Source organism: Bos indicus x Bos taurus, chromosome 10, assembly GCF_003369695.1.
Source record: "Bos indicus x Bos taurus breed Angus x Brahman F1 hybrid chromosome 10, Bos_hybrid_MaternalHap_v2.0, whole genome shotgun sequence".
Taxonomy (NCBI): domain Eukaryota; kingdom Metazoa; phylum Chordata; class Mammalia; order Artiodactyla; family Bovidae; genus Bos; species Bos indicus x Bos taurus.
Window position 1 is genome coordinate 75,949,206 of NC_040085.1, and position 58,597 is coordinate 76,007,802.

At 40.8% G+C, this 58,597-nt stretch overlaps 2 protein-coding genes and 1 pseudogene across 2 annotated transcripts; 1 reads left to right on the plus strand and 2 right to left on the minus strand.

Annotated features, from left to right (window-relative positions):
- The first annotated feature begins 10,835 nt into the window (after nucleotides 1-10,835).
- On the plus strand, nucleotides 10,836-14,928 carry ADAM21 (ADAM metallopeptidase domain 21). Its single transcript, XM_027552296.1, has one exon. It carries the CDS (start codon nucleotides 11,689-11,691, stop codon nucleotides 13,852-13,854), a length of 2,166 nt encoding a protein of 721 aa, XP_027408097.1. The 5' UTR covers nucleotides 10,836-11,688; the 3' UTR covers nucleotides 13,855-14,928.
- A 10,535-nt stretch (nucleotides 14,929-25,463) lies between these two features.
- Nucleotides 25,464-26,687, minus strand: LOC113899659 (annotated as a pseudogene).
- Nucleotides 26,688-33,746: 7,059 nt separating this feature from the next.
- Nucleotides 33,747-40,637, minus strand: ADAM20 (ADAM metallopeptidase domain 20). Its single transcript, XM_027552297.1, has one exon. It carries the CDS (start codon nucleotides 36,935-36,937, stop codon nucleotides 34,667-34,669), a length of 2,271 nt encoding a protein of 756 aa, XP_027408098.1. The 5' UTR covers nucleotides 36,938-40,637; the 3' UTR covers nucleotides 33,747-34,666.
- Between the last annotated feature and the right edge of the window lie 17,960 nt (nucleotides 40,638-58,597).

The following is a 58,597-nucleotide window of genomic DNA, read 5'->3' on the forward strand; positions in this document are numbered from 1 at the left end:
ACAAAAGTCACGCAGGATCAGCAGCCCTGACTTTTATTAAAGTCAGGTGCTTCATACAAATGTATACAAAGGTCTTAGGGGTGTTACATCATCTTCTGGCCAGGGGGCCTGCTAACAATTTATGACCCTCTCCTTGTGACAGCAGTCAGTCAACCAGAACACTTATTTCTCCAGGGGTAATTATTCTTAAAACAGACACCACCTTCCGAAGGTACCAGATAAAGTTACATTCCTATAGGGTGAGGATGTAGTGGGTTTTAATTAAGCAAAGAATTTGCTTAGCCTAAGGTCTAACGTGATTAATATCAAAGGTTAATACTTTTTTCTTCTACATATTCATCAATGTGTATAAGGGCAGGGGATGTGGAGACTTAGCAGCAAACATTGGCTCAACAAATGAAAAAACCCTTCACCAGTACAATTTCTAATCAGCCCACTGTACTACACTAATAATTTCCTAACTTCTCAAAAGAATCTGTTTTTAGAAGGTTTAAAGCATCTCGTGCCTCTCATGGTTGGGAGGCTGTGAACAATCACATGTGGCCGGACAAGCCTGTCAGGCAGGCTAGAGAACCTTCAGAGGAGTTTGTAGGTTGAAACACTCCTTGTCACGCCCAGGAATTATTATTAACTGGAGCTCTAAGTTAACTCTTTTTCAGAGAGAGGTGGTGGAGGACAGCCCCCATAAAGTCAGAGGTGTAGGTGAGAGCACAAAGCAGTAAAGTAGGCAGACTCCGGTTTTGGGGGTAGATGCTCGAGAATTTCCAGGGGGACTCCTGAGGCTCGATCCCGCCTTTGCGTATGTCGAGGCTCCTTTCTCATGACCTTTGCCATGGGCGGAGTTCCTCACGCTGGCTCCCAGCACATGTCAAGAACCATTTAATTGACTTCATGACTCTAATGAATCAGTGACAGACTGTATTCAAGCATAACAGAGTAAGAGAAGTGATGGGTAGGTAAAGGTTTTCAGAAATTTGGAATAGCTGTGGGGAAAAATTAAAAGTTGATAAAAATATATGGAGGAGGGCTATTGTCTACTCCAAGTTTCCAATAATTATAGAGAATATGGATTTTTAATGGCACCACTTCACAGTATTAAACATTTAGAATGATGTTCTTTTAGGAGTTTGGCTCTCTGGGGTCCTAGAAATAATGAGGACAAGGATTATGACAAAGATACTTTGAAGCGTTTTCCTATTCCCTGCTCTCAAGATGAGCAGAATATGACATAGGTTGTTTGTTTGGCCTCAGGGCAGCTCAATATAAAAAAAAAATTATAATAAAAAATGAGTGGAAGATCTAAACAGATACTTCTCTAAAGAAGACATACAAATGGCCAAAAAGTATATGAAAAGATGGTAAAAGTGAAAGTCACTCAGTCATGTCTGACTCTTTGTGACCCCATGTAGGGAATTCTCCAGGCCAGAATACTGGAGTGGGTGGCCTTTCCCTTCTCTGGCAAATCTTCCCAACCCACGGATCGAACCCGGTCTGATCATGCACATGCACTTCAATGTTCATTGCAGCACTATTTACAATAGCCAAGACATGGAAGTAGCCTAAATGTTCATCAAGAGAGAAGTGGCTGGATCATACCGTAGCTCTATTTTTAGGTTTTTAATGAACTTTTGTACTGTTCTCCATAGTGTCTGTACCAATTTACATTTCTACCAACAGTGTAGGAGGATTCCCTTTTCTCTGTCTCACTGTTTCCAGCATTTACGGTTTGTAGAGAGGGAGGCGGGGGATGATTTGGGAGAATGGCATTGAAACATGTATAATATCATATAAGAAATGAATCGCCAGTGTAGGTTTGATGCAGGATACAGGAACCTTGGGGCTGGTACACTGGGATGACCCAGAGGGATGGTATGGGGAGGGAGGTGGGAGGGGGGTTCAGGATGGGGAATATGTGTACACCTGTGGCGGATGCATGTTGATGTATGGCAAAACCAATACAATATTGTAAAGTAAAAAAAATAATAATTAAAAAAATTTTTAAAAAGAAGATGTAGTGTATACACACACACACACACACACACACACACAATGGGCTATTACTTGGCCATAAAAAAGAATGAAACAATGCCATTTGCAGCAACAAAGATGGACCTAGAGATCATCATACTAAGTGAAGTAAGTCAGATAGAGAAAGACAAAAATCACATAATATCACTTATATGTGGAATCTAAAAAGTGGTTAAAATGAACTTATTTACAAAACAGAAATAGACTCATAGATTTTGAAAACAAACTTATAGTTATCAAAGAGAAAACATGGCATGGCTGTAAATTAGGAGTTTGGGATTAATATATATACACTATTATATATAAGGGCTTCCCTCATAGCTCAGTTGGTAAAGAATCCGTCTGCAATGAAGGAGACCCCAATTTGATTCCTGGGTCAGGAAGATCCACTGGAGATTTCTTGTGGATTCTTGGGCTTCCCTTGTGGCTCAGCTGGTAAAGAATCCACCTGCAATGTGGGAGACCTGGGTTTAATCCCTGGGTTGGGAAGATCCCCTGGAAAAGAGAAAGGATACCCACTCCAGTATTCTGGCCTGGGAGAATTCGTCCCAAAGAGTCAGACACAACTGAGTAACCTTCACTTTCACATACTTTATATAAAATAGACAACTAAAAGGACCTATTGTATAGTATAGGAAACTGTACTCAATCTTCTGTAATAACCTATATGGGAAAAGAATCTGAAAAAGAATGGATACATGTGTGTGTGTATGTGTATGTATATATATATATATATATATATATAAATGAATCACTTTGCTGTACATCTGTAACTAACACAGCCTTGTATATCAACTATACTCTATTATACAATTAAAATTAAATTAAGCAAAACCAAAAAGACAACCTACTGAATAGGTGACAATATTTGCAAATTATATGACCAATAAGGGATTAATACCCAAAGTATATAAACAACTCATACAACTCAACATCAAAGAAATAAACAACTTTATTTAAAAATGGGCAGAGAACTAAACAGACGTATTTCCAAAGAGGAAAGGCAGATGGCCACAGGCACATGAAAAGATGCTCAACATTGCTAATGATTAAGAAATGAAAATCAAAACCACAGTGACATCACACTAGTTTGACCAGCTATCATCAACAAAAGACAAATAACTAATGTTGGTGAGCATGTGGATAAAAGGGAATCCTCATACACTGTTTGTAGGAATGTAAATTGGTGCAACTATTATGAAAACAGTATGAAGGTTTCTCAAAAACTAAAAAATAGAACTTTCATATGACCCAGGAATGTACTCCTGGGTGTATACCTTAAAAAACCACAACCATTAATTGGAAAAGATACATGCACTCTATTGTTAATAGCAGCACATGGAAACAACAGAAGTGTCCACTGACGGATGAATGGATAAAGAAGATGTGCTATATACATATAATGTAATATCACTCAAGTATAACAAAGAATGAAATTTTGCCATTTGCAGCAACATGCATAGACTTTGAGTGCTTTATGCTATGTGAAGTCAATCAGAAAGAGAAAGATATATACTGCATGATATCACTTGTAAGTGGAATCTAAGAAAACACCAAACTAGTTACTATAAAACAAACAGACTCACAGATATCGAGAACAAATGGGTGGTTATGAGTGTTGGATGGAAAGGATGGATTTATAGGAACAAGGATGTGTGAAGTACCAACTATTCAGTGTAAGACAGGTTCAAAGATGCTTTGTACAACCCGGGGAATATAGCCAATATTTTGCAATAATGTTAAATGAAAAGTAACCTTTTAAAATTATATAAAAATAAAAAATATTAATCCAATAACCCTTGATTCAAACTGATATTTGCTCAAACTCTTAAAATTTAACAAAACAGATAATTCAATGTCTAAAATAAATAAATAGCAGATTAAGTGATAAAAAAGAACACACAAGTGATCTGGAAGGTAGAATAATGGCAATCACCCAATCAGAACAGCAGACAGAAAGAAAACAAAACAAAAGCAATCTATGACATCGTTGTCTGAAGCATCACTACCAACAAAGCTAGTGGAAATGATGGAATTCCAGCTGATTTATTTCAAATCCTGAAAGATGATGCTGTGAAAGTGCTGCACTCAATATGCCAGCAAATTTGGAAAACTCAGCAGTGGCCACAGGACTGGAAAAGTCAGTTTTCATTCCAATCCCAAAGAAGGGCAATGCCAAAGAATGCTCAAAGTACCGCACAATTGCACTCATCCCACACGCTAGTAAAGTAATGCTCAAAATTCTCCAAGCCAGGCTTCAGTAATATGTGAACCGTGAACTTCCTGATGTTCAAGCTGGATTTAGAAAAGGCAGAGGAACCAGAGATCAAATTGCCAACATCCACTGGATCATCGAAAAAGCAAGAGAATTCCAGAAAAACATCTATTTCTGGTACACTGACTATGCTAAAGCCTTTGACTGTGTGGATCACAATAAACTGTGGAAAATTTTTAAAGAGATGGGAATACCAGACCACCTGACCTTCCTCCTGAAAAACCTGTATGCAGGTCAAGAAGCAACAGTTAGAACTGCACATGGAGCAACAGACTTGTTCCAAACTGGGAAAAGAATATGTCAAAGCTGTATATTTCCACCTTGCTTATTTTACTTACATGCAGAGTACATCATGCAAAATGCCGGGCTGGATGAAGCACAAGCTGGAATCAAGATTGCTGGGAGAAATATCAATAACCTCAGATATGCAGATGACACCACCCTTAGAACTTAAAGAGCCTCTTGATGCAAGTGAAAGAGAAGAGTGAAAAAGCTGGCTTCAAACTCAACATTCAAAAAACTAAGATCATGGCATCTGGTCTCATCACTTGATGGTAAACAGATGGGAAACAATGGAAACAGTGACAGACTTTATTTTGAGGGGCTCCAAGATGAGTGGGGATGGTGACTACAGTCATGAAATTAAAAGACGCTTGCTCCTTGGAAGAAAAGCTAAGACCAACCTAATCAGCTCGGCTCAGTCACTCAGTCATGTCCAACTCTTTGAGACCCCATGGACTGCAGCATGCCAGGTCTCCCTGTCCATTAGCAACTCTCAGAGTTTACTCAAACTCATGTCCATTGAGTCGGTGATGCCATCCAACCATCTCATCCTCTGTCATCCCCTTCTCTTCCCACCATCAATCTTTCCCAGCATCAGGGTCTTCTCCAGTGAGTCAGTTTTTCACATCAGGTGGCCAAGTATTGGAGTTTCAGCTTCATCATCAGTCCTTCCAATGAATATTCAGGACTGATTTCTTTTAGGATGGACTGGTTGGATCTTGTAGTCTAAGGGACTCTGAAGAGTCTCCTCCAACACCACAGTTCAAAAGCAGCAATTCTTCAGCGCTCAGTTTTCTTTATAGTCCAACTCTCACATCCGTACATGACCACTGGAAAAACCATAGCTTTGACTAGATGGACCTCATCATCAGGTTCTTTAGTTCCTCTTTGCTTTCTGCCATTAGAGTGGTATCATCTGCATATCTGAGGTTGTTGATATTTCTCCTGGCAATGTTGATTCCAGCTTGTGATTTATCCAGCCTGGCATTTTGCATGATGTACTCTGCATCTAAGTTAAATAGGCAGTGTGACAATATACAGCCTTGCAAAGTATAGAGAAATACAAATGAAAACCACAATAAAGTATCACTTCACACCAGTCAGAATGGTTATTATCAAAAAGTCTACAGATAAAAAAATTCTGGAGAGGCTGTGAAGAAAAGGGAACACTCCTATACTGTTGATGGGAATGTAAAGTGGTTCAGCCACTATGGAAAACAGTATGGCGTTTCTTAAAAAACTAAAAATAGAACTACCATGTTATCCTGCAATCCCACTCCTAAGTATATATCCTGAAACACCAATTCAAAAAGATACATGCACCCCAATGTTCATAGCAGCAGTATTTACCATAGATAAGACATGGAAACAACCTGAGGACCCATCAACAGATGGCTGGCTTAAGAGGGTGTGTTTATATATATATATATATATATATATATATATATATATATATGCGTGCTTGTGTGTGTGCATGTACACCCACACACAATGGAACACCACTCCAGCATAAAAAGAATGAAATATTGCCATTTGTAGCAACACGGATAAACCTAGAGAATATTTAGTGAAGTAAAGCAGACAGACAAATACTGTATATTACTTGTAAGTGGAATCTAAAAAACAGTATAAACGAATCTATGTACAAAATGGAAACAGACTCACAGAAATGGTAAACAAACTTATGGTTACCAAAGGGGAATGAAAGTGGAGAAGGATAAATCAGGAATGTGGGATTAATAGATACAAACTACTATACATAAAATAGATAAGCAACAATGATCTAGTGTATAGTACAGGGAACAATATTCAATATCCACTAGTAAACTACAATGGAAAATAAGAAAATAATCTTAAATATCTATCTATCTAAATCACTTTGCTGTACACCCGAAACTAACACAATGTTGTAAATCAACTCTACTTCAATTTGAAAAGCTTGACTTAAATAACAAATACAAAAACAAAAAACCACATTGAAAAACCCTCCTGGTTTTCAGATGGGTTGTCTATATGCTTGCTAGCGTTAGTTATGATGAAGGTAGGGTTTTTGATGGAGAATAATTCTATCAGTCAGGTGTCAAAGTCTTTGGAGTTTGTGCAAGAATGATAGGGACTGGTTGATGGAAGAGTGAGAAAGAAAGGTTTAAACTTACTGTAGTCGGAGGCAGTTGGATAAATGGTTTGGATTTGACTTGGTGAGCTGTGGGCAACAGGAACTCAGCCTATGAAGCATAAAGACATATGACTTCTATGATACGGGTTTCTCTAGAGTGAGTTTTAGGGCAAGCAGTAAACTGTGAGGAAGCTTAAGTTTAAGCAGGTAAGTGTATGTAAGGAGCTTTGTGAAGAGGTGAGGGTTGATTTGGGTTGTCTCTGTCTGTCTGCCTGCCTGCCTGTCTCTTTCAACAAATGAAAACTCAGAAGTAATAGGGGAAGTTGTATGTAGGGATGATATAGAGGAATTTGAATTAAAGTAAAAGAAGTATTGACTAGGAATGGATTTAGAATCCAGGAGATGATTGGTACTGGGTCAGGCATCTTCATTTTCATACCAGCTATGAAAGACTTCTTGGAATATGGAATGAAGCAGGGCAAAGACTAATAGAGTTTTGCCAAGAAAATGCACTGGTCATAACAAACACCCTCTTCCAACAACACAAGAGAAGACTCTATACATGGACATCACCAGATAGTCAACACCAAAATCAGATTGATTATATTCTTTGCTGCCAAAGATGGAGAAGCTCTATACAGTCAGCAAAAACAAGACCAGAAGCTGACTGTGGCTCAGACCATGAACTCCTTATTGCCAAATTCAGACTGAAATTGAAGAAAGTAGTGAAAACCACTAGACCATTCAGGTATGACCTAAATCAAATCCCTTATGATTATACAGTGGAAGTGAGAAATAGATTTAAGGGCCTAGATCTGATAGAGTGCCTGATGAACTATGGAATGAGATTCGTGACATTGTACAGGAGACAGGGATCAGGACAATCCGCATGGCAAAGAAATGCAAAAAAGCAAAACGGCTGTCTGGGGAGGCCTTACAAATAGCTGTGAAAAGAAGAGAAGCGAAAAGCAAAGGAGAAAAGGAAAGATATAAACATCTGAATGCAGAGTTCCAAAGAATAGCAAGAAGAGATAAGAAAGCCTTCTTCAGCGATCAATGCAAAGAAATAGAGGAAAACAACAGAAAGGGAAAGACTAGGGATCTCTTCAAGAAAATCAGAGATACCAAAGGAACATTTCATGCAAAGATGAGCTCGATAAAGGACAGAAATGGTATGGACCTAACAGAAGCAGAAGATATTAAGAAGAGATGGCAAGAATACACAGAAGAACTGTACAAAAAAGATCTTCATGACCCAGATAATCACGATGGTGTGATCACTGACCTAGAGCCAGACAGACATCCTGGAATGTGAAGTCAAGTGGGCCTTAGAAAGCATCACTACAAACAAAGGTAGTGGAGGTGATGGAATTCCAGTGGAGCTATTCCAAATCCTGAAAGATGATGCTGTGAAAGTGCTGCACTCAATATGCCAGCAATTTGGAAAACTCAGCAGTGGCCACAGGACTGGAAAAGGTCAGTTTTCATTCCAATCCCAAAGAAAGGCAATGCCAAAGAATGCTCAAACTACCGCACAACTGCACTCATCTCACACGCTAGTAAAGTAATGCTCAAAATTCTCCAAGCCAGGCTTCAGTAATATGTGAACTGTGAACTTCCAGATGTTCAAGCTGGTTTTAGAAAAGGCAGAGAAACCAGAGATCAAATTGCCAACATCCGCTGGATCATCGAAAAAGCAAGAGAGTTCCAGGAAAACATCTATTTCTGCTTTATTGACTATGCCAAAGCCTTTGACTGTGTGGATCACAATAAACTGTGGAAAATTCTGAAAGAGATGGGAATACCAGACCACCTGATCTGCCTCTTGAGAAATCTGTATGCAGGTCAGGAAGCAACAGTTAGAACTGGACACGGAACAACAGATTGGTTCCAAATAGGAAAAGGAGTTCGTCAAGGTTGTATATTGTCACCCTGTTTATTTAACTTATATGCAGAGTACGTCATGAGAAACGCGGGACTGGAAGAAACACAAACTGGAATCAAGATTGCCGGGAGAAATATCAATAACCTCAGATATGCAGATGACACCACCCTTATGGCAGAAAGTGAAGAGGAACTCAAAAGCCTGTTGATGAAAGTGAAAGTGGAGAGTGAAAAAGTTGGCTTAAAGCTCAACATTCAGAAAACGAAGATCATGGCATCCGGTCCCACCACTTCATGGGAAATAGATGGGGAAACAGTGGAAACAGTGTCAGACTTTATTTTTCTGGGCTCCAAAATCACTGCAGATGGTGACTGCAGCCATGAAATTAAAAGATGCTTACTCCTTGGAAGGAAAGTTATGAGCAACCTAGATAGCATATTCAAAAACAGAGACATTACTTTGCCAACAAAGGTTCGTCTAGTCAAGGCTATGGTTTTTCCTGTGGTCATGTATGGATGTGAGAGTTGGACTGTGAAGAAGGCTGAGCGCCAAAGAATGGATGCTTTTGAACTGTGGTGTTGGAGAAGACTCTGGAGAGTCCCTTGGACTGCAAGGAGATCCAACCAGTCCATTCTGAAGGAGATCAGCCCTAGGATTTCTTTGGAAGGAATGATGCTGAAGCTGAAACTCCAGTACTTTGGGCACCTCATGTGAAGAGTGGACTCATTGGAAAAGACTCTGATGCTGGGAGGGATTGGGGGCAGGAGGAGAAGGGGACGACAGAGGATGAGATGGCTGGATGGCATCACTGACTTGATGGCCGTGAGTTTGAGTGAATTCCGGGAGTTGGTGATGGACAGGGAGGCCTGGCGTGCTGCAATTCATGGGGTTGCAAAGAGTCGAACACGACTGAGCGACTGATCTGATCTGATCTGATGAAAGACTTCTTAGATTAGCTTGGCTTAGTTGCTCTTCATAAGAAATTGAACTTACCTTGGCAGTACATTTATCACAGTCATGGATGAAATCAGATTTTTGAGCCTGAAGCATCTACAAGAGGAGAGGCCACTTTAAGAAAAAGAATAGAAAATTACAATAAGGATAAAAATGAACATTTATTTAGCATCGGAAGAAATCACAACAAACAATAACTTTCAAAAGTTTGAAAATACCATAAACATCACAAAAAATTTCAAAAACCCAATACTTGCATTAACTTCCTAACACACTTCTATGTTTCCCTACAGTTTTATAATCACTTCCTCTTGAGCTGCCTCCCTCATGAGAATTATTTTGTTATATTTTCTCTGGAGAGGACAGAAAGTAATTGCCTGTCCCTAGTGTATTCAACCAAAATTTATTTTTTATTATTGATATTTAGAAAATTCAGCTTTACAACTTGTTACTGGTAAAACAATAAAAATTACCTAAGTTATTAAATTTCAGGAAACATTTATCAAGTCTTTAATATATGAACCATTTTATTTCAGGGCACTTCAAATTTTCTTGTATAGTAACTAATTTTGAACACTTACGACTCTCATAAACTGCATTACTAAGCACCTCCTAGGGGTTTATGGAGGTCTATACAATGAGGGTCCCTGAATTATTAACTTTATTACTCAGATTAATGTGATGCAGATCCTATTATAATAATTTGATTATTTGTCTTTTTTCCACAGGCTCAGTGCTTCTTAGCCTCTTTTTTGTCACTTAACTGAGACTATGATGATGTCTATGGACACTCTCCTCAGCCATAGAAAAGGGCACATAATATATAAAATATTGAATACAGTGTTATAGAGCCTTCTAAAGTTATTCTTGCTCCTGTCACATGTTTCTGCACTAAATTGATAATCTGCTTAGTGCACTGTATTTTAATTTTATTTCCCTAGTATCTAGCACAAGGTCCTACACATTTTGTATGCTCCAGACATAAATTAAAGAAATTAATGAGTGTTGCCAGGCAGATTGTATGCCAGGTAATACAGAAATTCTTCACTTTCAAAAACTGTTGGTAAATACATTTTAGCAGACATTGGGAATTTTCCCCTGCAGTCCTAAAATACCAGGCACTCTGATGCCTTTGCCCCTAGAAGAGAGAATTCCTTTTCTCAGACTTTTAAATTTCATGAATTCTTATTATCCCTTCTGAAGTTATTTCCTTTCGTATTTCATATTCTCCTACAGGTAACCAGGGAGAACGACCTTGTTTTCCTCATTCCTTTAGAAGATGTCAGTATTTATGATTTTTTTCTCTTATAAAAATTATATTCAAATATGAATACATTTTAAGTGGCATTCACCTATAACCCAAGTACTTCACCACCCCTCCCCATCACCACCCACTGTTTACATTTTTCACTGTATGGAGGACTATACTAGGTATTATAGACCTTATAATATAGGGGATATTAAAATGAGTTAAAATCATAAACCTTGCACTAAATGACTCAATGAGTGAAGGAAAATATCACAAGGAGACAAGCAAATAACTTGAGATAAATAGTCTAAAGTAAATCATAAGACTGATGCAAATTGACATAAGGATTGTGATGGTCTCTGACCTCTCCAGTTTTGATAGGAGAAAGTAATAAGAGTTATTCAAGGGCAACAGGCACAAACCAACAGTTTTGGACAAATTGAGATACAGTGTCACTGTACTCTGAAGTTTCTTTAGTTCTGCTTTAACATTATATTGAGGAGATTTTTATACCACCTATAGGTATTTGAGATAATTGTCTAATGAAAACCCAAGTGCGTAGCATCCAGTTCCCACAACTATCCACTGTCGATAGGGCCAATATTGTTTTATCTTTGTCCCCTCTAACTTTACATCCCCAGTTACTGAAAGCAAATCCAAAGCTTTTTGCTGCATTAATCACTCTTGACACATTCAAATTCTTTCTCCTATTTTCCTTACCCAATCCCACCACCATCCCCCACCCTTCTTTTTATTTTCACTTTGCAGCACTGCCCGCTCTGATGGTCCCACTCTGACAGGACACAGATCCTTAAAGTTCAGCTCAGAGGGAGGAGCCAGGTCAGCAGTGCCTGATAAGTTCTTCTCTGGACAGATGGCTCCATAGTGGCTGCTCCATCATGGTGACTGGTGAGGCGAGAGTGTCCATGCAGGTTGTTGGACTGCTCTGGCTTGAGGTGTCTCTGTTGTCTTCTGGCCTGTCCCAGGAAAGGCGCTCTCAAAGCCTCAACTCCCCAGATGTGGTGATCCCCTTGAAGGTTACCAACGGGAGCAGAGGTCCAAATGCTCCAGGCTGGCTCTCCTACAGCCTGCAGTTTGGGGGTCAGAGACGTGTTGTCTACATAAGACCTAAGAAGATCTTGGTTTCCAAAGCCCTCCCAGTGTTCACCTACACGGACCAGCACGCCCTTCAGCAGGATCAGCCTTTTGTCCCTAATGACTGCTATTATCACGGTTATGTGGAGGGGGTCCCCGAGTCCCTTGTTGCCCTCAGTACTTGTGCTGGGGGCTTTCAAGGAATGCTGCGGATAAATGACTTCACCTATGAAATCAAGCCCATCAGGCACTCTACTACATTTGAACACCTGGTATCTAAGATAAACACTAAAGAGACACGGTTCTCACCAATGAGATGTGGCTTAACAAATAAAGCAGCACACCAGCAGCTGGAATTCAAAGAGGCTGAGAAATTAACTCTGAAACAAAATTCTGCTTATAACCGGTGGGCCCATTTGTGGTTTCTGGAGCTGGTTGTGGTGGTAGATCACAATTTCTTCATTTATTCTCAAAGTAATTTCTCGAAGGTGCAGGAGAATGTATTTGTTGTTGTCAACATAGTGGATTCCATTTATCAGCAGTTGGGTACCTATGTGATTTTGATGGGGATTGAGATTTGGAATTATGGAAATGTTTTTCCACTGATAAGCATAGAACAGGTTCTGGAGGACTTCTCTCAGTGGAAACAAATCAGTCTTTCCCAGCTACAGTATGATGCTGCCCATATTTTCATTGAAAATTCACTTATAAGTGTCCTTGGTATAGCCTATGTGGCAGGAATATGTCACCCTCCTCTCGACTGTGGAGTTAATAATTTCAAAGGAGACCCCTGGTCTGTTTTTGCTCTCACTGTAGCTCATGAGTTAGGTCATACTCTGGGTATGAAGCATGATGAAGAATTCTGTGTGTGTGGACAAAGTGCTTGCATCATGAATGCTATCAGGTTGCCAGCAGAGAGATTCACGAATTGTAGCTATGCAGAATTTACAAAGACCACTTTAAACCAGGGATCATGTCTGCACAATCTGCCAATTCCAGAGGCAGTCTTCATGCTGAATCACTGTGGAAATGGTGTGATTGAAGGAGAAGAGAAATGTGACTGTGGATCTATAAAGCAGTGTGAACAAGATCCCTGTTGTCTGTTGAACTGCACTCTAAGACCTGGGGCTGCTTGTGCTTTCGGGCTTTGTTGCAAAGACTGCAAGTTCATGCCATCAGGGGAGCTCTGTAGACCTCAGATCAATGAATGTGACCTTCCAGAGTGGTGCAATGGGACATCTCATCAGTGCCCAGAAGATGTCCATGTGCAGGACGGGATTCCCTGTAGTGACAGTGCCTTTTGCTATCAAAAGAGCTGCAATAGCCATGATGAACAGTGCAGGGAGATTTTTGGTGAAGGTGCAAAGAGTGCATCTCAGAGATGCTATAAAGAAATCAACTCCCAGGGAAGCCGTTTTGGCCACTGTGGTGTAAATGGCACAACATACCTAAAATGCCCTATTTCAGATAGCTTTTGTGGGAGAGTTCATTGTGAGAATGTGGGGAACATCCCCCACCTGAGAGATCACTCAAATTTGCAATACACTCACATCAATGGTGTCACCTGCTGGAGTACAGACTATCACTTAGAGATGAGTATACCTGATATACCTGACGTTGGTGAAGTGAAAGATGGCACCATGTGTGGTCCAGGAAAGATCTGCATACACAAGAAGTGTGTCAGCCTATCTCTTCTGTCACGGGCCTGCTTGCCTGAGACCTGTAACATGAAGGGGATATGCAATAACAAACATCACTGCCACTGCGGCTACGGGTGGTCCCCGCCCTACTGCCTACACAGAGGCACTGGGGGTAGTGTTGACAGCGGTCCAGCATCTGCCAGAAGAGCTTTCTTGCCAATAGTTGTGCCTCTTGGTTTGTTTGTTTTGCTTTTACCTTTAATTGCTGTGTTTATGTATCTTCAAAAACGTTTTAGACCCAAGAAGACTAAGACTCACTCTCCCAATTAAGAATATGACTGCAACCTAATAGCCTATACATTAAGTTTTAGTCTAGGGCAGTAGAAATATTCCAACATGCCTGTTCAGGAACACATTTCTGACACTTTGCAGAAAAATGCAGACACCTTGCCTTCTGTCAGTATTAAAGATATTGCCATCAAGCAAAGGTAATTCCTAACGTTTTCCTGTCTACTGTTCATGGTTGTAAAAGGCAAATAAAATTCATTTCCCTGCAAGTGAGTCCTCTTTGTGTTTTTTTGAGCACAGATATGACTCAGGAAAGGCAGGAGATATACATCTGGGGACCCAGGGATGAGTCTCGCCTCTTCATTTCTTCCCAAAGTAACTTCTCAAAGTTACACAGGATGTATTTGCTGTTGTCAGCCTAGTGGATTCCATTTATCAACAGTTGGGTACTGATGTGATTTTGATTGGGACTGAGATTTAGAATCATGGAAATGTTTTCCCATTGAAATGCACAGAACAAGCAAAGACTGCAACGCAATTCATGCCATCAGTGGGACTTTGTAGGTATAAGGTCAATAAGAGTGATCTTCCAGAGTGCTGCAATGGGACATCTCATCAGTGCCAGAAGATGTACATGTGCAGGACAGGTTTTCCCTGTAGTGACAGTGCCTGCTGTTACCAAAAGTGAAATAATAAAGTTGAAAAATTACTTAATTTTCTAACACTGTGATCCAAAATCTGAAAAGAAGGATAACAATAATGCTTTCCCATCCAACCTCTAGGGGTTATTAGGTAAACAAAAGAGAGAAAGGAATGGTTTCTTATTAAAGTATAAACAAATTGTTTTTAACAAAAATTCCTGACACTGTTCCTTCTGCTTCCTAGCCAAGCTTATCTGCTCTAACACTTTGTCTTAATTTGGCAGTTTGCATATCCTCTTTGAGGATTTCCTTTGAATACCAGAATATAATCTTCATGAGGGCAGAGTTATTTTAACTGTTTTCTGCTCACTGTTGTGTCCCAGTACCTAGAACAGTGCCAGATACACAACAAATATTTAAATGGACTATTAATTGCATAAAATTAATTAGGAAATAAAAAAATACTTTGGTCCTCTTTTAAAAACTACTATAGCTCTTCTTCAAAATTGAACTTTGAATATTTAAAATGTGTATTTATAATGCTCTTTTTGTACTTGTCCTTCACTATCTTTTAGTCCCCAGGTTATGATCTCCTCAGTCTATTCTCAGTATAGCTGGAAGTCTTGTCTCTTGAAAACACATTTCTATATCAGATACCCTCTGTATATGGTCCAGACAACTTGTAAATGCCTCTCTTTGTCAACTGAATTAAACTTTTTGATACCATTTTCCACTATCCTTTGCACATTTTGCATCCTCCAGCTATTTCCTGTTTTAAATATACTTAGCTGTGTCAGACCTCTGCACATCTGTACATCAATTCCCGTTCCCCAAATTCTGTTTACCACCCTCTCCAACCCCCTTGCCTTGGAAAACTCCCATTTTCCTCTCAACAGAGGTTATACAAAACATCTTTGGAAAAGCATTTCCTTGTGAAATGCTTGTTCTACTTGAGTGCTTGTCGCTTTGTGCTCATCGCTTGGAGGCATTCTAGGAACAGATGAGGAACAGATGGTAACAATGGATCACCCAGAAACAGAAAGAAGAAACGGATGTTTAGTGGAGTCACAGAAACAGGGAAGCAAGAACCAAGGAGACAAGCTGATTAAATTTCGTTTTAGAACATAAATCAGAGATTTACCCACACGTTTTCAGTATACACAATCATATGGAGACAAAAGGCAGCTGCTCCAATTTATTGTTTCTCTTTTGAAATTATTTTGTGTATGGTGTCATTGTTCAGTTGCTAGGTCATATCCAACTCTTGCAACCCCAAGGAGCCCATTAGGCTCCTCTGTCCATGGGATTCTCCAGGCAAAAATACTGGAGTGGGTTGCCATTTCCTTCTCCAGGGGATCTTCCCAACCAGTGATGGAACATACGTCTCCTACATTGGCAAGTGGATTCTTTACCACTGAACCACAAGGTAAGCTCCTGTTTTTGTATAAAAATATTAAATTTGGTTACAGTCAAATTTATCAATCTAATATTATTTTACATTCACTGGGTTTTACATTTTTCACTTGTGGTAACTTTGAGATAATCCTTTTTATTTTCTGGGATTATGCTGACTTTGGTTTTCATGCTCAAATTTGGACTTTATTTTGCTATAAGAAATGAAATCTTCAATTATTTACTAAGAAAAAAACCCCTCAAATTGTCAGAGAGCAAAGAGAATCATCAAGAAGTAAAATTCCTTAAATATATTAAAAAATTGAACACATATCCATTGTAGCAGTGGACATGCAAAATATAATTTGCATAATTGAGAGTTTCTTTCTGAGATCGGAACTGAAAAGTAGAAACAATGAGAAAAAATAGAGTGCTCAATTATTTCTCCTTTAAACTCCTTTATGACTTAGCATGGCTGGATTAGGGAATTAGAAAACAAAACATAACCTCACCTAGGAGTGCTGCCAGGGTTAGCAGAATCACAGTGTGTCTCATTCCTTTTCTTTTATGGAAATACAGGAGAATGCAGAAAACTAATATTTCTAAAACCTAACAGGGGAAAAGACAGAAAGAGTAAAGTGTAAATTATTCTACACAAAGTCTTCAGAAGGCCACACTTCTCTTTTTTGATTTTGCAGCGATTATCATATGAGGGTTGAGGGTGACTAGAGTTCCCAAGAACAATTCTAAATATATGAGAACAACATAAGGAGCCTCAGCCATCCAGACTCAGAGTTCTAACGTCACCTGCAGGGTAGTGACACCTAGCTCTAGATCTCCAGTTCTCCCTGCAACTCCACTCTCATTTAACCAGTTGTCTACCAGACATTCCCACATGCATGTTCAAAAACCATATCATATGAATACGGGCAACACTTAACTCTTTTTGAGGGGGAGGGGCTGTACCATGCGGCATGTGGGATCTCGGTTCCCTGACCAGGGATGGAACCTGTGTACCCTTCTCTTGAAGTGTGGAGTCTTAACCACTGGACTACCAGAGAAGTCCCCACACTTAACTCCTTCTCCCCCCTCTCCATCAGCAAGGGTTAATTGTTATGGCTCCTTCCAGTGATAAAAAGAATCAACGGTACAACAACAATGACCAAAAAAGAAATGAAATAGAAACCCAACCACATGTGTTTTTTTCAAATGGCTATCCAGTTGTTCCAATGTTTTACCAACAAATTAAGATTCTGTATTATATTTTAATTTGTTAGAGTCATATTATCTTCCTTGCAAAGTTTTTTCAAGAAGTTGTAATGTTTACAATATTTCTAATTTTAGGAAAAGCTGCATTGTTATTTTATGTTGGCTGAGTTAATTAGGCTGAATCTGTCAATTATATCAAGATTAGTGGTTAAAATTAACCTCCTCATAATGAACATAAGAGTCATAATTGGAGTTCCCTAAAAAGTATGCACTGAGATCAGGGTTTAGGTGGAGTTAATTTACATGGGAGGCACAAAACTGAGTATATTATGAGCAAATTTCCACTGTGGGCTACTGGAGCCATTCCCTGTAAACTCTCTAAGTCATGTGAAACACACCTTAGAATATCCCTCCATGTCGTAGGAGAAAGCTGTCAGAAAAAGAAGTGAGATACAGCATTTGAAGTAGGAAGCTGCCACAGGATGGAAATTGTCACAGCAGGAAACTGCCTCCTGCACAGTGAACTTAAGTGGATCAGGGAGGCGCAGGGTGGGCCACCAGCTACTGCACCCAGGTTCCCTAGAAAATAGATGCTGAGCCAAGGATTACATGCATTTGACCTTTTGTAGTATGATGACAATTCCTATACAGACTAGTGGCTTCTGACTTTACAGCAGTGTATTTGGCCCATCCACAGAGCAGGCTAGAAGCAAAAAGGAGTTAATACATCTGGAAGCAACTCTTAATCAATGAGAAAGATTTTGCGAATAAATCTCACAGTTCCCCGAGTCCTCATGGAACAATTCTGAGGTGTCTGACAGTGTCTCTCAGAGAATCCACAGGAGAACTGTGTCCTAGTTGCTCACGTGGTCACTCACTAATGTATGCTTGATTTACTTTTATCCCTTCCCTGTCTTAGTTGTAAAGTTGGGCATGGTATTAAAGTCCCAAGACCTCTAAATGTTCACAGAGAATCAGCCTACAGACTGTGCTGAAAATAATACCCAAGATTTGTCACACATCTGCAAAATTATAAAGATTTAGGTCTCTGGTATGTTTCCTACATAAAAATTAAAGGTCCTCTTAGAAAGTGTTCTAGTTTCATTCTTTTACAAGTGGTTGACGAGATTTCCCAGCACCACTTGTTAAAGAGATTGTCTTTAATCCATTGTATATTCTTGCCTCCTTTGTCAAAGATAAGGTGTCCATATGTGCATGGATTTATCTCTGGGCTTTCTATTTTGTTCCATTGATCTATATTTCTGTCTTTGTGCCAGTACCATACTGTCTTGATAACTGTGGCTTTGTAGTAGAGCCTGAAGTCAGGTAGGTTGATTCCTCCAGTTCCATTCTTCTTTCTCAAGATCGCTTTGGCTATTCGAGGTTTTTTGTATCCAGCAATCCCACTGCTGGGCATACACACTGAGGAAACCAGAAGGGAAAGAGACACGTGTACCCCAATGTTCATCGCAGCACTGGTTATAATAGCCAGGACATGGAAGCAACCTAGATGTCCATCAGCAGATGAATGGATAAGAAAGCTGTGGTACATATACACAATGGAGTATTACTCAGCCATTAAAAAGAATACATTTGAATCAATTCTAATGAGGTGGATGAAACTGGAGCCTATTATACAGAGTGAAGTAAGCCAGAAGGAAAAACACCAATATAGTATACTAACGCATATATATGGAACTTAGAAAGATGGTAACAATAACCCTGTGTACGAGACAGCAAAAGAGACACTGATGTATAGAATAGTCTTATGGACTCTATGGGAGAGGGAGAGGGTGGGAAGATTTGGGAGAATGGCATGGAAACATGTAAAATATCATGTATGAAATGAGATGCCAGTCCAGGTTCGATGCACGATACTGGATGCTTGGGGCTGGTGCACTGGGACGACCCAGAGGGATGGTATGGGGAGGGAGGAGAGAGGAGGGTTCAGGATGGGGAACACATGTATACCTGTGGCGGATTCATTTCGATATTTGGCAAAACTAATACAATTATGTAAAGTTTAAAAATAAAATAAAATTAAAAAAAAAAGGTCCTCTTAGGAGAGAAGTGTTACCTTAAGACTTGGGATGAGAACATTTGAGGGGATACATTTGAAAACTTGAATCGGGAGATTTTCTTGAACACTGTGGGCCAGCATAACTCATTCCTTAACGCTTGCTATAAGAGAGCAGCCTCTCATTACCTGGAGACCAGGCTTCACCAAAGATTATGCTTACACTCCTGAAGATGTGTCCTTAATTTTCCCTCATAGCATCTAGACCAATAACTAGCGTCAGTCCTCAAAATGGTCCAAGTGGGGCTGTACAGTTCTTTGTATAAGATGAATTGGATCATTGCTCCAAAGAACTATGCAAAGTGGCTAATATATGACCTTAGGAGTCAGGTAGAGTGCCTGAAGAACTATGGATGGAGGTTCGTAACATTGTACAAGAGGAATTGATCAAAACTATTCCCAAGAAAAAGAAATGCAAAAGGGCAAAATGGTTATCTAAGAAGGCTTTGATGGAGCAAGGTGGCGCTCCATCAAATCGATGGAGCAAGATGGCAGAGTAGAAGGACATGTGCTCATCTTCTCCTGCAAGAACTTCAAAATTGCAACTTGCTGATGAACCACCATTGACAGGAGAATGTTGGATCCCACCAAAAAAAGATGCCCCACATCCAAGGGCAAAGGAGAAGCCCCAGCAAGATGGTAGGAGGGGCAAAATCATGTCTAGAATCAAACCCCATACTCAGCAGAGATGCTTGGAGGGCTGAAACAAAATCTTGTGCACACTACACCCAGAGACCCCACAGAGACTGAGCCAGACCAACCTTGGGGTGTTTGAGTATCTCCTGTGGAGGCACAGGTCAGCGGTGGCCTGCCGCAGGGGCAGTGGCTCTTGCTGCAGCAGACCTAGGTCACACAGTGTGTGGCATAAGCCCTCTTGGAGGAAGTCACCATTAACCCCACCATAGAGCCACCAAGCAGACAACCCACAAACTGCAGAACAATTATACCAAATAAATTCTCACACTGTTAAGAAAGTTCTAGGAACCACGACAGATTTCCCAACCTGGGGGTCTGGCAAAGGGACTGAGAACCCCCAGGGAATTTGACTTTGGAGGCCAGTAGGATTTGATTACAGAACTTACACAGGACTGGGGAAACAGACTCTTGGAGGACACAAACAAAACCTTGTGTGCACCAGGACCCAGGAGAAAAGAGCAGTCCAAAAGAGGCTGACCCAGACTTGCCTGTGAGTCTTGAGGAGACTCTAGCAGAGGCATGGGTCAACAGTGCCTGCTGCAGGGTCAGGGACACTGAATACGACAGTGCATGCAGAAGACCTTTTGAAGGAGGTTTCCATTATCTTCATTCAGTTCAGTTCAGTCACCCAGTTGTGTCCAACTCTTTGCAACCCCATGGACTGCAGCACACCAGGCTTCCTTGTCCATCATCAACTCCCTGAGCTCACTCAAATTCATGTCCATCGAGTTGGTGATGCCATCCAACCATCTAATCCTCTGTCATTCCCTTCTCTTGCCTTCAATCTCTCCCATCACTGGGGTCTTTCCCAATGAGTCAGTTCTTTACATGAGGTGGCCAAAGTATTGGAGTTTCAGCTTCAGCATCAGTCCTTCCAATGAATATTCAGGACTGATTTCCTTTAGGATTGACTGGTTGAATCTTCTTGCTGTCCAAGGGACTCTCAAGAGTCTTCTCCAACACCACAGTTCAAAAGCATCAATTCTTTGGCCCTCAGCTTTCTTTATAGTCCAACCCTCACATCCATACATGACTACTGGAAAAACCATAGCTTTGACTAGATGTACCTTTGTCAGCAAAGTAATGTCTTTGTTTTTAATATGCTGTCTACGTTGGTCATAGCTTTTCTTCCAAGGAGTAGGCATCTTTTAATTTCATGGCTGCAGTCACCATCTGCAGTGATTTTGGAGCCCCCAAAAATAAAGTCTGACACTGTTTCCACTGTTTACCCATCTATATGCCATCAAGTGATGATCAGATGCCATGATCTTAGTTTTTTGAGTGGTGGGTTTTAAGCCAGGTTTTTCACTCTCCTCTTTCACTTGCATTAAGAGGCTCTTTAGTTCTTAGATATCTGCCGTAAGGGTGGTGTCATCTGCATATCTGAGGTTATTGATATTTCTCCCTGCAATCTTGATTCCCGTTTGTACTTCATCCAGCCTGGAATTTTGCATGATGTACTCTGCATCTAAGTTCAATAAACAGGGTGAACATATACAGTCTTGATGTACTCCTTTCCCAATTTGGAACCAGTCTGTTGTTCCATGTCCATTCTAACTGTTGCTTCTTGACCTGCATACACGGTTTGCATCAGGAAGGTAAGGTGGTTTGGTATTCCCATCTCTGGAAGAATTTTCCACAGTTTGTTGTGATCCATACAGTCTAAGGCTTTAGCATAGAGCAGAAATAGGTATTTTTCCAGAATTCTCTTGCTTTCTCATGCTTTTTTCCATGATCCAATGGATGTTGGCAATTTGACCTTTGGTTCCTCCACCTTTTCTAAATCCAGCTTGAACATCTGGAAGTTCTAGTTCATGTACTGCTGAAGCTTAACTTGAAGGATTTTGAGCATTACCTTGTTAGCATCTGAAATGAGTGCAATTGTATAGTAGTTGGAACATTCTTTGGCATTGCCCCACTTTGCAATTGGAATGAAAACTGACCTTTTCCAGTCCTGTGAGTTTCCCAAATTTGCTGGCATATTGAGTGCTGCACTTTAACTGCATTGTCTTTCAGGATTTGAAATAGCTCAGCTGGAATTCCATCACCTCCACTAGCTTTGTTCGTAGTGATGCTTCCTAAGGCCCACTTGACTTCACATTTCAGGATGTCCGGCTCTAGGTGAGTGCACACCATTTTGGTTATTTGGGTAGTTAAAATCTTTTTGTACAGTTCTTCTGTGTATTACTGCCAGCTCTTCTTAATTTCTTCTGCTTCTGTTAGGTCCATACCATTTCTGTCCTTTATTGTGCCCGACTTTGCATGAAATGTTCCCTTGGTATCTCTAATTTTCTTGAAGAGATCTCTAGTCTCTGCACTGATCACTTAAAAAGGCTTTCATTTATCCCTGCTATTCTTTGGAACTCTGCATTAAGATGGGTTTATCTTTCCTTTTCTCTTTTGCCTTTTCACTTCTCTTCTTTTCTCAGCTATTTGTAAGGCCTCCTCAGACGACCATTTTGCCTTTTTGCATTTCTTTTCCTTGGGGATGGTTTGATCACTGCCTCCTGTACAATGTTACAAACCTCAGTCCATAGTTCATTGGCACTCTGTCTATCTAATCCTTTGAATCTATTTCTCACTTCCACTGAATCATAAAGGGATTTGATTTAGGTCATACCTGAATGTTCTAGTATCATTTAAGTCTGAATGTTGCAATAAGTAGTTCATCACAGTCAGTTCCCTGTTTTGTTTTTGCTGACTATATAGAGCTTCTCCATCTTTGGATGCAAAGAATATAATCAATCAGATTTCAGTATTGACCATATGGTGATGTCCATGTGTAGGGTCTTCTCTTGTGTTGTTGCAAGAAGGTGTTTGCTGTGACCAGTGCGTTCTCTTGGCAAAACTATTAGCCTTTGCCCTTCATTTTTAGTCCAAGGCCAAACTTGCCTGTTACTCCAGGTATCTCTTGACTTCCTACTTTTGCATTCCAGTCCCCTATGATGAAAAGGACCTCCTTTTTCGGTGTTAGTTCTAGAAGGTCTTGAAGGTCTTCATAGAACCGTTCAACTTCAGCTTCTTCAGCTTTAGTGGTTGGGGCACAGACTTGGATTACTGTGATATTTAATGGTTTGCCTTGGAAACGAACTGAGATCATTCTGTCATTTTTGAGACTGCATCCAAGTACTACATTTCAGAGCCTTGTGTTGACTATGAGGGCTACTCCATTTCTTCTAAGGGATTCTTGCCCACAATAGTAGATATAATGGTCATCTGAATTAAATTTGCCCATTCCTTTCCATTTTAGTTCACTGATTCCTAAAATGTTGATGTTCAATCTTGCCATCTCCTGTTTTGACAATATTTCAACATAAATCAACATGCCTTAAAATAACTTTTGGGTAACAGGACAAATCATGAGAGATATTAGAAAATATTTCAACTGCATGAAAATAAACTTACTACATGTCAAATTTATATATTTATTCAAATAAAATATGTAATATGCAATTACTATAGAATATTGCCTATTCTAGGATCTCACATAAATTTCAATAGTATGCATTCTTTTGAGAATTGCTTCTTTCACTTCGTGTATTTTCAGAGATTCATCCATGCTACCTATTCATGAAGTCTCGATAGTATTGGCATAAGAAAAGATATATAGATCAATGGGACAGAATAGGGAGTCCAGAAAGAGTTTTTCTTGCTTTGTTTTCATGATAGTTCATTATTAATGTGTAGAAAAGCAATAGATTTCTGTGTATTACTCTTGTATCCTACAACTTTATTGAACTTTTTAATTAGTTTCAATCATTTTTTGCTGGAAACCTCAGGATTTTCTCCATATATTACCACATCATCTGCAAATAGTGACAGGTTACTCTTTCTTGGATAACTTTTATTTCTTTTTCTCATCTGACTGCTATGGCAAGGACTTGCAATGATGTGTTAAATATAAATGGTTAGAGTGGGTATCCCTGTCTTGTTCCTGATTTTAGAGAAAAAGTTTCAACATTGAGTATGACGTTAGTGTGGGTCTGTCATAATGGCCTTTATTATGTTGAGATACGTTCCTTTTGTACCCACTTGTATGAAAGTTTTTATCCTGAATGAGGTTGAATTTTGTCAAATGCTTTTTCTGTGTCTATGGAGATGATTATGTGCTTTTATCCTTCCTTTTGTTAATGTGGTATATGACATTGATTTTTTTCAAATGTTGACTCATCCTCACATCTCTGGACTAAATCCCACTTGATCATGGTATTTAATCCTTTCTACATATTGTTGAATTTTCTTTTTTTTAACTTTATTAACACATTTTCAATTAGAATAGGCATAAACCAAGAGAGGGAAAAAAAATCAGGATGATGTACCGCTGTCACTCTGTGAGCAGGGAGGAGGCAGGAAATGGAACAGATGAGCAGAACAATGTCCTGAGACTAGGCTACATAACATGTAAATGCCTCGGTCAAGTCTTAGCCAACTTAATCTACACTTGAAAACAGGAGCCAAGGTTCATCTTATTTAGTTCAAGAATTTTTACACTGAATATATAGTGCTTCATTTCTCAGAAAGTGATACTAGTTATTATTATAAGGAAGAAGTTCCCATTACACAAGGACTGCTGCTGCTGCTAGAAAACCTCAAATGCAAGTAGGTGGCTGTGCTAGCTCAGGATGCACCGTCGGACTGAGCAGCTTGTGTACATCTCCTTTGAATGCAGATCTGCACCTGGGTTTAGAAAGGCAGCAATCATTACATCTTGGCTTTTATTCTAGATGCTTAACTTAGTTAAGGTGAAAATTCAAGCGCAATAAGTAGTTAAAATGTAATGATAGTCGATACAGTCTCTTACAGCTACACACATTCTCTAATAATGCTTACATGGAATAAAACCAGTGTTACTTAATTGGTGTGTGACACACACAGAACTGAAGAAAAGTAATTCTAAATGTACACAGCGACACGGTAAAAATGCAAATACACCATAGAACTAAAGTGATCTGACAGCACTGCTTGATGCCCAGGGTGAAGGTGACGGGTCTAACACGCAGCTGAGCCTGTATCAGTCATTCCACTCACAAAGCTTGTGAAAGATTCAGTTTAGTTCAGTTCAATCGCTCAGTAGTGTCCAACTCTTTGCGAACCTATGGACTGCACCATGCCAGGCTTTCCCGTCCATCACCAACTCCCAGAGCTCGCTCAAACTCATGTCCATCCAGTCGGTGATGCCATCCAACCATCTCACCCTTTGTCATCTCCTTCTCCTCGTGTCTTCATTGTTTCTGAGCATCAGGGTCTTTTCCAATGAGTCAGTCCTTCACATCAGGTGGCCAAAATATTGGAGCTTCAGCATCAGTCCTTCCAATGAATATTCAGGACTGATTTCCTTTAGGATGGACTGGTTTGATCTCCTTGCAGTTCAAGGAACTCCCAAGAGTCTTCTCCAACACCACAGTTCAAAAGCATCAGTTCCTCAGCGCTCAGCTTTCTTTACAGTCCAACTCTCACATCCATACCTGACCACTGGAAAAACTATAGCTTTAACTAGTTGGACCTTTGTTAGGAAAGTAATGTCTCTGCTTTTGAATACGCTGTCTAGGTTGGTCATAGCTTGTCTTCCAAGGAGCAAGCATCTTTTAATTTCATGGCTGCAGTCACCATCTGCAGTATTTTGGAGCCCAGTGATTTTGATCCTAGGATCAGGATCCCAGGAAAGCATCAGGTTCCCAGGAAAGAAACTAGTCTGTGAAAGTCTTTTGAACTGTAAAACCAGGATACGATTACAACTATCTTGATGTCTGAACAAGATACCAGATCGAACAGTAAGATCCCCGGCCCTACTGGAAGACATGAAGGTCCTCACACAGCAAATGCTCACTGGCCCCTGGAAGGCTTCATGTGCATGATATAAAGGCAAGTTGCTGAAGACTTACAGGCGAACTTCTGGGAAGTTTCCACTGTGCCCTGAATTCTAAACCCCAGGAATGATGTGACCCAGCAAGCTTTTCATTATGCTTGGAGGAATGGTGTGATCCAGCAAGCTTTTCATTATGCTTGGCACCATCTGTTTAATAATGTGTCCAAAGATAAAAGCAGACATGATTATAATAGTAACTATATTTAACTATATTTCCAGCTGTGGACAGTACATCTGCGATTCGAGAGTCCTTCAGTCCAATGACATGCTGTCCATTGACCTCACAGGTGTTGTGTTCTGTAAGAAGACCATTTCTAGCTGCAGAACTGTATTTCACAATGGACGTGATTTTTTCATTTTTTAAAGACAAAGTTGACACGTCCAGTACTATCCTTATTCAAGGTAATTGTCTGTTCAAAGGGCCTGTCACGAATGGTCATGGTGATCTTCTCCCCAAAAGCCTGTGTGAGCACCCTGAGTGCCTGATCTGAGCTCCAGCCCACACAGTTCTCCTTGATCTGCAGCACCTGGTTCCCAAACCACAGACCCACCAGGGAGGACCAAGACTAGGCCTGGACGAGCTGAACAAACGCACCATTGTCTATGGATTTCAGCCTGAGCCCGATTGTTATTTTTCTGTCCTAATCCTTACACAAGATGACTTCCCAGATTCCTTACTTAATCTCTGCTCTGCAGATTCCCATGTCACCACCAGTGACTAGAAGTTCATGCCAACCAACTGCCCCTGACTTGGTGCTCCAGGAACCATGGCCCTATTTGCACATATTTATTCTTCATTTAAACTCAGTCCCATTTACTGAGAGAACTCTGGATATAGTTTAGGACAGAGATTTCCATCTGGAGAGATAGGAGCAGAGGCTTCGGATAAAATCACTGGGTTGGCAGGGTTTGTGGAAAAGGCAGCCTGAGCCTGAATCTCCTTGTCTACCTTCAGGTCTTCAGGCGATGGGTACAGACACAGAGCAACTGGTCTAATGTGTCATTTAAGGCCACTGTTTCCTTATTAATTTTCTGTCTGGATAATCTGTTCTTAGACTTAAAGGCGGCCATTAAAGTCTCTTACTATTAGTGTACTATTGTCAGTTTCTCCGTCTATGCCTTTGAAGGTTTGCTTTATATATTTGGGTGCTCTCATTTAGTTGCACATATGCTAACGAATGTTATATCCTCTTCTTGTACTGATTTATCATTATATAATGCTATTCTTTGATTTTATAATAGACTTTGCTTTAAAGTCAACTTTGTCTGATATGAATATACTACCCAGGTTTCTTTTCATCTCCATTTGCATGAAATATTTTTCCATCTCCTCACATTTAGTCTGTGTCTTTAGATCTGAAGTGCGTCTCTTGTAGGCAGCGTATAGATGCTCCTTGTTTGTTTTTTTAAATCCAATTAGCCACCTATGTATTTTTTTTAAGATCTACTTCTTTGGAGCTGTGCTGAGTCTTCACTGCTGTGCATGGGCTTCCTCTAGTTTCAGTGAGCAGGAGCTACACTCGATTTGTGATGTGTGAACTTCTCATTGTGGTGGCTTCTCTCATTGTGGAGCTTGGGTTTAGGCATGTGGGCTTCAGTAGTTCTGGTGTGTGGGCTTAGTAGTTGTCGCTCATGGGCTCTAGAACACTGGCTCTTCAGTTGTGGCACACAGCATTAGTTGCGCCATAGCAGGTGGGATCTTCCTGAACCAGGGATTGAACCTGTGTCCCTGCAATGGCAGGGAGATTCTTAACTACTGGGCTACCAGGGAAGCCCAACCCTACGTCTTTTGATTGAAGCATTTAATCCATTGGCACTCAAAGAGATTATTGATAGGTATGTACATGTTGCCAATTTGTTGCTTAATGGTTCTTTTTGTAGTTTTTCTTTGTTCTTTTTTCCTTGTCATTTGGTTTTCTTGAGTAAAAAAGTTGTGTTTTTTCTCTTTAGTTTTATGTATCTATTGTGTATAGATTTTTTTTTTTTCCAGTGAAGTACAGCTGATTTATAATGCTGTATTAGTTTGTATTACAAAGTGATTTGGGTACACACACACACACACACATACACACACGGAAGTTCCCCTGGAGAAGGGCATGGCAACCCACTCCAGTATTCTTGACTGGAAAATCCAACAGACAGAGGAGCCTGGCAGGTTACAGTCCACTGGGTCGCAAAGAGTTCGACATGACTAACGTGACTTAACAGCAAAGGTGAAATACAATGAGTAACCCATGAAGATGTGTACTACACTCCAAAGGAACTATATGAGTTTTCTAATTTATAGAAGCAGACATCAAGTGAACATGTGTGAGAACGAACGCTGACTATGTAGGATAACGGTAGAGGGATCATAAAGTTGGATTGGTCTGAATTTATTGACGTGGGCTCACTAAGCTGAGATTCTGCATTAAATGCTACAGGTTGGGGTTTCAAAAAGGGCTCTAACAATTTGTTGGTTGGTTCTCTGAAACATGGACCAAAAGAAGGCCTACTGTGAGCCAACTGGAAATGCTGAACCTCTTTTGGTTTAACGTAGAAGAGGGATTCAGAGGCTTAGGGAGACTGAAATATTAGAGTGAAGTCATTTAAGACTTGCTCACCTACACTGGGAGGGTCCAGAGGACATACCTTTCACTTAATATTTTGAGAAATAAATTTGTGAGAGGAGCCCAAAATCCTTGAAGAGCTCAATGATGGCTCTTATCTGGAGGACAGATCTTGAGTGGAAACCATGGCTACTCAATTGGGAAACTTAATGCAATAGGAATATGTGGATCCTAGGGTGGCAGGGGCCAAGTGATGGCACTCAACCACAAAAGCCAAGGGAGGCATGGTTACCATAATGAACAGTAGAGCCAAAGTAGCAATCAGAATAGTCAGGCTCATGCAAACCTACAGTCTTGGTGAATTAATCCTGATGTTCCTACAAGTGAAACAGAAATTCTCTCTTGAGCTAAATAAGCAGAAAAGTTCAAAGTCAAGTGAACAAAAGTCACTTGACTCAAATCAGGAAATGAGTCACAGCCACTCAATCAATTCCCAGAGTTGAGCCAGTTTAGAGACTCAAAACCCCTTGAATGAATGGGAGGTTAGGTCCCCTTGAGGAAGGACCCTGGCAGACTAATGAAGATTTATACAGTAAACTTTGCTCCCAGCCTTCCCCAGAGGAACCTGTAGCCTTTTAACAAGGTAAATGAACATTGAGGGAAGGAAATAATCCTATCTTCTGGAGATTACCAGTGGCTCCAAACTGACACTGATTCCAGAAGACTCAAAACATCACTGCAGCCCTCCAGATAGAGCGGGTGCTTTCAGAGGTCAGGTAGTCAAGGGAGCTTTATCTCAGGCCCATCTCACAGTAGGTCCAGGGCCTCTCCGTACCCACCCTGTGGTTTCTTCCCTAGTTGCAGAATGCGTAACTGGAACAGACATATTTAGCAGCTGGAATCCTCACATTGGTTCCCCACTTGTGCAGTGAGGGCTATTATGGTAGAAAAGCCCAAGGGGAAGCCATTTGTACTGTCTCTGCCTAGGAAAATAATAAACCAAAAGTAATACCACATCCCTGGAAGAACCGCAGATACTGCTGCCACCATCAAGGACTTGAAGGACGCAGTCCTTCACACCACATTCTCATTCATCTCTAGCTGACCTGTGCAGAAGACATGTGGATCTTGGAGAATGACAGTGGATTACTTCATTCTAAGCTTAAAGAAGTCGTGACTCCAATTGCAGCTGCTGAACCAGACATTATTTTGTTGCTTGAGCAGATTCACACATCCCCTGGTACCTGGTATGTAGCTACTGCTGTGGCAAATGGCTTTTTCTCCATTGCTGTCCATGAGGCCCACCAGAGGCAGTTCCTTTCACTGGCAAGGCCAGCAATGCACATGCACTGTTCTCCCTCTCAGACCTATCAACCACCCAGCCCTATGTCATAATTTAGTTTGCAGGGATCTCAATCACCTTTCCCTCCACAATATATCATACCAGCACATTACGTTGATGATACTATGTTGATTACATCTAGTGAGTGAGTTATAGTAACTACCCTAGGCTCACTGGCAAGACATTTGTATATCAGAGGGTGGGAAATAAATCTAACCAAAATTCATTCCTACCTCAGGGAAATTTTTAGGGTACCTGTGGTCTGGATCATGTCAAGACATCACTTTTAAGATAAAAAGTAAGTGGTATCTGGCTCTCGTACAACCAAGAAAGCAGATCAGTCCCCAAGGGGACTCTTTGGATTTGGGAGGCAACATATTCCTCATTTGGCGTGTTGCTCCAAACCATTTACCAAGTGGCCTGAAAAGGTGCTACTTTTGAGGAGGCCCAGAAGATGAGAAGGTTCTGCCCCAGGTCCAGCCAGCTGTGCAGACTTCTCAGCGACTTGGGCCATATGATCCAGCACGTGGAGTGGTGCTTCAAAGTCTCTGCTGCAGGTAGGGACAGCATTTGGAGACTTTGTCAGGCTCCTATAGGTGAATTGCACTGTGGTCCTTTAAGAATTTGATGCAAAGCTATGCCATCACCTTTGGATAACTACTCTCTTTATGAGAAACAGGTCTTGGTAGATTATAGGGACATAGTAGATAATGAATGCTTGATGATGGGCTTACCCAGTTGCCCATCATGAATTGGGTATTATCTGAGCCACCACACCATAATATGGGCCTGCATAGTAACATTCCATCATCAAACGGAAGTGATATATACAAGTCAGGCCTGAGCGGGGGAGCCTCATAGGGAGTTCCCTGTAATCAGATGACAGGGGAATAGAAGATCTGGGCCTGGTTTACAGATGGTTCTGCACGATATGCATGGACCACCTGTATGTGAAGAGCTGCAACACTACGACCCTTTGTGGGGACATTCCTGAAGCAGAGTGAAGAAGGAAAGTTCTCCCGGTGCACAGAACTTTGGGGAGTGCACTCCATTGTACACACTGCTTGCAAGGAGAAATGGCCAGATCTGTGATTATATACCCATCCATGGGCTGTGGCCAATGGTTTAGGGACATGTGAGGAACATGATGTGAAAATTGGTGACAAAGAAATATGACAAAGAGGTATGTGGACGGGCTTATCTGGTCAAAAGACATGAAAGTATTTGTGTCACACATGAATGCTCACCAAAAGGTTACCTCAGCAGAGGATTCTAATAACCAAGTGGATAGGATGACTCATTCTGTGGATACCATTTGGCCTGTTTCCCTAGCTACCTATCATCACCCAATGGGCTCATTAACAAAGTAGCCATGGTGGCAGGGCAGAGTTGACAGTTATACATGGGCTCAGCAACACTGACTTCCACTCACCAAGAATGACTAGGCTATAGCCACCACTAACTGCCCAATCTTCAGTGGCAGAGACCAACACTGAGCCTCCAATATGGCAATTTTTCCTGGGGTGATCAGACAGCTTCCTAGTGTGTGCATCAGAAGGTGGTTCATTACCTTCCTGGGCTGCTTCCAATATACAAGGTGAAGCATTTTATTCCTACAGGAGTAGACACTCTAGATGTAATCTGCGCCCCCCACCCCCACCCCACACCCAATACTTCTGCCAAAGATACCATCCATGGACTTAAAGAATGCCTTATCCGTCCGCATGGTATTCCACACAGCATTACTTTTGATCAAGAAATGTACTGCACAGAAAAATAAATGTGGCAATGGGTCCATGCTTATAGAACTCACTGGTCTTACCATGTTCCCCACCATCCTGAAGCAGCTGTCTTGACACAACAGCCTTTTGAAGACTCAGTTATAGTGCTAGCTAGGTGGCCATACCTTGCAGGATTGAAGCAAGGGTCTTCAGAAGGCTGCTTATGCCCAGAATCAATGTCGAATATATGGCGCTATTTCTCCATACTCAGGATTCAAGGGTCCAGGAATCAATGTGAAAATGGAATTGACCACACTCATTATTAACCTTAGTGACCTACTAGCAAAATTTTGGCTTCCTCTTCTCATGACTTTACACTTTGCTAGCCTCAAAGTCTTAGTCCTAGAGGGCGAAATGCTTCCACCAGGAGACCCTAGATTGATTTTATTAACAGAAAGTTAAGACTGCCACCTGGACAATTTGGTTTGCCATGCCTCCGAATCAATGAACGGAACTATGGTGATGACTGGGGTGATAAGGGGATATTGGACTACTATTCCACAGTAAAGAAGAGAAGGTCTGGAACACAGGAAATATCTTAGGGATTCTCCAGTATTACCATGCCGTGTGATTAAGGTCAATGGCAGGTTGGATTGGCCCAGACCCTCCAGGAATAAAGGTTTGGATTACCCCATCAGATAAAGAACATGATTAGATACAGTACTTGCTGACGACAAAGGAACAAAATGGGTAGTAAAAGAAGATGGTCATAAATACCAGCTACAACCATATGAGCAGTTATAGAAACAAGGATTGCAATGTGTCATGAGTATGTCCTGCTTATTTTGGTATATTTTTATATTCATGTTTCTTGTCTTTTCTTGTTATTTCCTCTTATTCTACCGTGTTGCATAAGGCGTATTGAATTTATATCATAATATCTCAGGATTAATTTCCCATTATACTGTTAAAGTTACCAGATTTCAAGAAGAATCAGTATCACCCAAGGACTTTACTTCCTCTTCTGCTGCTGCTGCTAAGTCGCTTCATTCGTGTCTGACTCTGTGCGACCCCATAGACGGCAGCCCACCAGGCTTCCCCACCCCAGGGATTCTCCAGGTAAGAACACTGTAGTGGGTTGCCATTTCCTTCTCCAATGCATGAAAGTAAAAAGTGAAAGTGAAGTCGCTTAGTCGTGTCTGACTCAGCGATCCCCTGGACTGCACCCTACCAGGCTCCTCCGTTCATGGGATTTTCCAGGCAAGAGTACTCGAGTGGGGTGCAATCACCTTCTCCGACTTCCTCTTCTGAGGAAAGGGTAAATCTATAAATCTCCATAGCCTCTTGGTTCTGTCTCCCTGGGGAACTCTCACACAGGAGCCATCCCAGGATGGACTGTACACACTAAGCCAGAGACCTTGACAAGGGTCTGGCAACCAGGGGCTGGAAGTAGCAGTGGCACCGCTTACATTCACTCCCTATGACTCACTGGTGTGTTTTGTACTTCCTGTCCCCTGCAACTCTGGCTCCGCAGAGTCACCAAATGGGTCATATTTTTGCCTTGGGACAAAGCTAAAGTCCCAGTGGAAATAAAAGCTGCCACCTGGGCATTTGGGGATCCTTGGATCCCTGCAGTAGCAAGAAGAGGTCACAGTCTTGACAGGCATAGCTGAGCCTAATCATAGGAGGTAGGGCAGGGGTGTGGAAGCCAGGTGGTCTCAGGTGCCTCTTCTTATCCTCCAGCTCTACTGTGACTGTGACTGGATAGATTCAGCAATCCCAGCCTGAGAAAGGCAATGTGATCAGACGTTCGGGGACTTTAAAGATAAGGACCTGGGTAATGACACAGGGTGAATATCCCGCCCAAACCATCAGAATGCTCTCTAGAGATGAGGGAAACTAGAAGGCATAGTGGAGAGAGGCAGTAACAATCAACTTCAGCTCCAAAACCAACACAGTAGTAGGGTTCATGCTTCATCCCACTAACTTCCCTCTTCTGTGGTTCCCCACAGGCAGAGGTGCCTGCCAGAATCCCGGAGAAGTTGTTCCAAAATATAGAAAGAGGGATGGTATGGGGAGGGAGGAGGGTTCAGGATGGGGAACACATGTATACCTGTAGTGGATTCATTTTGATATATGGCAAAACCAATACAATATTGTAAAGTTAAAAAATAAAATTAAAAAAATATATAGAAAGAAAAGCTGATCAGAGCAGTGTAAAGGTCAGATTGTGGAATTTCCAAATCAGCCACCTTCATCCTCCTTCCAGGAAAGTCTTGCTGACCAGCTGCTGGAATTATCAGCATAGAGCCTCCAGATATTAGCTCTCTGGGTCAGCCTCAGTTGCTGAGGTGCACGGCCAAGCTCTTGGTCTTCCTGGAGCACCCACATCCAGTGAATGGGCAAGGGGAAAGTATGAAGACCAGGCCATTTTAGCCCAATTCAAGACTAGTCTGTCAGGTAATATTCATTCCAGAGCTTGCTGCCAGGTTGGCCAAGGCTGAAAGAGTAGTATAATTTCTCATCTGTACAGCTAACTTCCTCCACCCAATTCAAACTATCACAATGAACTAACTACTGAAAGCACCTTGCAGCCACAGGGCCAAGGGAACAAAAGAAAGAAGTTGGTTCATTCAAGTACTGGTGATTTCAGGAGGTCCTCTGCAAAGCAGGGACCAAGACTTCTAAGGAGGGCAAGTGACCAACTGCTGCTGGTGCTCCAGCAACTCAGAGGAGAACCACACTGCTAACCCCAGAGCTACAACAGTGACCTTTCAAAGCATCACTGGTCAACTGGTGCTTGTACTTCTAATGAAGAATGAGGGTGATTCTAACAGAGTCAACAAAACTGGAATCCAAAACCAAACTTGGCTACCAAAATGACAGAGTAACTTTCAGCACACAAGAAGGTAAACTCCCTTCTCTCTTCAGCCATCATTCCAGGCTACTTTTACTGGCCCCTCCCTGGCACAGATTCCCAGAAAAGAGCAGGCCAAACAGAAATAGGGTATATAGTGGCACATCTTGGACATGACATTTTAAGAGTACAAAGGTGGGAGGATGTTTACAACTGATAGACATTAGGTTACAAATGAGACTTTCCCGTGCCTTTGCTCAGGAAACATAAAGAAATGACTTCCAGAGGGAAAAAATGAACTTTTAATATTGCTTAGCACACTGAGGAGTAAGTTAAGAACATGATAAGAATCCTTCAGTGAAATATTACTGCTTATGATCCTGCCATAAGAGATCCTTAAATTTTTCTTGAAGCAGTCAGACAGGCCCTAATGCTCCTCTACTATTTAAAAGAAAAGCCAGGGATTTTTTTTTTTTTTTTTCCTTTGTGAATGAAGTAGGAGCCTTAGTCACTTTCTTCCTCCGTCTCCTCTTCTTCAGTATCCTCTTCCTCCATCATTTCTGGCTCCTTTTTCTCTTTACGCTTCTTACAAAGCACAAGGAAGCAACATACAAATAAACAAATCAAAGGAATAAGCCACAGTAACATGTGAGTGTTCTTTTCCATTTTTGTGTCTTCCGCCTGTTCTGCCTCTTCGGCCTCTTCTTCCTCCTCTTCCTCTTCTCCCTCTCCTTCCTCATCTCCTTGGGGATTACCCGGTGGGCCACTACTATTACTACCTCCACTGCCTTCATCCTTGCAGTAGGGAGGTGCCCATCCGGGGTTGCAATGGCACTCTTGCTTATTATTGCAGACCCCCTTCATGTGGCAGGTCTTAGGCTGACAGGCTTGTGGCTCAGGAACCATACTGACACACCTGCTGTGAACACAGATCTTTTTTTGACCACACATTGTGCCGTCCTTCACCTGGCCGATATCAGGTATGGACATTCCGACATGATAGTCAGTGCCCCAGCAAGTGGTGTCATTGACTTGAAACTGATGCACTGTGGAATGTTCCATCAGATTTGGGATGACTCCCACATTTTCACACTGAACTCTCCCACACAGGATATCAGGGACTTCACATTTCATGTACTCTGTGTTGCTGATACCACAGTGACCAAATCGATTTCCTTGGGTGTTGATTTCTTTGTAGCAACTCTGAGATGCACTCCTTGCATCTTTGCCAAAAATCTCCCTGCACTGTTCATCATGGTTAGCACAGTTCTTTTTATAGCAGTAGGCACTGTCACTACAGGGAATCCCATCCTGCACAAATACATCTTCTGGGCACTGATGCGATGTCCCATTGCACCACTCTGGAAGGTCACATTCATTGACCTGTTTTCTGCACAAGGTCCCTGCTGACCTGACCTTGCAGTTTTTACAGCAAGACCCAAAAGCACAAGCAGCTCCAGGCTTCAGAGCGCAATTCGGCAGACAGCAGGGATCACGTGCACACTGCCCTATGGTTCCACAGTCACACTCCTCTCCTTCTTCGACCACTAGGTTCCCACAATACTTTATCCTAAAGATATTCTCTGGATTTGGAGGAGAGAAGAGACAAAGTCCATTCCTCATCACATTGTCCCAAAACTCGGCATAACTGCAGTTGCTGAATTTACTCGTTACCGATCTGGCAGGATACATTATGCAAAACTGAAGTTCACACACACAAAATTCAGTATCATGCAGCATACCTAAATTATGACCAAGTTCATGGGTAACAGTAAGCCCAAAAGCATACAGACTCTCATCTTCGAAAACCATAACTCCACTATTAAGAGGATTCTGGCATACTCCAGCAACAAAGGCAACTCCAAGCGTAGGGTCAAATGATTTCTTTATGAAAAGATGGGCTGCATCATGTGGCAGTCGCTTATCAAGGTTAAAAAACTTCCAAACAGCAAAATCCTCCAACATATTCTCTATGTCATCAGTGGCAATTTGGTTTATTTCAGTCCAGATTTCAAGCCCAGTTAAAATTACATCAACTGCCAAAGGGCGATACAGGCTATTTATTATGTTGACAGCATTAGCTATATCATTTTGTACTACTGACACATTGCTTCCTGAGAAAATGTATCGAAGATTGTCCACAATCACTACCAGCTCAAGAAACCGCAAGTGGGTCCACCAGCCTGTGTAAGAACTTTGCTTCAGGGTGAAATTATGCAACTCCAATTGGCGTGCTATTTCCTCTTCTGTTAACCCACATCTCATACGTGGGAACTGAGTATCATTGATGTCTATTCTATATACCCAGTGTTCAAATGTGGCGGAAGACCTAACTGGTTCAATTTCATAAGCAAGATCATTTATCTGCAGTATTCCTCGAAAACCTCCAGAACAGGTACTGAGGGCAACCAGGGACTTGGGAGCACCCTCCACATAACCATGATAGTAGCAGTCATCAGGAACAAAAGGCTGATCCTGCTGCAGGGAACGCTGGTCTGTGTAGGTGAACACTGGGAGGGGCCTGGAAACCAAGAACTTCTTGACCTTCATGTGGGCGATGTGTCTTTGGCCCCCAAATCGCAGGCTATAGGAGAGCCAGCCTGGAACCTTTGCATTTCTGCCCCAGCCAGTCACCTTCAAGGGGATCACCAACTCTGGGGAAGAGAAGTGCTGGGAGGGCCTGGCCTGAGAGTGACCAGAAATGAACAGACACACCCCAAACCAGAGCAGCAGGGGAGTGACTCTGAAGTGTACCAGGGCCTCACCCACTGTCATTATGGAGCCACCTGCTCAGGACAGAAGAGGGCAGGGCATCAGGCACTGCTGGTCTGGCTCCTTCCTCTCAGCTGTTGAGGGTGCAGGGATAAGCTTTATGGATCTGTGTCCTGGAAGAACTGGCCCATCAAAGCTGCAACGCTGAAGTGAAAATAGAAAGAAGATCTAGGAGAGGGTGGTTGGGGCAGAGAGGGTAGGGGAGAGAGGGAGAGAGAGGGAGAGAAAGAAAGTGATTTCAATTGGGACAAGGCTTGAATCAATAAAATTCTGGAGTTTGTCTCATATATGTAAGGGCAAGGAATAAGGGAAGAGCAGGTTTACAGGGAAAGAAATGCAGGAAATTCATCATAGATGGGTAATTGTTGAATCCTGTTGTAATATAAGGACTCATTAATATACTATTCTCTAAGCATGAACACTGGCATGACATTTCTCATTTTAGAAAGATTGACGTCTGACTCCCAATTTACTCCCCACCCAAAGTCGACTGGTACTCTGCTAGCTTCAGTAAGCATGTGGACAGCCCATCCAAAACTCATCATTTTTTGGTTTCTTTATTCAGACAGTTTGCTCCATCTCCCCTTCTCTTCTACAGACATCTTATCTAGCTCCCATTCTGTTTGAGGTAAGCAGTCAAAGTAAGTCTCACTTAAGGGACTCATTAGTTTCGGGAGCCCAATCCAGACAAACATGTAATTTGTAACACACTTTCATCTGCAGAAAACCCCTGGACCTTCCAAGGAAGGCAGCTATGTTGACAAAGTAATAGGAATGAGACTGTTATCTGGGGACAAGTCAACAACCCAGTTGCCTCTAATCACAGCATGGAAGCAGCAGCCTTCTCTGCACCTAGCCCAGCTGCATCATGTTCTCAATCATAAGAGACTCACCGTGGCTGTGTTTAGATATATTCCATTCTATATTTTACATGCACGGTGAGTTAGCTGAATTCTCTAGAGAACGTTAGACCGAAGAATTTAAATCTAGAGTCAGTTCACTAAAAGATTCAGAGATCACAATTTGAATGGACTTACTTCATATCTGTTGAAAACATAAATTTTAACTCAAGTAAAAGCTAATTTTCTTCATTTGCTGACTTTCCGTTAAAAGTATCAATAATTTCCTTAACATTTGAAAACAACAGATTTTAAAAAATTGGAGACACATCAGAACATACACTGGTGGCTGAATATTCTAAACACAGACACAAATGGGGTTGACAGTAGAGAGCATAAAAATACTCTCAGTAGTACAATGTCAAGAACATCTGGATAGTCCTAGATACTTTGCCAGAACTAATGGATAGCTCCTGGAAGCCAAGTATACTAGATGCAACTTCTAAGGGAAAGCATCTCTGATATAGGTCAAATCCTAATGACCAGATTTCCTTTCCATGTCTCCCTTCATGATATCCTTGGTATCTGCTACAGATCTGGGGACATTAAGATGGAAATGCGTGAGGTGAAAGAGGACTATTAGAAACAAATCACTGTAAAGAGGAAAATAACTTATATTAAGTAATCTCATCAGAAATAGGACGTGGTGACGAGAAACTTTCAGCCCCGAGGGTCTTTACGTCTACCCGGCTTTGTCACTGTTGTACCGTTCAATACGACGGACTGCTGCACGCCAAAGCCCTTCCTCTCCTTCCTGCCAGCATTGCCCGCACTTCAAGTAGTGTCAGAATCTTCCTCGGCATCAGTAATTAACTCTTTCTTCCATGCCAGCAGCTACTTCAACTCCTCAAAACCTCTATCTTACTTTGTCTCCACTCACTTTTAGTCACAGCTAATTCAGGGTTTCTTACACTTAGGTCACAAACCATTCAGGGTCATGAGAAGAATGTAATGAGCCACAACTAAATAATAAAACAACAGAAAATACGAGACAGCATCACACAAATCATTTATCACCTCCTATATATCACCTGTCACCACAGAAGCTATTAGCAGAACTCTGCTGACATAGCTTATACTGATTATCAACTATTTTCTGAGTCCTAACGCTAAAGTTTATACTTTGTTTATGGAGCTAGAGATGGGAACTGGCACATTATATTTCCCCATTTCTAGCTGGATTCCTGAAAAATGCTGTCAAGAAAAGCCTGAGAGGGAGAATAAAAAGCAAAAGGGAAGGACAAGAGGCTCTTCCTGTTTGCCTGCTGTTACTGTCAGTGACCTTCCCCGTACACCCAGAATGGTCTCTTGCTCTGGTGCTGAGAGTCAGTTACCACATTCTAGAACCAGCTCCATCAATCCTACCAAAGGCACCTAGTGTCAATGCCCCCTGCCAGAGGGCTCAGAACCAGATGTACAGAGCCATCTTCCAGTACTGTGGGCAACCCATACCAGCCAGCCAGTATCTCTTTCTCAGATGTTTCAGGCTATACCACAAAGCTCCCTGATAACGGGTTTGATATGCTCCATGAGAGGAGTAACCCTCTGTCTCTTAGATCTGTGTCAGAGTCCTGGCGGACCTTCTTCCAAGTCCCTAAGGAACCAGTACCAGCTCAATATTACCTAAGAGGAAGTACAGCTATCAACTCCACACTACTTTTCTGAGTTCCTAAATTACCAGCATCACCTGGGCTGGTAGTGCTCTATCTTCTACTGTCCAGGTCCAGACCTATGAGGCCACTGTGAGAGCTTCTAGGTTATGAAAACCGCCATCTCTTCCCTTCGTTCCCACAATCTCAGGGGTGCAACTCTCTGTGGTAATTCATACTTCTCTGTACCTCCGTGTTCCCTTTTTACCTTTTTGGCTCTCTAATACTTTTCCAAGAATTTTTATAGTAATTACTCTTGGTGGATTTTTCTTTTCTGGACTAGATCTTGACAAATACATACAGCACTTGGTACCAAGAGTGCTGCCGAGAGAGATAAACTGGGTCTCTGGGATTCGCTTAGGTATGTCCATGGCCTTAACACACTGCTGAACTCCTGTTGAATGGGGGATGGGCTCATAATAACATCACAATTAGTTAAATTTCTCCTCACTGTTGATTGTGATGAAGTGCCCTATTGAAGCAAGTGTGTGGCGGACCAAGGGAAGGCTGTGATGTTGCCTAGAAATATCTCAAAGACTGAGGGGTGGAATGGGTGTATTAAATTCTAATGGACATTTTGCACAATGAGGCTCAAGGCTCTAAGGTCTCAGCTCAGATTGCTGATAACAGGAGACTTAAAAAAAAAAAAAATCTCTCCTTTAGCCACAGAGCGAACTTCAAAGAAAACCAGAATTTAACTGTGGAGTTTCAGAATCACAGCATAAGTTGAATACCAAGATTTGCCAAGACTGTAGCGGGAAATCTGATTGAGACAAAAAAAACACAAAAAAACTTTGACCTTGATAATGGGAGTTCCAGGTCGACTGGATTGGTTCTGAGTATCTAGATCCTCCCAAGACACCTGACATTCCTCTACCAGGGAAGGTGCCTAGACTCCTCTTGTCTGAGAAGCCTAGCCACCTTTAGCTAGAGACCCTGTGATTATCTCAGCTGGGGAAGTTATCCCACCAGGGCATGTCTAGTATCCTCAAGACATACTCCTACTGCCCTTTAATGGCTCTAAATGCAAACCAGAATCTAATTCAATATGCTACAGAGGAAAAGGTTCTTTCCTCTGAATTGAGAGGAAAGAACTTCTACTGAAAATAATGACAATAGTTTACTAATTTATATTGACAAAAGAAAGGAAACAAACCATATTAATAGCAGAAACGATGAAGTCATTACAGAGATAAAGATATATTCAATATGATAAAATTCAGCAGGAGTTTGTATCTTCTTAACAAATAGCTTTGAAATATATAAAGCAAACACCAACAGAACAAAAAGGAGAAATAGAAAAAATTAGAAAAAATAGAAAAGGAGAAATAGAAAAATTCAAAATCTACTTGTAGGTGTTAACATACTTTCTTTCAGCAACAAATACAGCAACAAAACTTAAAAGAGTTAAGTAGAAGATTTAAGCAAACTTAATCAAATTAACCTAATTGAAACAGGCTTCCCAGGTGGCCCTAGTGGTAAGAACCCACTTGCCAATGCAGAAGACATAAGAGACGTGGTTCAATCCCTGGGTCTGGAAGATCTCCTGGAGGAGGGCATGGCAACCCACTGCAGTATTCTTGCCTGGAGAATCCCATGAACAGAGAAGACTGGCAGGCTACAGTCCATAGGGTTGCAAAGAGTCAGACATGACTGAAGCAACTTGGCACACAAGCACACACATGATATTTACCAAAACAGACAATATTTACAGTCATAAAGGAAGTCTTAACAAATGCTAAAAATAAAAACTGCTTAAGGTTCCTTACTTGCAGAATTAAAATTGTGTAAAGAAGAAAAACAAACTAGAAAATAGTAATTTGCTTCAAAGTTAAAGAACAGCCATGATCCAAACATGGTTTAAATGTATAACTGTAAATATTTTGGTCTGAATGAAAATATAACATATTATATTTGTATAACAGAGTTAAAGCAAAAGCTTACATGAAAATTTCTGGCTTTGGGGATACTAGTAGGAAAGGAGAAAGACTAAAAATACTTTGTATAAGATATAATGTCACAAAACTTGAAAGATAACAGCTAATCAATCTTTAACAGCAGAATTAAAAAACAGAGTACCAAAGACATAAAAAACAAACACTGAAAAGAAAATTAAAGCCAAGTTCCTTGTGAAGAACTGACACACACCTACCAGTGATGATCAAGGACTATCCTGGAGAATCGAACTGCGGGCTCCTGCATTGCAGGTGGATTCTTTACCAGCTGAGCTACCTGGGAAGCCCAACTTCTCACAAAGACTTAAAAACAATGACCATATAAACAACTTTATATCGATAAATTTGAAAATTTTAGCAATATGGGAAAATTCCTTGATAAACCACACTAACAAACGTAACAAGAAATCTAAATGGTTCTATATTAACTAGAGGTTGGATCTATAGTAAAAATATAAATTAAAAATAATATATCTTTTCACAAAACCCCCAGTACAGTGGATTCTTCCAACTGTTTTTGGCAGTAATACAAATGACTGAATAGTAATAAATCAGAGATTATCCTTACAAGTTTTATTAATAAAGCTTCAATTGCTTCAACAATAGTAACCTGAGAGCAACTGTTTGAATCTGAAGGAATTACAAATGTCTGTGCTATGATAAAACCTTTAACTATACTGGGATAATGATACCAATTACACTTATATTTAACTCACCTGTTTCACATGTACAAGTGGGTTGATCCTGAAGAGTTACTATTGAGTTTCCTAAACTAGGCAGGGGTGATTGTATTTACACTTGCTATTTCAGTTGTGATTTCTTTACTAAATAAGCCAAATCTAATATGAAGGTAATTATGGAAGGCTGAAAGCAAAAGATAAAACATGTGGATAGTAAAAAGTAAAGAAAGTAGTCAATGTAAACATTATAAAAATAAATCTTATTAAAAGTTGACAAAATATTGACAGTAATAGAAAGGTATAAATCAAGTAGAGAAACATCCAGTATATGATTAAAAAAACAGGGACCATTCCACAGTGTTTTATATGCACATAACAGCATAGCTTCAAAACATACAAAGCATATGTTGAGAGTGAGAGATAATGGAGCAAGAGTTGAGAAATCAAAAAAAAAGAAAAATCCAGGATCATACATGAAGAAGTTTACCAAGAGTAAGCATGCAAAAAAAGTAAAGACATAGAAGAGTTAAACAATATTAATCAAATTGACCTTGATATATATAAAATACTATACTCAAAAACTGTAGAATACACATTATTTTCAAATGCATGTGGGACGTTTACCAAGATTGATGATCTTGGTAAAGATCATTGGTAAAGATCATTTGTGGCTTCTGCTAAGCCACAAAGCATCTACACAAAACTTAAAACATACAAATTGCACAGTGGGTACCCTTCCAATTTCCACTCTGACATGTAGATCTTGTACTCCCACTCTCACAAAAAGAAAAAAACTACACTGAAAAGCAATGAGTTTTCTTCCGTTCACTTTAGTCATTCAGTCTTGTCAGACTCTTTGCAACCCCATGGACCACAGCACGCCAGACCTCCCTGTTCATCACCAGCTCCCGGAGTTCATCCAAACCCATGTTCATCGAGTCGGTGATGCCATCCAACCATCTCATCCTCTGTCGTCCCCTTCTCCTCCTGCCCTCAATCTTTTCCAGCATCAGGGTCTTTTCAAATGAGTCAGTTCTGCACATCAGGTGGCCAAAGTATTGGAGTTTCAGTTTCAACATTAGTCCTTCCAATGAACACCCAGGACTGATCTTCTTTAGGATGGACTCCTTGCAGTCCAAGGAAATCACAAGAGTCTTCTCCAACACCACAGTTGAAAAGCATCAATTCTTTGGCCCTCAGCTTTCTTTATAGTCCAACTATCACATCCATGCACGAGCAATGGAAAAACCATAGCCTTGACTAGATGGACCTTTGTTGGCAAAGTAATGTCTCTGCTTTTCAATATTTTGTCTAGGTTGGTCATAACTTTCCTTCCAAGGGGTAAACATCTTTTAATTTCATGGCTGCAATCACCATCTGCAGTGATTTTGGAGCCCAGAAAAATAAAGACAGCCACTGTTTCCACTGTTTCCCCATCTATTTGCCATGAAGGGATGGGACCAGATGCCATGATCTTCGTTTTCTGAATGTTGAGCTTTAAGCCAATTTTTTTCACTCTCCTCTTTCCCTTTCATCAAGAGGCTCTTTAGTTCTTCTTCACTTTCTCCCATAAGGGTGGTGTCATCTGCACACCTGAGGTTATCGATATTTCTCCCGGCAATCTTGATTCCAGCTTGCGCTTCTTCCAGCTCAGCATTTCTCATGACGTACTCTGCATATAAGTTAAATAAGCAGGGTGACAATATACAGCCTTGATGTACTCTTTTTCCTATTTGGAACCAGTCTGTTGTTCCACGTCCAGTTCTAACTGTTGCTTCCTGACCTGCATACAGATTTCTAAAGAGGCAGGACAGGTGCTCTGGTATTCCCATCTCTTTCAGAATTTTGCACAGTTTATTGCGATCCACACAGTCAAAGGCTTTGGCATAGTCAATAAAGCAGAAATAGATGTTTTTCTGGAACTGTCTTGCTTTTCCCATGATCCAGCGGATCTTGGCAATTTGATCTCTGGTTCCTCTGCCTTTTCTAAAACCAGCTTGAACATCAGGAAGTTCACAGTTCACATATTGCTGAAGCCTGGCTTGGAGAATTTTGAGCATTACTTTACTAGTGTGTGAGATGAGTGCAACTGTATGGTAGTTTGAGCATTCTTTGGCATTGCCTTTCTTTGGGATTGGAATGAAAACTGACCTTTTCCAGTCCTGTGGCCACTGCTGAGTTTTCCAAATTTGCTGGCATATTGAGTGCAGCACTTTCACAGCATCATCTTTTAGGATTTGAAATAGCTCAACTGGAATTCCATCACCCCCACTAGCTTTGTTCATAGTGATGCTTCCTAAGGCTCACTTGACTTCACATTCCAGGATGTCTGGCTCTAGGTGAGTAATCACACCATCATCATTATCTGGGTGGGGAAGATCTTTTTTGTACAGTTCTGTGTATTCTTGCCACATCTTATTAATATCTTCTGCTTCTGTTAGGTCCATACCATTTCTTTCCTTTATTGAAACCATTTTTGCAGGAAATGTTCCCTTGGTATCTCTAATTTTCTTCTCTAGTCTTTCCCATTCTATTGTTTTCCTCTATTTCTTTGCATTGATTGCTGAGGAAGGCTTTCTTATCTCTCCTTGCTATTCTTTGCATTCAATGGGTCTATCTTTCCTTTTCTCCTTTGCTTTTGGCTTCTCTTCTTTTCACAGCTATCTGTAAGGCCTCCTCAGACAACTATTTTGCTTTTTGGCATTTCTTTTTCTTGGGGATGGTCTTGATTCCTGTTTTCTGTACAGAGAAATGAGGCCACAGGACCGACTGGAGAGACTGGCTAATACAGAGAATACAAATGAGCTTACCTGAAGCAGAGTGGCAGGAGCCAGTAACACATAAACAATGACTTCAGCAAATTTGTGAAGCCTAAGTGTAGACTACCACCAGTGTTCAAAACTCATGGGGGCCCATTATAAAGGGAGCTTCTGCACTGCCATAAGTCTGACCTCCTAGAAACCTACCATATTCTCACAGTAGAGACTAGGAAAAAATTCATCATGTTTGACCAAGAAATGTGACCTTTCTGATATATGGAAAGAGTTATAGTCACCATTTTGAAATACACCCGAAGTGTCCTCAAAGTAAAGGTCTAGTCAACAAGGTAAAAGACTTCATTCACCATAGCCTTTTTCAACTTGAGGGAAGGGAAATTACCCAACTTCAGCTTCCTCCAGCCTTCTTATCTCACCTAGGGGAAGAAGGGTGCAGCTTAAATGCACGAAATTCACAGCCCAGAAGCACAAGACCATTGTAAGACTGAGACCTCACCTTAAGACTAGAGAACGCTTCCCATCCTCCCACACCTTATACCATCTCAAAGGTGCTCCTGTAATAAGCAGATTATAACGGAAATAACTACAGGCATAGGCTCTATTTAAGGGGTTTCTCAGAAAATCCTAAGAGGACATGGGAAACAGACATAAGAACATTAGAGGAAATTGAAACCTCTGACACCTACACTAAAGGAAACAGTAAATACAGACTAACACCTAATCAGATAAACAATAAAGGCTTATTTACTTCAGTTTCTATTAAACTTCATATCTGGTTTTCAACAAAAAAGTTGCAAGGCATGCTAACAGGCAGGGGGAAAAACAAAACAGTCTGAAAGGAAAAAACAAGCAAAAGAACCAGAGTCAGATATGGCAGAGTTTTTTGGAATTATCTGGGAATTTAAAATAATTATGATCTATATGCTAAGGGTAACAGAAAAAGTTGACAACATGCAAGAAGAGATTAGTAACATAAACAGAAAGATGGTAAGAAAGAATCAAAAGGAAACCACAGAAATAAAAAACACTGTAACAGAACTGGTATATTTAAAATGGATAACCAACAACATCCTACTATATAGCACTGGGAACTCTGCTCAGTAAAATGTGGCAGCCTGGATGTGAGGGGAGTTTGGGGGAGAATGGATACATGCATATGTATGGCTGAGTCCCCCTGTCATCCACCTGAAACTATCAGACATTGTTAATTAGTTATACTCCAATATAAAAAGTTATAAAAAAAGACACTGTAACAGATAAGAATGTTTCTGATGGGCTCATGCTTAGACTGATGGGTCAAGGAAAGAATCAGTGAGCTTGCAGTCAGTTGGAAGGACTGATGCTGAAGCTGAAGCTCCAATACTTTGGCCACCTGCTGTGAAGAACGGACTCATTGGAAAAGACCCTGATGCTGCAAAAGATTGAAGGCAGGAGGAGAAGGGGACGACAGAGGATAAGATGGTTGGATGGCACCACTGACTTGACGGACATGAGTTTGAGCGAGCTCCAGGAGTTGGTGGACAGGGAAGCCTGGCATGCTACAGTCCATGGGGTTGCAAAGAGTTGGTCACGACTGAGCGACTGGACTGAACTGAACTGAACATCCAAACAATAGAATACTATTCAGTGCTTAAATAATAAAGCTACCAAGATATGGAAGGACACAAACAAACTTAAATGTATATTACTAAGTGAAAGAGCCAATCTGGAAAGGCTGTACATTGTAAGACTTTAACAATACAATATTCTAGAAAAGGCACAATTTTGGAGACAATAAAAACATCATTGCGGGTGGGGGGCAGAAATCAGTGGTTGAAGAGTTAGGTAAAGGAGGGTGAACAGGGCACAGAGGATTGTTACAGCAATAGAACTATTCCATATGCTACACTGGTGAATATATGTCATTATACATTTGTCCAAACCCAAATGATGTATAACATCAAGAGTGAACCCTAGTGTAAACTACAGACTTTGGATAATAATGACAAGTAATGCAGGTTCATCGATGATAACGAATGTGCCACTCAGATGCAGGATGTCGATGGTGGGGGAGACTATACTCATGTGCAGGCAGCAGGGTGTGGTATGTGAGAACACTGTACTTTTCACTCAATTTTGCTGTAAAAAAAACTGCTGTAAAAAAAAGACAATCTATTAAATATTTCAACAACAAAGAAAATTAAATAATATTTTGAATTAAAATAAAAACATATATCGCAATATGTAGAACACCACTAGAGCAATACTTAGAAGGAAAGTTATAGAATTACATGCCTAAATTAAGAAGTAATAGGGAGAAATATGCAGCAATACAATAATAGAAGGGGATTTCAATACCCTATTTTCCTCATCTGGACAGAAAATCAACAGGGAAACATCAGACTTAAGGTACATGTGATATCTGATGGACTTATCATATATATATGCAGAACATTTCTTCAAAAACAGCAGAATACACATTCTTCTCAAGAGCACAGGGAACATTCTCCAGCACAGATTATATGCTGAGCCAAAAGCAAGTCTCAACAAATTTAAGAAAGTTAAAATCATATCAAGCATCTTTTCCAACCACTGTGGTATAAAACTAGAAATCAATTACAAAAAGAAAACTGGAAAATTCACAGATAAGTGGAGATCAAACAACATGCTATAACAACCAATGGGTCAAAGAAGAAATCAAAAAAATATCTTGAGAGAAATGAAAATGGAAAGACAACATACCAAAATTTACAGGATGCAGCAAAAGCAGTTCTAAGAGGAAAGTTCATGACAGTAAGTGGCTACATTAAGAAACAAGAAAAATCTCAAATAAACAACCACCCTTTACACCTCAAGGAAACAGGAAAAGAACAAATTAACTCCAAAGTTCACAGATGGAAGCAAACAACAAAGATCAGAGTACAAATAAATGAAATAGAGACTAAACAGAAAATAGAAAAGACGAATAAAACTAAAAGTTTATTTTTTGAAAAGATAAACTAAAGAAAACTTTAGCTAGATTTATAAAGAAAAAAAGAAACAGCAGCCAAATAAAACTAGAAATGAAAGAGGAGATGTTATAACTGACACCACTGAAATACGAAAGATTGTAAGACAACAATATGAACAATCGTATGTTAACAAAATGGACAATGTAGGGAAAAAATGGATAAATTCCTAGAAACACAATCTACCATCTACTTTGGCCACCTGACGTGAAGAGCTGACTCACTGGAAAAGACTCTGATGATGGGAAAGATTGAGGGCAAGAGGAGAAGGGGGTGACAAAGGATGAGATGGTTGGATGGCATCACCAACTCAATAGACATGAGCTTGAGCAAACTCCAGGAGACAGCGAAAGACAGGGAAGCCTGGCATGCTACAGTACATGGGGTCACGAAGAGTCAGACATGACTTAGCAACTGAATAACCACCATCTACCAAGACTGAATCATGAAGAAACAGAAAAGTTGGACAGATAATTACTAGTAAGGAGTGTGTGTTAGTCACTCAGTCATGTCTGGCTTTGCAACCACATGGACTGTATAGCTTGCCAGGTTCTTCTGTCCATGGAATTCTCCAGGCAAGAATACTAGAGTGGGTTGCCATTCCTTTCTCCAGGGGACCTTCCCAACCCAGGGATTGAATCCAGTTCTCCTGCATTGCAAGCATATTCTTTACTGTCCGAGTCACCAGGGAAGCCCCACTAGTTAGGAGACTGAATCAGTAATCTAAAGTGAGTGGAAGTCACTCATTCGTGTCCAACTCCTTGGGAACCCATGGACTATACAGTCCATGGGATTCTCCAGGCCAGAATACTGGAGTGGGTAGCCTATCCCTTCTCCAGGGATCTTCCCAATCCAGGAATCAAACTAGGGTCTCCTGCATTGCAGGCAGATTCTTTACCAGCGGAGCTACCAGGAGTAATCCAAGTAGTAATCCAAAACCTCTCAACAAAGAAAAGTCTAGAACCAGATGTCTTCACTGCTGAGTTTTACCAAACATTTAAAGAAGAATTAACACCAATTATTCTCAAACTTTTCCAAAAAATACAAAAGGAAGGAACATTTCCAAAGTCATTTTACAAAGACATCATTACCAATACCAAAAATAGACAAGGTCACTATAAGAAAACTACAATCCAATTCTCTCTAATGAATATCAATGCAAAAATACTCAATAAAGCAGCAAATCAAATTCAACAATATATTAAAAAGGTCATACAATATGATCAAGTGGGATTTACTCCAGGATAAGTCAGAGAGAGAGAGAGACAAATATTGTATGATCTCACTTATATGCAGAATCTAAAACCAAATCCAGTGATACAGAGAACAGATTGTATTTTCCAGAGGCAAGGGTTGGGGGTTGGGTACAATGGGTGAAGGGATAAAAGATACAAACTTCCATTTATTTATAAGATAAAATAATCCTGAGGATATAACATACAGCATGGATACTACAGTTAACAATACTATATTGTATTCAAAAGTTAAGAGAATAGATCTTAAAAGTACTCATCATAAGAAAAAATATTTGTCATTATGTGTGGTAAAGGATCTTAACTAAACCTCTTGTGGTAATCATTTCACAGTATGTACACATATCAAATCATTATGTTGTATACCTAAAATTAATACAATGTTATATGTCAATTACATCTCAATTAAAAAAGAAACAATAAAGGTCTCAAATCAATTATCTCAATTTCCACCTCAAGAAACTAGAAAGATAACAGCAAATTAAATCCAAAGTAAATAGATTAAAGAAAGTAATAAACATCAGAGTGAAAATTAATGAAATAAGAAACAGAAAACAGGACTTTCCTGGTGGTCTAGCAGTTAAGACTCCAGGTTTCTACCGCAAGTGGTGTGGGTTTGATCCTTGGTTAGGGAACTAAGATCCCACATGCCACATGGCCAGGCAACACACACACACACACACACACACACACACACACGGGGAGAGAGAGAGAGAGAGAAACAGAGAGAGAGAAACAAAGAGGGGAAAAAAAAAGTACACAAAAACAAATGCTGGCCTTTTTTTGACAAAGCCAGTAATAATCATACACCTCCAGTCATACTGATCAGAAAGAAAGACAAAAATTACCAACATGAGGAACGGTTGAAGGATGATGCCATGGTTTCTATGGTTACTGAAAGGATAATAAAAAATAATATGAACTTTGTGCCTATAAATTAGACAACTTAGAGATGAAATGGACACACTCGTTGAAAGACACAAACTGTGAAAGTTAACACAAGAGGAAATGGATGACCTAGATAGTCCTGTATCTTTCCAAGAAATTGAAATTGGAACTTAAAACTTTCCCACAAGGAGAACTCCAGACCCACACTGATTTTACTTATGAATACTATAAAAAAATACAAGAAAGAAAAAGAACAATTCTATATAAACTTTCAAGAAAACTGAAGAGGAGAAAATATGACCCAACTAGTTCTTTGCAGCCAGCATTACCCTGATGTGAAAATCAGTTTACAACATTAATACAAAATTTCAGACCAATGTCCCTCCCAAATACAGATGGCAAAATCCTAAACAAAATGTTAGCAACTGAATTCAACAATGTATAAAAAGGATAATATAACATGACCAAATGAAATTTATCCTATGGACACAAGCTTGGTCTGAAAATCAATCAGTGTATATTACCATATTAACAAACTAAAAATGAATAATCATAATGAAACAGGAAGACAAGAGTACACAGCCATCTTGGAAGAAGACCGAGGAAATGCCTGGAGCAAAGAAAACTACAAGCCCACTACAACAAAGTGCCCGAGGGCTTAGGTCTTTGAGACAATAACTAGAGATCTACAAAAGTACCAGATTATTTCTGTTCCATTGATGTATATACAGTTTCCAAAGGACAAAAGCTGGACTGTAAACCCACCACACAGTAGAATCACAGAACTCCCAGTTTCCTGAGAGATAAAGGCTGACACACAATCCTAAGTTGTATTTGAAGGAAGCAGACCCCGACCAGATGAAAACTGCTGACTGCAAGCATGCAGACCTCAGACCAACTGAAACCAGTATGTTGACGAAGCTCAGAATTTCACTTTTATGCCAACCAACCTGAGAAATGATGCCAAGCTAATCAGGCATCCTGTGGCCCCCTCCTTCACACTGCCTTTAAAATCCTATTTCTGAATGTCCTTGGGGAGCTGGGACTCGTTCACCTTCTCCCTTGGCACACATTATCCCTCCAATAAAAACTATTGCTTGCCTAAAAATCTTTTGGGAACAATATTCATTTTTGTGGTATTTCTGTCCAAGAATCTAGAGCAAGGCCAGTAACAATATGATCACATCAATAGATCAGAAAAATCATTTGACCAAACCCAACATCCAATCCTATTAACTCCCAGATAACTGACAATAGGGGGGACTTTTCAACATGAGAAAGGAGATCTGTGGGAAAATCTACAACTAATGGTAGCTTCCAATGGTAAAAGATTGAATATCTTCCCTCTAAGATCAGAAACAAGACAAGAACGTCTACTCTCGTTATCTCTATTCCACATTGAACTAGAGGTTCTGAGCAGTGCAATCAGGCAAGAAAGAGAAATAAAAGGATTCCAGATAAGAAAGGAAGACTTAAATTTGTCTTTATTTATAGATAACATTTATAGAGGTCTATGTAGAAATCTGAGGGAATCTACAAAAAAAACCTACTAGACCTAATGAGTTTAGTAAGCTCAAAGGATGCAAGATGAATATGCAGTAGTCAATTCTGTTTTTATAATACTAGCAACGAACAACTGGAAATTAAAAATTTTAAGGGGTATTATTACAGAGTGAAACAGTTAAGTACTTAGCAATGATTCTGACAAAAGTTGTGAAAAACATGTAACTTAAAACTATAAATATTGAGAGAAATTGACACCAACCTAAATAAGTGGAGGGATCTTATTCATCAATTAAATAATTAACATCATTAATTGTCAATTTTCCCCATAGGTCAATCACAAGGTTTTTCTTGTAGAATTTGACAAACTGATTCTAAAATTCACATAGAAATGTAGAAGATCTAGAATAGCCAATCCACTTTGAAAAAGAAGAAAAAAATTGGAGGACTACCACTTTCTGATTTTAAGACATATAAAGTCACAGTACTCAAAACAGAGGGGTATTTGTGTAACAATCAGTTCAGTTCAATCGCTCAGTTGTGTTCGACTCTTTGAGACCCCATGAACCGCAGCATGCCAGGCCTCCCTGTCAATCACCAACTCCTGGAGTCTACTCAAACTCACGTGCAATGAGTCAATGATGCCATCTAACCATCTCATCCTCTGTCGTCCCCTTCTCCTCCTGCCTTCAATCTTTCCCAGCATCAGGGTCTTTTCAAATGACTCAGCTCTTCGTGTCAGGTGGCCAAAGGACTGGAGTTTCAGCTTCAACATCAGTCCTTCCAATGTATATTCAGGACTGATCTCCTTTAGGATGGACTGGTTGGATCTCCTTCCAGTCCAAGGGACTCTCAAGAGTCTTCTCCAACACCACAGTTCAAAAGCATCAATTCTTTGGAGCTTAGCTTTCTTTATAGTCCAACCCTGACATCCATACATGACCACTGGAAAAACCATAGCCTTGACTAGATGGACCTTTGTTGGCAAAGTAATGTCTCTGCTTTTTCATATGCTGTCTAGGTTGGTTATAACTTTCTTTCCAAGGAGTAAGCGTCTTTTAATTTCATGGCTGCAATCACCATCTGCAGTAATTTTGGAGCCCCAAAAAATAAAAGTCTGACACTGTTTCCCCATCTATCTGCCATGAAATGATGGGACCGGATGCCATGATCTTAGTTTTCTGAATGTTGAGATTTAAGCCAACTTTTTCACTCTCCACTTTCACTTTCATCAAGAGGCTCTTTACTTCTTCACTTTCTGCCATAAGGGTGGTGTCATCTGCATATCTGAGGCTACTGATATTTCTCCCAGCAATCTTGATTCCAGCTTGTGTTTCTTCCAGTCAAGCGTTTCTCATGATGTACTCTGCATAGAAGTTAAATAAGCAGGGTGACAATATACAGCCTTGACGTATTCCTTTTCCTATTTGGAACCAGTCTGTTGTTCCATGTCCAGTTCTAACTGTTGCTTCCTGACCTGCATACAGATTTCTCAAGAGGCAGGTCAGGTGGTCTGGTATTCCCATCTCTTTCAGAATTTTGCACAGTTTTTTTGTGATCCACACAGTCAAAGGCTTTGGCATAGTCAATAAAGCAGAAATAGATATTTTTCTGGAACTCTCTTGCTTTTTCCATGATCCAACGGATCTTGGCAACTTGATCTCTGGTTCCTCTGCCTTTTCTAAAACCAGCTTGAACATCTGGAAGTTCACAGTTCACATACTGTTGAAACCTGGCTTGGAGAATTTTGAGCATTACTTTGCTAGCGTGTGAGATGAGTGCAATTGTGCAGTAGTTTGAGCGTTCTTTGGCATTGCCTTTCTTTGGGATTGGAATGAAAACTGACCTTTTCCAGTCCTATGGCCACTGCTGAGTTTTCCAAATTTGCTGGTATATCGAGTGCAGCACTTTCACAGCATCATCTTTCAGGATTTCAAATAGCTCAACTGGAATTCCATCACTTCCACTAGCTTTGTTCGTAGTGATGCTTCCTAAGGCCCACTTGACTTCACATTCCAGGATGTCTGGCTCTAAGTGAATGATCACACCATCATCATTATCTGGGTCATGAAGATCTTTTTTGTACAGTTCTTCTGTGTATTTTTGCCACCTCTTCTCAATATCATCTGCTTCTGTTAGGTCCATACCATTTCTGTCCTTTATTGAGCCCATCTTTGCATGAAATGTTCCCTTGGTATCTCTAATTTTCTTGAATAGATCTCTAGTCTTTCTCATTCTGTTGTATTCCTCTATTTCTTTGTACTGATCACCGAGGAAGGCTTTCTTATCTCTCCTTGCCATTCTTTGGAACTCTGCATTCAAATGGGTCTATCTTTCCTTTTCTCCTTTGCTTTTGGCTTCTCTTCTTTTCACAGCTATTTGTAAGGCCTTCTCAGACAAAGGTTTTTCTTTTTTGCATTTCTTTTTCTTGGGGATGGTCTTGATCCCTGTCTCCTGTACAATGTCATGAACCTCCGTCCATAGTTCATCAGGCACTCTGTTTATCAGATCTAGTCCCTTAAATCTATTTCTCACTTCCACTGTATAATCATAAGGGATTTGATTTAGGTCATACCTGAATGCTCTAGTGGTTTTCCCTACTTTCTTCAATTTCAGTCTGAATTTGGCAATAAGGAGTTCATGATCTGAGCCACAGTCAGCTCCTGGTCTTGTTTTTGCTGACTGTATAGAGTTTCTCTATCTTTGGCTGCAAAGAATATAATCAATCTGATTTCAGTGTCAACCATCTGGTGATGTCCATGTGTAGAGTCTTCTCTTGTGTTGTTGGAAGAGGGTGTTTGCTATGACCAGTGTGTTCTCTTGGCACAAATCCATCAGCCTTTGCCCTGCTTCATTCTGTACTCTAAGGCCAAAGTTGCCTGTTACTCCAGGTGTTTCTTGTCTTTCTACTTTTGCATTCCAGTTCTCTATAACGAAAAGGACATCTTTTTTGGGTGTTCTAAAACTATTAACAATAGACAGATCAATAGACCAGAACAGAACGACTAGAAATAGACCCACACAAATATGGCAACAGATTTTTGACAAAGGTAAATCACTGGAGAAAGGATAGCCTTTTTATATACAGTGCTGGAACAACTGAATGGAAAACAAAAGAACTTAATTTCATATCTTGCATCACATAAAAAAAATAGTGTAAAATAGACCACAGACCAATATGTAAAGCCAAAAACTATAAAACTTCTGTAAGTAAACACAGGAGAAATCTTTTAAACTGAGAGCTGAAGGTTAAGCAAAAATTTCTTAGATGTGGCAGTGAATAAAAAATTCATGAAAGAACAAAGGGATAAGCTGAACTTCATCAAACCTACAAGCTTCTCTTTAAAATATTTTATTAAGAGAATTAAGAGACAAGCCAGACTGGGGTAAAATATTTTTAAAATGTATATTTGCTCAAGGACTATTCAAAATATATTTTTTTAAAAAACCTCAAAACTCAGTAAGAAACAAATCCTCAAGAAATAGGCAAGAGATCTGAACATATACTTTACCAAAGAAGATACATGGAAGGCTAATAAGCACAGAAAAAGATGCTCAACATCACTAGTAATAGGAAAATGCAAAATTAGCCACAATGTATATCACTACACACTTATTAGAATGGCTAAAATTTAAAAGACTGACCATACCAACTCATCGTAAAGATGCAGAGGGATTAGAATTCTGATATATATATTGCTGATAGAAATGTAGAATGGTACAACCACTTTGGAAAACAGTTCTGCAGTTTCTTAAAAAGTTAAACATTCAACTACTATATATCCAGTCATTCCACTCTCAAGTTTTTACCCAAGAGAAAAAAAAGCCCAGGTTCATACAAAGATATATGGAGGCTCATAGCAACTTCATTTGTTTAATAGTCTTAAAGTGGAAATGAAAAAAATGTTCACCTATCGACTGGAAAACAGATAGCAAATCATGGTGGTTTCAGGGATGTACACATATATAAAAATTTAGCTAGTTATGTTACAGAAATCATAAGTCTGTGTGCCCAACACACAGTGAGGCCCATCAATACTAAACATTAGAGTTTGGAACAGAGAAAGGTTCATTACAGATTCATACAAAGAGATGGGTGGTTCATGCACTAAGAACTTCAAAGTTACTGAAAGCTTCCAGCAAGTCCATGTAAAAGCCAAAGGTGAGGGATGGGTGTGGTTAGTTATTGCAGACTTCTCGGTATCAGATGCTTTGTTCTTGAGGTCCGGTCATGGTCAGGTAATGATGTTTCTGCAAATCTCTACCAGATGAATGTTATTCTCTGTCCTGACCAGAAAGGGCAAAGTCCCAAGGCACAACTTTCACCCTCCAAGGTTCCAGCCCTGGCTAAGAGAAGGCAGATCTCAGTTGACAGCTCCTTCAGGGCCAGGTACCTACATCCTGCCCACTTGTCATGCCTGAGGGAGCCAGGCATCCATCTCAACTGGCCCTCAGTCTCCTCAGACCACCCACATGGGGAGACCAGGTCTCACAGACTATGACCAGACAGATGGCCACTGCCATTAAGTTGCAGAGACAAGGATGGGGAAGAGGTTCACCGCTGCCTCAAGGCCTGGACCAAGGCTAGTGGAGGGCCTTAATGAGGGCTCTGGAGCCCTGCAGGACATAGGGCCCAGGCTGTTTCCTGGGCCTTCCAGCTGACCTGCTGGCCCAAGGCTTGGGTGAGCTGGAGGCCCTCCAGGAGAAGGCCTGGTTCTGCCTCTTACCTCACTCTCCACCTGATGACCACCGCACCACCCACCCTTGACTGAATCACTTTCCCCAGTGGTCCCTCACTGAGATACCAGTGGGCAGGGCCCACTGAAAACCCAGAGCAATGGCTGAGCAAGACCTGTTGCCTTAGTTACAGGGTGCAGAACAGTGAGGCACAGCAATGGCTGCCTGCTAGGAGCTGTGCTCTTTCTGCTCTGTTGCAGTTACACAATGTATTATGTGTAGTTTGCTATAGAATAAATAAACTGCAATAAAGCTGTTTTATTAAAATAAAATTTAAAGGGATGAAAAATTATACTGTATTAAACTATTAGCACTCTCTGTCTCTCTCTCTCTCTCTCACACACACACACACACCCTATTTACTCTTTACTGCAGGAGTTCAGCAAAAATGCAGTTAACACCCTCTTAGACTTCCTCATGGAAACAGACTTATATGTTATATCCCTTTTAGGAACAGCCAGCAGCTGGCTTTAGTAAAATTTTATCAGCCCATGGTGGGAACAAGTTACTGAAAATTTAGTTTTGCCTATTTGTTCAGGACCAATACCAAGAAGTGAAACAGGCCTGATCTCTCAATTTCCATAGCCTCTTCCAATATGCTGACCCCCTAAGCTTCTCTCTTCCAAATTAAATTCCCTTCGCCCCAGGGTACCCTTCTGCTGCTGTCTCTTCCCTACACTTCCTCACGCCTCCCCTCCAAACCACTTCAGTTGCCTGCTCAGTTCCCTCTGTTGTCACTCTATTTTTCCTGTACTTCTCCCTCTGGCCAGCTTCCAGACCCTGGAACCCCAGCCCCAGTCCCTTATACCGGGACAGCACTGAGGAACCGCCCCTTTTCTCAGGTCCAGGGCGGCAGCCGCCCAACCCAGAAAGCTGGGTTCCCGCCTTGGAAGAGGGTTTGCTTCGGAAGCAGATTTTCATACTCAAGCCTCTATCACCCACCTTCCTAAGACCGCACAGAGCTGCACTGCAGCCCTCCGAAAGGCCGCATGGAGAGCGGTGTGGGCCAGGTGCATGCGACTGCGCCCTCCTGCGGCTCAGGCTGCAGGTGCTCCTGGCCCGCCCGCAGGCTCCGCGCAAATCTGGCCCAAAGTGGGGCTTCCCCAACGTCCCCAGCGCACGTAGCGCCTTTGAGGGTGGCTCAGGGTCTGGCCTCCAGCTGCACTGGCGTCATTCCTGTACATCCTAAGAAGCTCTTGGTTTCCAGACACCTACAGAGAGCAGGGTGGATTCCAAGAAAATCAGCCCTTCATCCAAGATACCTGGTACTATCATGGTTACGTGAAAGGGCTCCCAATTCTCTGGTTGTCCAGCATTGGAGAGCCTTTCGAGGGATGCCACAGATAAATGACCTCACTGATGAAATTGGGCCCTGAAGCACTCTACCACATTTGAACACCAGTTGTGTTAGGTAAGATAGTAACAAGAGTCAGTTTTCATGAAATGCAGCTTTGAGGAAGACAGAACTATGTCAGAAGCTGGAGTTCAAGGCAGAGAGTTTAAAACTGCCACAATGCCACAAAACTGCCATTCCCCTGGCTGCTGGACTCACTGGCCCTTTGTGGAGTGTGCTTATGGTGGTGGACAATTACAGTTTCAACTATTCAAATGTCTCCAAGGCCACAGAAGATATATTAAATGTGCCTAATGTAACAGATCCAATCTGTCTACTGCTATGCCTTCACGTTTCTGTAACTGGGACTGAGATTTGGAACCAGGGGAATCTTAATGTCAACCTAGACATGAGTCAACTTCTTGACAACTTCGAGTCAAGGGAAGTGTTCATCTGTACCCCCGTTTGCCATGTTTCTGGGCATCTGTTTGTGTGCAAGGACTTTTCTAATGTATTTAAGTTGGCTTGAATCTCAGGGATATGCTACCATCATTTTGGGCAAGCCTCAAAGTAAATCAATTGCTTTCATTTTGCAGTGGTCATTGTTCAACAAGGGTCATAATCTTGTTATGTCTCATACATAGGAATTCTGTTTATGTGAGAAAAAACACTGCATCATGAATGCCTATAATACAAGTACCAGTGCTCCTGGCAACTGCTGCTATGGAAGTTACTTTAACCTCATTCATCACAAGGGACTCTGTGTAATGAATACACCAGCTTCTCAAAACATCAGCCATCAGAATAATGTCATAATAAGGAAGCGGAAGTTGAAAAAGTACGCTGTGACTGTGGATCAGAATGTCAGTGCAGAAAGGATCCTTGTGTACTTCTTGTAAATTGAAACCTTGGGCAGGCTGCTTTTGGATCTTGCCATGTAAAATGTAAGTCTGCTTCTCTTAGAATGCTCTATAGAGCACAAGAATGTAACCTTCCTGAGTG

What these genes read in the sequence shown, in the direction of transcription:
- ADAM21 (XM_027552296.1), top strand. Translation starts at nt 11,689, where the DNA reads ATGGTGACTGGTGAGGCGAGAGTGTCCATGCAGGTTGTTGGACTGCTC.
- ADAM20 (XM_027552297.1), bottom strand. Translation starts at nt 36,937, where the DNA reads ATGACAGTGGGTGAGGCCCTGGTACACTTCAGAGTCACTCCCCTGCTG.